The sequence below is a fragment of the Lagopus leucura genome, unplaced genomic scaffold, assembly GCF_019238085.1.
Source record: "Lagopus leucura isolate 7727_CA_CO unplaced genomic scaffold, USGS_WTPT01 Super-Scaffold_100019, whole genome shotgun sequence".
NCBI lineage: Eukaryota > Metazoa > Chordata > Aves > Galliformes > Phasianidae > Lagopus > Lagopus leucura.
In genome coordinates, this window is record NW_024962273.1 from 8241291 (window position 1) to 8291889 (window position 50599).

Sequence of the window (50599 nt, forward strand, 5' to 3'; positions counted from 1 at the left end):
AGAAAAGAAAAGAAAAGAAAAGAAAAGAAAAGAAAAGAAAAGAAAAGAAAAGGAACCAGGGCGAAGGAAATAAGGACAGAGGAGAGCAGAGAGGCGCTCACTGCGAAGCCCTTTCCTCAGCCCCCCTCCCCCCGGCCGCCGCCCCCCTACCTCGCAGCACCCGGAGCGGCCCCGCAGAGCGGCTCCCCGGGAGAATCTCCGGAGCCGGGCGGAGCACACGGAGGAGCGCAACGGATCCCGTGCCGGGCGCGCAGTCCCGGCGCCTTCCTGCCGCCCCGGCGCTCGGCTTTAAGTTACGGCGGACGTCTCCGAGCGCCGCTTTTCCCCTCTTTGGGTCGGGCACCGCCGTCCCTTCGCCGAGCGCGTTACGAGAGGGGGCTGAAAAGTTTGCGGAGCGGCTTCGGCTCGCGTCTTCCGCTCACCCTTCCCCGGCGACGGCCTCGCACCCGCGGCCGTTTTTCACCGCGTTTTCCGCGTCCTCCCTCTCTCTCCCTCCCCGGCTCTCGGCTCCCGCGTCCGCTCGAAGGGGAAGGAAGGCAGCGGGGATACTTTCGCAAAGGGCCAACGCCTGCCGCCTCCCGGCCCCCGCCCTCCCTGCCGCGCTCCGGGACGGGGCCCTGCGGGCGGGGGCACCTCGAGGCTGGGAGCGGCCCCGGGCTCCTCTCCCACCGTAGAGACGCACGCGGGACCGCGACCCACGGGCTGCGCGGGGCTCCCTGCCACCGGCGTGGGAAGTTTGCCCGAGTCGTGCCGTCATCGGAAGATGCTCCCCTCCGCCTCCGCGCCCCAGGTGCTGCCTTAGGGGCTCCGTGTCCCTGGGGTGGGAGATGACCCATCTTTAATTTATTTATTTTTTTACCCTTTCGGGCCTGAGTGTGAGCATTTCTCCCTTTTCAACGCCCAGAGGAGAGCCCCGCGTCCCCGCTATCCCCTCTGCCAACCCCCTCTGCCAGGCGCTGGGACCCGGGGGGGGCGGCCCGGGCCGGGCCCGGGCACCGAGGAAGTTGGAGTCGGGAAGAGAGGAAGGCAGGGGGAGAGCGATCCTTTGTGTTTGTGTCCTCCTTTGTTCCGGAATTAACTTGACCGGTGGGGCTGAGAGGCAGCGGCACCATTTCGATGTGAGGGCGCGAGGGAGAGGGGGGATCTTTTGATCCTCATCGAGGGAATCGCGGCGGGAGGGGCTGCGGGAGGGGCTGCACCGCTGTCTCTCCGCGGAGGCTCGCAGCGAAATTTCGTTGCAGGCGCAATTTTTGCCTCGCACGGGAACTTTCGGCGCTAATTGGCCGCGCCGCTCCCCGAGCAGGTCCCGCTCCTCTCCTCTCGGCCGTTCCCAGGGAGAGAAAACAGCGCGCGTGGGGCTAAAAGGCAGCGAGACAAAATAATCAGCGTTAAAAGTACGCCTTGCTTTGAGGGGAGGGGGGAGGAGGGGAGCAGGGAGAGGGGCAGAGAGGAGAGCGAAATAAGTCTATCGCCTGGAGAAATGATGCGATGTTACTGCTGCCCAGTGGCAGTAACCGGAATTGGGTCATTTTCGGGACAAACGCCGGCAAAATTCGAGTCACGTCCACTTTTGATATAAGGATGTGTCCTCTTTAAAAATTGTTATGCAAAAGACTCCCGGACGTGATCTTCTGGCGATAAAAAGCAGCGAGCCAAATAGTGCAGCCCGAGTCAATAATGGATGAACAGATTAAGAAACCTTTCTCCCAGGCAATTATTTCAGCAATTGAAAAGCTTGCTCTCTCTCCAAATTTTGAAAATAATAATAACAATAAGAGCAAAAGTAAATAAAGCCGAGCACGAGTACGATGGGCTCTTTGCCCCTCACTCTGGTTTATTTCCATTCGAGGAGGTACTGAGATCAGCGGCAGCCCGAAATCACGGCGGTTCATTTGCGCATCGTGACGCTAAATAGGCGTTGCGGGGGAGCACGGCCTGCCTGCATTTGTTTCTCCTTAAAGCTCCGGGTACATTCAGTCTCCTGCTCTGTAATCCCAACAAAAGGTGTTGGAAAATGTACCGAGGGGGGGATCGGTGGGGGAGGGAATAGATGATGGCATCGGGGATCCGAAGGGGAAATCCCAGGGCCGGGGCGCGTAGGCAGCGGCTTCGTGGGGCTGCTGGGCTCTGATGGCTGCATAGGGCGGAGCGGAGAGGGGGAAGCAGAATTCCGAGCTCACGGTACGGCCCCGAGCCCCTGAGAGAGCTGCTCCAGGGCCGTGGCTTCCCCTCCTCCCCCCCCACCCCGCCGCCCCGGTTCCTGCAGCCATCCTGTTCGGCCTTGAATTTGGCCAGTGGTGGCAACTGCTCGCAGTTCAGTTCTGTCACCAAGGCAGAGAGCAGATCAAAAGGGAAGGAAATTGACTTTCTGAAGACAGCTGGAGGAAGGCAGGCTTTGTCCTCTTCAGGAGAGGTGCCACCATGTCTGAAGCAAAGAGCAAGCCTTTGGAGCCATTGGGCTGCATGGGAAAATGGGAATTATAGAATCATAGAATATCTCAAGTTGGAAAGGGCCCATAAAGATCATGGTTCAGGAACAATGGCTCCTTACGGTGCAGAGAGAGAAGAGGTATGGCAGGAGCCAGCCCTAGCTGAGCTGCTCAGCCCAGAGTCCTTTCCAGGACATGCCACAGTACAATGGAACCCTTGCTGGCATGGCACTTCACCTGCACACCCAGCCCTGCAGCCAAATCCCACATCCCTCTCCAGACAGCAACCTTACATTCCTGAGTTAGACAAATGATGAAAAAGTTCCAGTTACTGTCTAATGAAAGGCCTCCATCTCCCTTCCCCCAGAGGTTTCCGATGCACATATAATTAGCTCTCAATATTTCATGAATATGGGGTTTTACTAATTCCTTTTCACTCTGGAGATTTTGCATTCACTCTGTCATTTTGCAGAAAGCCGTGGCTGTGGGAAAGGTGGTTTGGGGTGGGCTCTTCTATGTGGATGCCCAACATTGGCTGCCCCAGGCCTCAGCCCAGACAGGTGGGGAGACAGATTCCAAGTGAGGGTCCACAGCTTATTGTTATTATTATTAGCCAAAAATTAAATGTGCAGTGGGATCTCAGTTCTTTGGGGCAGATATTTCTTTTGACGTACGCTGTTTTAGGAGCAGGTCTTTCTTTCCTTCTGGGTTACAGCACATTTGGGAGGGAGACTGATACTTTTCTGAGCTAGGAGGTGGAAATGGAGCAGATATCATTAAGAAATGCCCCACTCAACCTTGGCATCTGTTTCAATCTTTGACAATAACAGATCCCAATCAGTACTTAGTAATACACATAAGGATAGCTGTAGGCTTTGTGCAACAAAGGGCAAAGCTGCCCCTGCATCATCTTTGGGTTTGGTTCATGCATCTCACTGCAAAGCAGCTCTGCAAAAGTTTCTATGTTCACAGTCAGCATGGAAAGAAATGGGAGACCCATCTCCCTTCTCACTGCCTGGAAGCTCATAACTTGGGTACTGTGGGTGCTCCCAGGGTCTGCCCCAGAGTCTGCCCCAGAGGCTGCCCCAGAGCCATCCTTTCCTTTTCCATTCCTATGCTACAGCTGCTCTGGTTGTATGGTGACAGCCATCCTTCCTCTGCTGGTGCCTTAGGACTGTGCCTTTTTCTCTTATTCTGCTCCATACAAATGCCTGTGCCCCTGTGCCATGTTGGAACAATAGCTCTGTTTTCTGCAAACTTAGGTCCTTCTGTTCAAACAGATGCAGACTAGTGCACTTTTCACCACATTGCCTCTGAGCTCAGCACTGGTATTTGTAATGCAGTGAAGGAGTCACTGTAAAGGAACCCCCCAACCAGAAGCAGCTCGTTAAAAACCCCATTATCCTCATAATTTACTAGTAATTTCACTGCCTGCCTTATGATTCGTAAGAAGGACAACAAATCCTGTGACAGATGATGCTCAGAAGCACTGAGACTGGTGAGCAAAGGGTTTTATTTGCCACACATTTTAGCTGGATGCTACAGAGGCTTTGCAGTTTGCAGTACGCATTGTTGCTGCACGTGGTCCATTGAAGCACAGCTTTGTTCCCAGGCATTAAACTCTGTGAGTCACTGGTTGCTGCACCTTGCTTATTTCTTACAACAACTTTACACTTCTCGGGGCCTTTTCCACCCTTTCCTACCTCCCGTTGTTCACTGAAAGCCACGAGGAGCTGGTGAAAGGGAGAGGTGTGACTGACGGGGTGCAGGATCGGGGCTTGAAGGTATTTTGCAGTGGGATTTCAGTCTGATTTTGCATCAGGATCAGCTATTCACTCCCCTGTCTGTGCCTTGGGTGTGCCACATCAGGACCATGTTGTGTTCGGGTGCAGTTAACAGCACAGATAGCAAAACCACCAGAGGTGGTACATTTTAGGGTGGTACACCCAGACTGCATGGCTTTCCAGGATCCTACAGGCAGCACAGAGCCATAGGATTGTTTGAGTTGGAAGGGACCTTTAGAGGCCACCTGATCCAACTTCCCTGCAATGAACAGGGACACCAGAAGCCGGATCAGGGCGCTCGGAACTCAGCATCTCAGCGGCAGCACCCGGCCCCCTCCCGGCCTTCCTCACACCGCTGCACTCCAAATGCTGCGTTCCAAATGCCGTGTCCCAAATGCTGGCTTCCAGAGCCATCTCGTGGCTCTCGCCTGTCAGCACAGCCGAGCTGCTGCACGCCGCTGGTGCCTTCCAGCCGCTTCACAACCTGCTAGCACATCCCCCCCCCGCCCGCCGTCATTTTCACACCTCCACGTGGGTTTTTAGCCTTTTGGGACTCTCCTCTAGCAAAGCCCACCGGTGGGTGAAAGAAGTTCCTTTTGGGAATGGGTGGTGTGGAGGACATGGCAGAGATGGGACCAAGAGATGGGAATCCCCACGACTGCTGTACAGTGCTGAAGCGGAGTGATCCCTGCCTGCTGGGAAGAGGACACTGCTGGATGTTTAAAACCTTTCTATTCCAACTGTGTTAGACTTTGATGGGTGGCTCCTCTTCCCCTGCAGGGCAGGGGCAGCAGCTATGGCTGTGCTGCTTGATCCCACACAATGCTTGTCTCTATTTAGCTGGAGATTCCCTTTCTATTCCATAAATTAAGCCTCAGAGACATGGGGTGATATTTTAATGTGTATCCCATAGCCCCACAGATTCTTGCTGGGCCCAAGCCATGTATGCAATCTATACTTTCCCACTGGTGTATAATTTTCTTGGCACTTTCCTTGCAACAGGTGGGCTGTGATATAGAGCAGCACAATGTGACCACTTCACTCTTGCCTAAGAAGAAAGATTTACTGCAGAAGACATATTATTTGCAGTTTTATGGGGATTTCTTATCTAAAGCCATCTAACACCCTATGGCGGGGGTCCACAACTTTGAGAAAGCCTCAGAACATCCAAACAAATGTTTCCAAACAGGAAAGGAGCCAAGTTACCATGTCTGCACTCAAAACTGGGATGCTGAGATGGGAAATGTAGCTGAGATCACATGGAGCTATAACTCCATTTTGCCTGTCTGGGGTCCAAAGAACCTTACGTAATGCAGCCAGCCCTGGAGGGAGACAATATCTCAGATGAAAAATGACTTCCAAGGTGCCATGGACAACGTGCTGGCTGGGCAGGCTCAGGCAGCTCACTGTGCTTTGTCCTCAGGCCAATCATCAATGTCTCCATCCAAGGGGTGCTCAATCTCATAACAGAGGAGGTTCGGGTTGGATGTTAGGAAACATTTCTTCTCAGAATGAGTGTTGAGGCAGTGGCACAGGCTGCCCAGGGAGGTGATGGAGTCATGATCCCTGGAGGTGTTCAAGGACCCTGGAGATGTGGCACTGAGGGACATGGTCAGTGGGCATGGTGGGGGTGGGTTGGTGATCAGATCAGATGATCCTAGAAATCTCTTCCAACCTTAATGATTCTATGATTCTATGACGAGCAGCTATGGATCTGATCTCAGGAGTGGGTGATACGGACTCAAGGCATCACAAAGAAGGGATGAGTGGCCTGCAGGAACATGGCTGAGCTGTTCCCTGTCTTGATGCTCAGAGCAGTTTTCCTTCACACTCTGCATTGTGTTGCAGTTGAGTTCAAGGTTCAACTCTGTACTACAACACAATGAGCACGTCCTGAGTTACAACCACTAAGCAGCAAGGAAACACTAGTAAATCTTAGTGTGGAGGCTGATAAAGTGTAAAATACAACATAAAATATGATGCATGGGTTGGTATGGAGCCTGCAAGCCTCTGATCTGTTCCCATGGGGGCAAATTCTGGCTGAGTACTCCTGATGGAGCTCACAGCAGGCCAGCTGCCATCAGAGGGCCTATAGCCACCCTCATGGCTCTTATCTCAATAATTCCTTGTTATTAATAACTTTTATAGTTTATATGTGGGACTGAATGGTGTGTGCTTTTTCAGCAGGGATGAACCACTCAATCACATAAAGCCTCACCTAAGAGATGCTGCTAGATGAATCATTTAGGTTGATTGAGGGCTGTGTAAGTGATATATTAAAGATGTGCCGAGCAACATTCCTTGATGGGGAAAATTATGTGTTTTCTGGAAGATTCATAAGCTGAGGAATTCATCTGTGGGTTGTTAAGGAGATTATTGTCTGGTATGTGTGTGTATGCATGGGAACGGCGATGCTAGTCAGGCCAGCTTACTAGATAGGCAAAATAATCTGGTTTTGCTAAAATGAAACTGTCATCCCAGGGTGATGCCAAGTACAATTTTGGCTCATCACATCTATCTGATCCTTTCTGTAACTCTTATACCAAAGAGACATTTGGTGCATGGACATCAGAAATGGGAGCAAGGTGGAACAGGGCTAGCAGAGCTCGCTGTGACAGTGATTTCTATCTATGGTACATATTTTTAAAGCTATTTTTTTGTTGTTGTTGTTCTTTTTTTTTTTTTTTTTTCTGGAAATTATGTGCCCTCTCCACTGCACCCCCATAGTGTCTCCCTTCAGAGGAGTGTTGCCCTGCCCACTCCTCCTTTCTGCACAGATTGAGTATGAGCTCCATTTTGATTTCCATTCAGTTCTCCAGGTCACATTTAGAAACGTTTCCATTTCCACAGATCTGTATCTCAGAGAGCACTTTTCTCCCCAGAGAGAAGAGAGCTAATAATTAATGCCATTAACCATGAGTCTCCCTGCTTAGAGAGAGGCTGCAGAGCCTGCACATGGGGAGCTTATGGTCATGTCAGTCAGCTGACAGAGCAAACCAGAGGCCACCTCTTCAGCCCATTGACTAAGTGGCTCAGAACCCATGGCACTCAGCTATGTCAGCTTTCTCATTGTGTTCTTTATGAGATTATTGTGGCCATTACACATCTCCCATTCACATCACCCATTACGGCTTTGAGAGATGTTTAAACTGAACTTCAAAGACAGCTTGGAATTACCTAACACTGCCAAGAGGACTCCAACAGCTGGTAGCGTGGGCAAGGCTTAATCTTTGGGTGAGTCTGTGCTTGGGCAGGGCTGGAATGGTTTGGTGCTTCTACATGAGATTGGATATTAGGAAAAAAAAATCAGAAAGAGTGGTGAGGCATTGGAATGGGCTGCCCAGGGAGCTGGAGGAGTCACTGTCCCTGGAGGTGTTCAAGAACAGGGTAGAAACGGCACTGAGGGACGTGGCTTAATGATCATGGTGGTGATGGGTTGATGGATGGACTAGATGATCTTCAAGATCTTTTCCGACCTCAAGGATTCTATCATTCAATGATCAGGACAACTGAGCCTGGTACAGGTGTTGCTGTGGCCACTGAAGATAAACTGTTCTGGCTTTCAATATGGAAAGGATGCAGGGAGCTGAATTTCCAATGTTAGATCTGCAAGGCTGCAGCGATGTGCCAACAGAGGGCTCTGGACAAGCCCTAGTGAAAGGTCTGTATTTGTGGTGACAGAAATATAAATATACAGATTAAAGGCTTTGGTTCTGACAGGCCATGGCTATCTGCACAGCCTCCTGAATGATACTTGGTGTGTTTCCACCACCACAGTGCTGATGCTGCGATTGATGAGGGATGCTCTCCCCTTTCTCCCCAACAGAACACAACCCAAAGGACAATCCACTTCAATTAAGAGTACCAAAACACCCAGAGTTCACTCACATAAGGAAAGGAGCTAACTACTCCTAGTTAGTTTCCAAATAGCTTCTTCTGACCTACAGTGCCTAAAGCCCTTAGTTAACACTTCCCAGCTCTTTGTTGGGCGTGCACATTCCTCAAGAAAGCACAATAAACCCAGCTCTTAACAAGGCTCACAAACCCACTGTGCAGCTGGGCGAGACATTTGGTGTGTTGGACAGTAAAGACAGGAATGCTTTGAAGAGCAAACTCATGGGGCTGAGCTCAGCTCACTCTGGAGTATCCCAGTGAGCAGCTGGGCCAGTGGAGGAGCTCAGCCTTTACGAGCTGGCAGCCTTGTGATGCCCAGTCCTGGCCCCAGTGATTTATCCCTGCAGCCCGGGATGCTCTCACTCCTATGTTCTGCAGGGCTCTGTTCCGCATTAACTCATCAGCAGGTTGCAAAGCCACTGCTCCTGCACAGAAACTTTCCTAGAGAGAGCAGCCTGCAGGTTGTCATCCCCATTGTATGGCTGTGGGAGGCAGGAAGTCACCTCCTGCTCCTCCTGGCCATGCTCTCCTCCTCCAAGCAAAGGTAGTTACCCTGTGATCCTGTGATTAAACTCCTGATTGGTGCCTTTTGCCTTTTTTTTTTTTTTTTTTGACAAGACACAATATGATGTCACACAAAGAAGGACTGAAGCGATCTCATCTCAGCACAGTGCAGGTGGCAGTAAGACACTGAGTTTCCACCTGCATTTACACATTGCCATACTTCCACCTGTGGCATTTAGGGGTGCTGATTCTTCTTCATACTTGCAGTTATACCATCTCACCCAGGAGGGGTGAGCTTGGGTTTTCCAGCAGATGTTTCTTATTCTGACCAATATCTTCGAGAAAAAATATGTTTTTCTCTGAACTGCTACCCAAAAAAGGATCCTTACACTGCCACCCCACTACAGACAATGGATTATTTCCCTGAGCAGATCAGTGAGATCTAGAAACACCCATGCTGTGCAGCATCTCTGGGTACCAGAATGTCAGATTTCCTATTTTTAGGGAGAAGTAAAGGAAAAGGAAAAGGAAAAAGGAAAAAGAAAAAGGAAAAGAAAACTTCTAAAACCTTTCTAAACCTTTTTCTCTACGCAGGAGCGCTCTCGTCCCCGGGCAGGCGCCCACCAGCAGGTGGGGATGGTGCCGTGCGCTCGGCTCCGCCAGCCCGAAGTCGGGGGTTTCCTCGCCTCGCTTAGCCCTGCTCGCTCTCCCTACAGCGTCACTACGCGAATGAGGTGGAAATATTGGAGCAAGTGCGAGGCACCGAAGCTGAATGCTGTCCCTTTGGCAGCTCCCGAGGCTAAGGTGTGCAAAGCAAGGGGTTGTCATAGATATGCCGCCTTCCTTCGTGCCGGAGCGAGGTGTCACCGAATGTGATGGATTTTAAGCAATTAAAGGATACTTTTCCTACTGAGACTCATCTGGGCTGGAAACTCAGTGCTCTGTGCTCCTCCTGCTCACTTGTACGTGGCTTCCAAAGAGGCAGATGCCACAGTGAGAGCGATTCCTGCATAGTCAGGCAGCAGATGACATGCTTGAAGAGCAGGACAGGCTTTGCCTTTCAGGGTACTGTGCAGCTGCAGGTGACACAGAAACATTTCCCTCTGCTGCTTCAGAGCAGGATACCATCCACAGACACTGGGAATGGGGGGTCCCAAAAAGCAGGTATTGGCAAACAGCAGCTGGGGTGCTGCAGAGATGTCAGCGTCAGCCTGCCTCAGAAAGAGAAGTGGGAACTTGATGAGAGTCTTCAACTATGTAAGAGGGTATTATAATGAGGGCAGCAGTCAATTGCTCTCCATAGCTACTAAGGGTAGGACAAAAAGGAAGGAGCTTAATTTGTAACAGGAGAGCTGAGCATGAGGCATTTGAGAAGGAAAAAAACTCCTGTCCTTCCTAACTGTGAAGGTGATTAAGCATTAGGACAGGTTGTCCAGGGAGGGCTTGGAGCTTATGTTCTTTGAGTTTTAATAGCATATTGCACAAATGTCAGTCAGAAATCATCTTAAGGAAAACGACCAATGCTTTTTGCTCTTTTTAAGGCAGCCTTGCACCAGGTCTTGACTTCACATTTCAGAGAGCAAGTTTGGGGTTTTATGTTTAAGACATGATAGAAGAGTTGCTTTCAAGCAACATGGAAGGAATTAGCTCTACCTGCTATTTGTTTGTAAACAGCTGAGGAGATGAAGGTGTTCTGCAGCTGCTTCATTGCTGGATCTGGCTGTGCCCAGGTGAGACATTATGTCAAGCAGCTTGTTCTTCATCACTTTATTCTTCTTCTCTCTGGAGCAGTATGAAACATGAACATCATGGCTAGGACTCATGTTCCTGGCAAGAGTCAGGATTTCTTTGCCATACTGCTGTAAATCTATCTCTGGCCATTTATACACATTAGAAAATGTAATATTTTTTTTTTCAACCAAGAGCTCTGGATTTAACATTATGTTATCACAGCTTAAGTTTGATTACTTACATCCTTTTTTAAATGATATAAAATGGTAACTCTGAAGACTGCTTCAAGATGGCCATTTGCAAATGAGCTCAAGGTATCACCAATATCTTAAAGCAGCTATCAAGGTTCAGCCATTTATATGTATCTTAGGAACTTAACATTTCCTGTTGTAATGGAAATGCTGAGTCACGGCCTGAAGCAGCGATTGAGCACCTGGTAGGGCCAACACAGGGGAGCTCAGGTGTATGCAATATACTGAGTGACTGGAAGGCAAGGACCTAGGATCCACCCCTTCCCAGACTTCATTTAAGGGTTGGCAGTGGAGGTGAGGCTATTTTGTTGGGGATCTCTCTGTATCTGAGGTCTTCTGAAGGTAAGTAGTTACTTTCTTTCTTTTATTTTTACAACTACTGTTGTGTTTGAGCAAATTTTTACTTGTTGCAGCCTGGGGCCTTGCTGCTCTGCTTTCGTTGTGCTTTCTGTTGTCTTTCTGTTGTGTTACACCTATCCTTTTAGCTTATATGAAATGCTCAAGAAGCCTAAAATGAAGTTCAACAATCCTATTAGTTTCATTTAAATTTTTGCCAACAGAGCAGTGTGAATTAGTGGTGATGACTACATAATGCACCTGTGGATTTGGAAATGCCATAGATTTTCCATGCAAACAAACTGCAGGGCAGATGTCAGGCTCTTGTGCTAGATCACATCTTAGGAGCTTATTGAGACTTAATGGTACTTCCCAACCTTAACAATTCTATTAAGTTTATCTGGTCCAAGCCATCCCCACCACGCCTGTGGTGTCCCTCAGTGTTACATCTCCTTGGTTCTTAACACTGCATTTCTAGCATTAGTGGGAGTAGAATAACATGGAAGGAGGGCAAAGTGAGCTGATCCCAATGAGGAAAGTGCTGTAGAGCAGCTCAGAGGAGCCCTTACCCAGAGGTAGCCCAGCCAGGTTCCCTCATACGCAGAAAAGGGAACTTCCCTTGGGAAAAGAAGCTGTTTTCTGATACTGTTGTTCTTCTTTTTCTTTTTTTCTCCTGACAAAGAAGTCAAGATATTGGCAAAGGTCCTGTCAACGACTTCTGCTTATCTCAGCTGTGTTTCCTCCCCATGCTGAGCTGGAGTGGCTCAGGACAACAAAGGATCTCCTTCATTAGAACTTTCAGTAGCTACTCAGAGAGACAGCTAGCAATGCAGTCAAAATGGAAACTGAACTTCTTTGTGCTCTAGATCCCAGTTTTTTCTGTAGCTCCACTAGGAAAGCTTTTTCCACTGTGACTTATTGAGCATTCCCTAAGGAATGAGCAGGATGAGCTCCCCAGTCCTGAGCTCCAGGTGCCTGGTCTGTCCTGTTCCCATGGTGCCCTTGATCATTGGATCACTGAACAGCTTGGGCTGGAAAGGACTGTAAAGTCCACCCAGTTCCAAACCCCTGCCGTATGCTTGCCCCCCACCAGCTCAGGCTGCCCAGGGCTCCATCCAGCCTGGCCTTGAGTACCTCATGGGATGGGGCACCCACAACTTCTCTGATGGCCCCATGTGGCTGCCCTCTAATTCTGCAATCTCTACCCAGTGTAGAAACCCCATTTAACATTAGAAGCCCTATAGGGCTTGTTTTGTTGTTGTTGAAGATTGCATGATGAGTTGTACCACAGCTGTGGCTGGGTTTCTCAGGGCCTGCCTGCAATGAATGGTGTGTCTTCATCCATCAGCCTCTTTACGCTGATTGTGCCCTTTGCTCCTAGCTAAAATGTATTTCAAGGAGGTTTTCTATTCTAATGTTATTTTAAAGCAAGAAGGGTCTTGGCAGGGCAGGCAGTATAAAAATATAATAGCGTATTAATGAAGAGTGGGAGGGAAGGTCACCCGCCTGTTATTTGTAGCACAATCCCTGATAAGAGGTCATTAGTCATTCAAAGCCACTGAATGGCTTTAATTAAAATTGGAGCTTCAAGAGCTGGGTTGAGTCTGCTGAACAGACTTTCAGGGCAAAAAGACAGAGTGAGGGAAGGAAAGAGAGCAGGAGTTGACCAAAATGACAATGAGCTTAATTAAAGGCAGAAGGAGCTCCAGGAAACTCTCATTTCTATGCTCCCAGGTTGTTTTCTCTTTTTTCCTGGTGCTCTGCAGTTGCATGAGAATGGCAAATTCCTCACTGGGTCCTGCCTGGTGGCATTGCTTCCCCCTGCACTGCACCAGTGTGGGGACAAGGAAGAAAGCACCAAAGCAAAAGGGCAGCTGGTACCAAAAGGGGAAAAACAAGCCTCTAAAGAACTTTAATGTGCCTTAAAATAGGAGGAAATCAGCTTGCCTTAGGAAGAAGGCAGTTTTGCCCTTCCCAAGGGTAAGTTTGGGACTTACCCTTCGCAGCTTCTCTCTCTTGATTACATCCCCAGTATGTCCATGTGTGCAGGGATGCCAAGAAGCATTGATATATGTGCTCTGAACAGCTGCAAAGCAGACACAGCCACTCCTCACCGTGAAAATAAAGCAGGGCTTTTGTCCCCTGCTATTTGCTATATGCAACATATCATAATTAAGTAACGTGAGCTTGCTGCCAGCCTAGGACACTGCTGCTGGATTGTGATGTGTTTACATCCTTGGACTTGGATATATTTCTATCAGTTGTTTTTATTTTAATGTTTCTTCAACCAGTTGTTTTGAAGACTGTGAATGACTGACCTTGGAAAAACTGATGGGCTGAGCTGTGGCTGCACAGTGTGACACCTGCTGTTAGCAGCCATCTGTCTGCCCTTCCCATGTTGGGTTATGTCAGAGCTCTGTGTATGCCAAGAGCAGACAGAAGCCCCCATCTCCTGCCCCATTATCTGTGTGGGTGCTGGGGTAGAGTCTCCTCTCCCACAACCAGCAGCTGCATGCAGATGGCTGACGAGGAACTGAGTATGACTGTTTAGACAGTACAGTGTGTCCTCTCCAGGTAGGGCCACTGACACATCACATCAGATCTCTGTGTGCACCAGGGTAGGACTTCTTGTGCCAGCGAGCTATAGCACCTCTACTAACGTTGTTACTAGGCTGACAAAACACAGTCTACAACAAAAGTTCTCTTGGCCCAGCTCTCTGTGAGGAGGTGAGATAGACTTTTGCTCTCCAGACAGCTCATCTCCACCAGAAACACGCTGCATTATAGCCCGAGCACCACTGCTGTTGCAAAAGGCATCCAACTAAGACCAGTGCCTAATTCTCCATCTGTTTCACATTTGCTTGGATCTTCACACTCTTAAGCTGGAGAATGAAATCAATGACCTTGATCTGCTTTCTTTTCATTATGCTGTAGGGTTTGCTATTCTTCTTGTTGCTTTGGGAAGTAATTTTGTGAGACTTTCTCGAAAGCCACTTCTAATTGAGAACTGCCATTTTCAAAGTTGCCGCCAGTTGAGAAGTGTACATCCAAGTCTCTTCATGGAGATTAAATACCCAGCCCTTGAGTGGCTGCAGGTTGGATATTAGGAAGAATTTATTTTCTGACAGAGTGGTGATGCAGTGGCACAGGCTGCCCAGGGCAATGGTGGGGTCACCATCCCTGAAGGTCTTCAAGAACTGTGGAGATGTGGCACTGAGTGACATGGTTTAGTGGGCAATCTTAGTGGCAGGTGGATGGTTGGACTAGGTGATCTTAGTTCTTCTTCCAACTTCAATGATTCTATGATACTACGATTCTAAGGTGAGGTGACACTTGAATTAGTTCATTTCTTCTTTGATTTTTTTTTTTTTTTTTTTTCCCTAGTGGTGTGAGCTACTGGACTGTCTCTTTCCATAAAGGAATGCCTTTCTTTAGCTTTCTCTGGTGGACTAATAATGCATTTCTGGCACATGCATTTATTGGCATGCCCACGTCTTTTTTTAATATTCTTCCCACTGCATGTCTCTCCATCAACCCATAGTCCTTAAGCAGAGACTTTTAAATGCACCTCAAAGCAGAAGTCAGGTTAATATGTTTTTCTCTCCCTAAACTGGGATCATCTCTCCCAGGCTTTCTTAGCCTTATACAAATGTTCACACCAAGCCAATCTGAATTCCCTTTCAAAATGTTTAATAGGAAAGGTATGGTTTTGTAAGTAGATTAATGCAAGACTGATGCTGCACAGACAAAATCCTGTAATGATTAACATGTGGTGACTCGGACAAGTTACCACTGTGATAGCTGTGTGAATTGCTTAGCAGCTTGCTTGGTGCAATTGAGAGAAATTAGGACAGCCAGAAGCTCACTGCAATTGTCACATACTCTACTGACACATCTGATTATTTTTTTTAATGTCTTTCTAATATCTCTGGCAAGGGGAGGTCTTGAAGCCTTGTCCTGAGGTCTTTGCAAATCCCTTTCAGATGTGGGTGGAAGGGGAGAAGGGCCAGGCTGCCTGGCTCAGCCTCCCTCTGCCTGGGCTAGCCTCCCTCTGCCTGGGCTGGCCTCCCTCACACGGCCCCACACATGCATCCACTCCCTTGCTTCCAGCCCCAAAATGTCTGTGCTAGATCTTGCAGGGGCCTCACCAAACAGGGGGGGACACCTGAGGTACCTGCTGTGCTCTTCTCCCACACTGAGGAGCACCAAGGAGGGCCTTGAGGACCACTGTGCTCCGTAGGTCTCCTAGTGAGCGCTGTCTATCTCTCCTGCCCTATTGCCTGCATCAGCAGAGAAACTGCCTGCTTGGATGTGGTGACCTCTCATACCCCTGCATCCTACCTCAGCCCTGTCAGCCTCCAGCAGAAGCTGCCTCTTGACTCAATGCACTTTGAAAGAGGCCCCAGATTCTGGTGCCTGCCCACACCCTGGGAAGATCAAACAAGGTGCAGAACAGGCATTTACACCAGCTCAGTTAATTTAAGCACTGCGGGGAATGTAAATCGGGGCCTTCCGTGTGGAATTTATTGATGCCATCAAATCAAGAGTGCTGCACTGAATTAAAAATATCCAGCTTATTAATGAAGGCAAATAATGACAAGCAGACCTGATTATTTTATTGGGTTAGAGTTAAATATTTGACTAAAAATGAAAAACTATTTCTGATGGATTTCTCCCTGTTCTCTTCAATCTGTTTCTTTTAAAGTATATATACATGTGTAGTTTTGGTGTTTGTTCTTGCTTAAATTGTGCCTCCTGCCGGGTTCCCTGGTGGTTGCAGCAGAGGGAGATCATTACAGATCATACTTTATTATCTCTGTGATTACTATTGGACCGTGTGCAATGGCACTTGGCTAGGTTCTGCTCAGCTGTGAGGATAAAGGAGCAGAAACATCATTCAAAGAGGATCCCTTCCTCATCCCTTCTCATTTCTCTGTACTAAAGTACCTGGCATTCACTCAAACTGGCAGTGCAATCAAGGTAGAGCACTAAAACTTGTATGAGGTTGACAGGGCCATTGGCAAGACATTGGGCCCTGGAGAAAAGTTTGCACTGGGAGGAGAAGAGAGAAAGCCCTCATTCACCCTGATCAGGAAAAGATCAGGAAATGTGTTAGCAGCATGGACACTGGCATTTGAAGCCCTCTTGAACGGCTTACTTTCAAAACTCTGATCAAGCATCCACTGGCCTGTGAGAACAGCAGTTCTTCTGAACTGACAGCATCAGAGGCTCCAGCCACTCTATTGGAGTCATTCTGGGTTTTCAACTCTCTCAAATGTGAGGACCCAAGGGAAGATGTAGAAACTGGGGGGCCCCCCCCCCCCCAGAAATGTTTTATTGCAAAAGCTTGGAATTAGAGAAGATCAGGGCCATGGGGCAGATTCTGTTTTTATTCATCAAAATACCTTAGCTCTGCTTGATCTGTCATCGCCAGCATAGCAGGAGTAAAAGGGAATTCCCAGCAAGTTCCCAAAAGGAGCAGTGTGTTGGATATGGAAATGGGCACCAGCAGCTGCAGGCTGGTACAAAAGGATTGGTTTTATCTAGAAAGTGATGCCCATTGCCTGGGGCGAGCGAGCTGCTGGTAAGATCTGAGCATCGTGCCATTCCCCAGGCACTTGGGCATTTCCAGCCAGTTTGTTAGACCAGCATCTGAAAGCATGTAGAGGGAAAAAGTCGCTTGTTTTGCTCTTTGATCCCAATTCGTCTGCCCTGCTACAAGTTAGCCCATTTTGTGAGATGCTCAGCTAAGAACATTGGGTTTTGCTTTTGTTTGGAAGGGAAAAGTGGGTTTCACCCCACTCCTGCCGTTCCTCACCAGCTCCTGATTTCCTTCTTCTAGGATATTTCCTGAGCCATGAGGCTGAGGCCAACAACTCCATGCTGAGGAATGAAATAATTTATTAAGTACCAGTTCTCCTTGCAAAAGACAGCATCAGAGGAGCAACAATTGGTTATCAACCTTAACTATAGCAAAGCAGCCACACTGATGTGAAAGTGAGAGGTGTGGTTTGCTGTCAGCAATATGCCTTGAAGGGTGGCAACATCACTTCCATAAAAGTGCCTTTTCCTCTTCTGATGATTTCTATTCCCCATGTGCTGATGTCGGTGGTTTCATGCTTGAGGTTATCATTTCCTAGAAGTGAGCTGAGCAAGCCTATCTCTATGGGCTGTCACTGGGAGCAGGAATGGACCTGACTAGGAGATGAGGTTTGCTGCAGAGTAGGCAGAAGAGGGATGGGAGCCTGAAGAGCTTCCCAAAGCTGAGCTTTAATGCTAGCACAGCACATCTGTTTTACAGGACAGGTGCTTTGAGTTAATTCTGTACAGGCTGCTGTCAGGGATGCTTCAAGTCTGTGTATATAGCTGCTCACATGTCTGCTCTTTGCATTCATTGAGTAAGGGGCATAGGGTGTTTACAGGTTAATGAATTTTCAAGCTGAAGTGTTTGCTGATAGCATTCAGGGCATGGAAATTTGGTCCAGAAACCTTATCAGAGACAAACCATCTTGTGGTGTCCTTCTGTGGAAGATCAAGTATTAGCTCTTTAATTTGTTTACAGTGGTAGACCTACAGTAACATATTAATGTGCATGCAACTAATTGGGATGTGCCCCAATACAAGGACAATACTGAATAATAAACCTCTTTAGGAATGTCCTTCTGAATGATCTGCTGGCTACCTGCATAGTTCAATGTCTGAAATTACAACCACCCTGAACCCCACCTAACCCCCGAGGTTCTCTAGCACAAAGAGGAGGTGAGGACAGGCTAAAGACCACCTAGCCTGGCTGGATGGGTTGTGGGCATCCACCTGGGCAGAGGGGATCACAGCAGCACATACAGTGACTGCCTTGCCCAGTGTATTACTGCGCTCTGAGGGTGGCCTGCTGAGCCAACCCTGAGCATTCCACTGTGCTGCAGAGGCCAAGCTGGGATTAATTCACCTCAAAGAGCAGGTTGAAACTGTTAAAATACTTTGCAGGTGGTTCCTTGAACTCATGGTGCAGCTGGATCCAGCCTAAAGGGCAGTAAAACCCCCCCCCCAGGGGGGGGGGGGGGGGGGGGGGAGAAGAAGCAAGTTCTGATGAAATACAAATTAAAATAACTCATGGAAGGGAAAAAAAATCTGTTTTCAATCTCTACAACAAAGCCAAGCAACGCATCAAGTTGGAAAGGAGAGATGTCAGCCAGGCAGCGCTGGGGATTTTATTGCTTTAACACAAGTGTTTCTCCGTGGCCCTAGGTGCTGCCCCAGCAGCTGGGAGGTGGCACACAGGGATACGAGGTCTCCAAGGACCTCATGTTTGTGGGCAACACCAGGGATGAGGAGGGACGTGAAGTGGGGGTAAATCAGTCCCCAGGCAAAGGTGGATTTTGCTCCCATGTGGGTCCAAGCTGCAGCTTTGTTTCCATGCCCCAACACAAATAAGGTCTTCAGGTTTTGCATGTTGGTCTCAAACTCTCTTTTGTGTGGAAACTCTCCAGGCACTACAGCATTCCTTGCCACTAGAGCTGAATCCTCTGGTGAGTTTGTTGTTTGTTTTTTTTTTTTTTCTCCTTCATGGTTGGGCAGTCAGTGTGATGCTAGGGGGGCTCCAGCAGGCAGTGAGTGAAGGAACATGCCAGACCTTACCTCTCCAAGAGCTGCCAGTGGGCAGATCTCTCACAGCATGCCTTGGGATCCCTTGAATTCAGTGGTGCTCCCTAGATGTGCATGTGCACTGAAGATGTTGGTCTTCCTGTGGAGAGAACAATGCAAAACCAAAACTGTCCCAAGCTGATCATGAGGATATTTTGCTCCACAAGATCTTGTGCTCAGCAATAAAAGGTCAGGCGAAGGAGAACAAAAGGGAGATGGTGGTGGTTGTAGCATTTGTTCTCCCAAACAACTATCACGCGTGCTGATGTCCTGCCTTCCAGGAAGTGGCTGTGTATCTGCATGCTGATGGGAAGTAGAGAATTAATTAATTCCTCTTTCTGCCTTGCTTGCACACACAGCTTTTGCTTTTCCCACCAAACTGTCATCATGTCAGGATCCTTCCTTCTTGCTTTCTTTCTCTTTTCTCCCATTCCATGAGAGAAAAGTGTGAGCAAGTGGCTGGGCAGGCATTTGACTGGTAGCCATGGCCAACTCACCACCAGCGCTGACTGGGATGTCAAAACTCGTCAACCTAATTCAGTCTGAAAAGAGGAAAAGATAGAAAAATCATGTGAGACAAGGAAAATTAAATAAGCAAGTTTATGAGCAAACCTACTGCAGCAGAAGCCACCTCTGGTCACTGATGGCTTTGTGGTGTGCATGTGCCAGATGTTTCGTGTCAAACTGCATCTGTGTTTCTGTGGGAGAGCAGTGTAGTCTGTGGACAGGATTACTATGTTTTTGGAGCCTTTCTGCAGAAACATGAATACAAGTGTTGGGATGTGGAGTAACCATCAGCTTCCTTGGGTGTCACTCTCATTTCAATCTAGAGGCAACTGCCAAAATGGTGGAGGCTGCTGCCTTGGTTTTCCCAATGCAGAGCCTGTTTATGGCCCCACCTTTTCTTTTCCTCATACTTGGAGGATCACCAAAACCCCCTGAATTCTGCCTATTTATGCCTAAGACAGTTCAGAATCCACTAGATGAGTCTGGAAACTCTTCTATGCTGAAAGATAGAAACATCTCTGAGCTAGAATATCATCTTATTGGGGGGGGAGAGGAGGGAACCAGAATGACTTGAAGTCACAGACTGAGTTATTTAGGATGAATTCTTGCTCTTCATCATCAATTACCAATGGGCCCACGACATTGCTGCAGATATAGTCCATCCACAAAACTCAGTCCGGATACAGTGCACCTTTGCAATGAGGGCTCGAATGAGCATCTTCATCTGAGCACATACTACTAGCAGCACAGCATGGGAAGGGCCAGGGTGAACTGCAGAACTGCAGGCCTTTCCCTAAGACGTTGGCAGAGCCTTTCAGAAGGGGCAGAAAGAGCATCAGGATGAGGAGGTTGATGCAGGCATGGCTCATAATGTGCTGGAAAGTGCTGTTCTGTTATTAATCCTGCTTCAGTAAGTCCTTAACCCGCGACAACTATGCTGAGTCAGCAGTTTCTTTTACTTTTGTTCTTTCTTTCCTGAATTAGTAATGTCAGTTGCACAATCAAAGTCAGTCTTTCTCTGCAGCCAGTGATGGTGCAACAAGAAACAAAAGATAGCAGAAGGCAAGAGGTGGTAGAGGCCAAGTGAACACATGATCTTTGATGCCAAGGGTATGGCCAAGACACTCTCTGCCATGTGCACAAGGAAATCTGCCACTGGTTTGCAGAGGCTGACATCCAGATGTGTGCAAACTGCAATGTCCCCAAGCAGAGATGTGCAAATGTAGCCACATGCAAAACTGTATGGGACATAATTCAATAGAAATATGGGTAGGATAAAGCTTTATCATCTGGATGGGCAACTAAGGATGGTAGGCAGAACTGGGTGGGAATGTGGTTTTGCTGTTGACTTTACTGAAATAGCCAAGTGGAGAACTGAACATTGAATCAGGGCATGTTAGGACTGCCAAAATATGTTCCCCTAATCTAAATCCTGTGTCACGCCACTGAGAATGGTTCAGCCACAACACAGCTATGAGTGGTGGGAAGATATATGCCTGATCATGGCCCAGCAATAGTAGTGACTTCAGGCTGTTTCAGCCACCCTAACTCATGGGAGTAGCTTAGCCCTTCACCATGAAGCAAACATCCCAGTTCCTGTGCAGCATGTAGCAGAATGTTACTGTAGGGGAGATCTTCTCTTCCTCCCTCTTGGTGCCAACCCAGGTCATAACTGAGTGTTTGAAAGGAGAACACAGAAGCGAATTTCAAAATCTCCACTTATTTTTGGTTTAAGCCTTTTAGAGTGCTATGTTCCAAGTGCAGAAGCAAGGATCTCTCTGCACTGGGCTGTCTGGCTGTGGATTTCCAGCTCCACTCCGCACAAAGCTGAGGTTGCTCTTTCTCCCATGGCCACACAAAGTAGCAAGGTCTCAGCAGTCACACAGCTGAGCGAGGACCCGCAGCCATGGACAGGGCCTGGTGATAGTGGCTCATCCACAGCTCAGAGGGGACAGCAGGCAGTGTAGAGTGGGTGCCCTGCCCATTACCCACTGATAGCTCTTGCTTGCTGGTTTGGGTGAGTCACTTTCCTCCACACAACGTAAACTGGTCCTGGCACAGATTTCGGAGATGGTGAAATGTAGGAGTGATACATACAGAGTGTGAGAGAAGCAGCAGTCAGGTGGTGGGAACTGTGTCCATGAGTTGAGGAATTGGTTCAAAGAGTCCTCGGCAAGAAGCTGTGTTCCGCAGTGACCGATTCAGGTGTCAGCACCACCCATCCACCACCACCTGTCTTTGCAGCTCCTCCTGATTCTTCATCTCCTCTTTCAGTCATGCACTATCATTTTGCTGTACACTCATGTGGGTTTAATTACCATGTAGTGCTTCACCTCACCTTACAGAGGACAGATCCTGAAGGTAACGCTGAACTAGGGATTTCCTTTCCTTAGGAAGGAGGCTCACTTGCAATAGAAATCACCTCGTGCCCAACCCTGAAGTGCAGAGATACTGAATCACTTGTTGCTGAGCTTCTTTCATAACCACAGCCCTGTGGATGTGGTAGCTCCGAGCAAGGACGTGAGAGCAGCTGAACATCTTAGCTTGTGGGATTTTTTTGAGGAACCATTCAAATTACCACATCAGAGTTCTCACAAGTCTATAAAAACTAAGCAGATAGGAAAAGGCTATCAGAAAGCGTATCAAAGCAGGAGGCAGATAAAGTTCCTTCAGCTCTCCATTGCCCTCCATCTGAAGAGGCTCTGTGTTAGCCACATTTGTCATGAAAATTAAAGACAGATGCAGAGGAGATGGAAATTCAAGTGATATGAGCACCTTCAGTATTTCAGACAAGACTGGGTTTGCCTCAGCTGCTACTACAACCTTTCAGATAAGTGGTAAGCTTTCTTTTTATTAAATGGATTGATGTGGATTTTATTGGGTCTATGAAGAAAACCACATAAAAATGAAATATTGTATTTGTATTGAAAATGAAATGCTTTTTTAACAGAGATTTTGCTATTAAATTAACTGACCATTTAAAAAGAGTTTAATTGTTCTTTCCAAATAAGGTTGATGTTGAGAATCTGAATATAGTTCTCCTTCCCTGCTTCAAAAAATGTCCAATTGCACTCAGACAATTTCCATGTCCTAATAGTTAAGATACTGAAATCACCAGATCCAATTAAAAAAAAAAAATTTCTCAATTTTTAGCTGAATATAAATATTTTATTGCTGACTAAACCATCCTATTGGAAAACTAATTAAGCCATTGTATTCTTCTGAAGCTACAACTTTAAACTACTCATTACATTGCTTAGGGAAAAAGCCTTCAATTAAGGGTAAATTGTTGCATGTCTGAAGTAATTATTAGGTCTTCTGAAATACTTTTTCCCTATACGGCAAAATTAGACGAAGTATTCCATTTCTTTTACGCTTGCTGGTGACGATTTGCTTTAAATGTTACAACCTGTTTCCATTTGCTCTGCAGCTCAGTTTGTTATTGATTTTTCATTTGTTTTGATGCATACACGGATCACTGTTGGCGACACACATATGTGGTGCTCTAGGGAGGCAGAACTTGTACTTTGAGCAACCCTCCGTGAGTGGCAGCCTGGGACATATGTATAGGAGGAAGGTAGGGTTCATTGGTGCAGAAAGAGGCGAAGTGCCATGCTCACACTGTCACAGGCTGGGTTAGGTCTAGACGGTAGTAAGCAGGTTAGGGCAGCTAAGGGAAAGATGCTGACAGTGGATCACAATGCACAATCAATGCAGGAGGCAGAGGCAGGCAACCTGTCTGGCTTATCACAGACCTTGCAGGAGGGTTTAGGGTGCTGAGCCTGAAAGGGCTATTTCTGTCCTATTTTCGTTGATTTGTAGAACCTCAAATCCGGAGAAAGCCATCCACATGCTGTGCTCGGACTACCCTTGTCATCTACCTGCTGCTGCTGACAGTTGGCCAAGTGCTGTTGGCATACAAAGGTATGTGTCCACCCTATGGAAGCCTGGGCAGTTTTGCTGGCTGCTCTGGGACAGCACAAGTGTGGGTGATGAGCTCAGAGATGAGAAATCTCTGCAGGAGCACAGCTGCGCAGAAGGTAAAGTAGCTGCTGCAGGAAGCTCATCCCCCAACCCTTATGTTACATCCATCTGGGCCCAAATATCTACACTCCTGGCTGACTGAGCAATTCCCAGCCAGATCGAGCTGTATATTCATTGCACGGACATTTCGTTTCCAGTGTTTAAGATGAAGGAGGAGATACTGAAATGTCAGGAAAATAATGCCTTCCATGCTGAAGAGATGATAGGAAGATCCTATGCTGACAACCTTCTTTTGGAGAAAAACTTCACAGAGAGGGACATGGGACGTGAAGAAAACTGGAGGAGACGCTTAGAAAAGGAAATCGCCGTAATTAAAAGCAGCAATGCAAACTTGATGATGATGATGAGCAACATCACCCTGCTTGCAGGTATGGTTCAGTTTCTTCTTGGTGACTGTATGGAGGGAAGAAATGGCTCTTCTGCACCACCTGCTTAGCCAGGGGAAATCTAGTTCTGAAGGAATAACTACAGCAAGATTTGGTCTCGCTGTCAGGTAGTTAGCAATGCTGCAGTGCATGGGGTCCTTACTACAGAAAAATAACTACTAAATATTTATTTCAGGGCGTCCTGGATACAAAGGAGAACCTGGTCCACCAGGTATGTGGGTAGATGAGGCATAAACAACTTTGCTTCTTTTCCTCTCTCTTCTACTTTTTTTCCCCTGAGAGATGTAAGATGAAGATTTGGGATTTCAGTTGCTAGATCCAGATCCTACAAAATGTACAAATCCCCAGTGCGTTGTCACAGGGAGACCTCCTGCACATTTTGACTGATTTCCTGGATGCTCTGGCTTGCCTGAGTGCTCCCAATGGTTGTTGCTGACCGTGGTTTTGTCTCCATCTTCTCACTGCCACCCTGACAGAAAAGCTCAAGGGTGACGGAGAAATCCATGGCTGGTCATTATCTGCAGTAGCCATCCCAGATCCCCATCTGAGGTAAGAAAGGACCACGGAGGGGATGAACATTTATAAAGGGTTTATGTGCATCCCACCACTGGGTTTTCTGCCCCAGACATAGCAGGTCCTGCTGCACAACTCTAGCACAATTCACATGCAATTCCTGAGTCCCTGCTCTTTAGGGGCCCCATATCTGAACCAAACAATGCATGTAGTGAACACTGACTGATTTGGGATGGAACAGTACCAGCCATAGGAGATAAATGTCTCCAGTCTGTGAGAATGCAGCAAGATCTGATCTCGTGTTGGCTCTGTGCTGAGAAGAAGTTGGACTCACCATTTTCCTAAGAAATTCAAGTTCCTGTGATCCTGTAATGACCTAAAATTCATCCCTTGTTAGGTCAGGTCTGTATCTCATCCATTCTTAGTTCTTGGCTATGTTGATGAGCTTTTCCAAAGGAAAAAAAAAAGAAAAGATTTTTTTAAAAATAATTTTTCCATGTCTTCCTGGCTGCATTTACAATGCTGAAACACCATATCCTGCCAAACACTAATACTGTTCATCACAGCCCAATAGCTCAGTGCCTGTTCAAGAAAGATTACCCCAGATGTCTGTGTGAGCAGGCAGGTGGCCTGGCTTGGCTGGAGCACAGTTGGCTCTACCCAGCACACCCAGCCCAGCTCCATGGACCTTTCTTGGGTGCCTGCACTCACCTCTGTCAGCTGTACATCAGTGGTGACCAAAGGCACATGTACAAAAGACAATTTAAAAATTCATCTCTTCATTATTCATTATTACAAATAGATGATGTGTATCAGCTGATATATGTGTCTCACATCTCAGGGCTACGGGGACCACCAGGACCACCGGGGATAAAGGGAGACCGAGGAATTCCAGGTAAGTCTTTTCCAATCTCTGCGGATGAGCATAACGTGGCTTTATGGATTATTTTATGGGCGGTCTTGTCTTCGGTCGAGATGTAAGTCAGCAGGAATGTCATTGGAGTTGAACGAAATAAGCCTATGTAAAACCAATGTGAACAAAAGCAAAACTCTGCTGGGAAAATTCTAGTTTTAAAAGTGAGTTTTTAGAGCCATTGCACTGGCTATGGCAGATAGATGTCCTCTGCCCTGGCACATCTCTCAGGCACACGAGGAGCAGAGTGCCTCGTGTTGTGTGGCCTCCTGCTGATGTTCATGAGACATGATACCCAATGCAACATCATAGGTATGATGTTGTCCCTGCAGGCTTACAGGGCAGTAAAGGAGATCGTGGTCCCACCGGTCCAAGGGGTGAACAAGGAGAAAAAGGAATAAAAGGACAAGCAGGAATTCCAGGTAAGACATCTCTGGAGGCATTTAAGGCCAGGCTGGATGCAATGCTGGGCAGCCTGATATTGAGATCCCAACCTCATGGCAGGGGTTGGAACTAGATGATCTTTAAGATTCCTTTCAACTTAAGCCATGCTATGATTCTATGATTCTTCACTGTCTCAGCAATTTATTCCTGTTTAAATTGGTTATACTTGAAACATCAGATCAGATCTTCGCAGGTCCCATATTTCATAAAAATGTAGGCAACCCTGTGAGTGGCATGCCAGTCCATGAGAGGACTCTTGGCCTGATCTGCGGGAATTTCATTTTGGGGTTTGCTCCAGGGAAAGGAGACATGGAAAATGTTGATTCTACACCATGGAACTGTCCTTATAAAGTTACTTTTGTCTAAGGAAATCCTGAATTAACAGCCTATTCCAGATTAGAACCATAGCATTTTCATTCATAATAATAATACAACATAATTTACGTGCAGAAGCACACGTTAGTTCTCACTACAGTAAAACCTACTTCTGAGAAATTTATCTCGTTATACATAAGCTTGGCTTTTAATCACCTTAAGTACAAGAGTCATGTACCATGTTTCTCCCCTGCAGCACATATTAGTGAATAAGCAACATTCAACACTCTCAGCTGGGATGCACCCGGAAAGGAAAGGTTGAATGCAGCACAGCAAAATCAGAAGCTGTTCATGGTGCAGCTGAGGAAGGACATTTGGACGAGCTGGCTAGAGATTCCTTAGAAGTAAATCATCAGAACCCACACGCACCAGAGCTAGTACAAGCTGGTCCAGATCAAAAAAAGGGAAGTAGGAGAAATAGCAGAAGACGAGGTCTTAGGGATAATTCTGGAGCAGAAGGGTGAAGGAGATATCACTCTTTAAATGAAACACTTTTAAGTAATTCAGCTCTATTTGAAAATGCAGAGAAGCTTAAGGGCAGTTTTGATAATTGCTTGAAAGCACAGGAGTAGCATAAAATGTCCTCCATTTCCACCACAGCTAGGGGAAGGAAACATTATAGACAGCTGTAATGGAGATTTAACTAGAGAAGAAGACTACTAGTGCCAGAGATACTTTGGGAATAGCCTGGGGAGTTGCAGTGGGATCATTTACCAACGGTAAATGTGGGTGTGAGGCCTATCTCTGATGCAGATGGAAGGGGGTGCTCTCTGGTTTCTGAGACAGTGAAAATTTGATGATGGCGATGATGATGATGATTTACACTTCCTGTGCTGCTTGGTAGGTCATGTAGGGCAGAAAGGTGAAATGGGCCAGAAGGGCGATCCAGGCAACCGCGGATCCATGGGTCCTCCAGGAAACCAGGGAGTGCCAGGACAGCCAGGCTTCAATGGTAAGTGCAGAGGTGCAGACACAAAACAACTTGCAGTCAACGCACACGTGCTGTGGTGCAGGACTGCCCTAGCTGAAGCATTTGGCTAAATCCTGCCAGCACTGATGCTAGGATGTTGTTACAGGTAGTGTGGGAGAGCCCGGACGTCCTGGGCAGAAAGGAGAAGCAGGTAAGCAGAAAGGGGGTGCAGCTTCCTCTATGGGTATGAGACTGATCTCTCTAAGACCTCTTTAAGACTGGTGTTGCCAGGGGAGACGTGTTATTTGGAAAGACACTGTTTGTGTCCTGCCTCCATAGGGACAACCCAATCTGCACAATATGGGGTTTGTGACAGAGCTATATTTAATTTTCTTTCTTCATGTTTTGGCTGCACTTCACATATGCTGTTGTTTATCACCTCCAAGGCCCAGCTGGAGAACGTGGCCTCCCAGGACCTCCTGGCCCCAGCAGTCCTGGGGTGAAGGGGGAGAAAGGGGACCTCGGGCCCAAGGGCTCCCAAGGTACCAAGCTACTGACATCCATACCCTGTGGTCCTCCTGCACTGGCCTCGCTTTGTGTGATGGCTTCACCTTTGCTGATTTACTTTTAATTTCAGGAATGCCAGGCAGTATTGGACCCAAAGGTGAAAAGGGAGACAAAGGAGTTCCAGGTAAAGAAGAATAAAAAGGTCTGCAATCAAACGCATGCATTATGCAAGGTGGGAGGGGGGAATCAAAGCAACAAGGACAGCAACTTGAGTACTGCTCTCTGGGCCCCATGAATCCCAGGACGTGATGGTGAGCACAGGCCGCTGTCAGGCTGCTGTGGGGTAACTGCTCTTTGGTGGGTTTGTTTCAGGCATCTGCAACACGTACTAGGAAGTGATGTTGCCTGCATTTTTACATGAATGGAAAATGCACAAACAAAGCCATAATTTAAGATGAACAAAAAAAAAAAAAAAAAAAAAAAACAAAAACAAAAACAGCCAAAACAAAAACAACAACAACAACAACAAAAAACAAAAACAAAAAAAAAACAAAAACCGAACAACAACTTCCATAAGCAAGCATTAAAAATGAATTTTACAGGCTGTAAATCTGATGGAAAGCTGACTAACGAGCCCATGCCTTGGACTCCTCTGTAGCACTGCAGGCAGAGGTCTCTTAAGAGGCCAGCTAAGGAGTACTTAGCCAGACCTATTCTTTGACCTTCCAACTGAAGTAGTCAACCTCGCTACCCTGGGCACCCAAAAACCCAGGGTAATGTTCTGGTGTATTTCCTTTTTCACTCTGAATTTATGTAGTGCACACTGTCAGGTCCAAGTGCTGGACCCTCCTGCATGCACTGACACCTGGATGCCAGGGAGTCACCTGGCCCAATATTATGCGCTTGCATGTCTGCTGCACCTGAATTTATGTGCCTAAGCTCTCTATGAGGTCTGTGAAGGCTATCTGAGAGCAGAGTCTTTGTGCTATCAGTGAAATTTAAGGTGTGATACAAATGACCAGAAATCAATTTACTTCAGAAGATAATTTACACCATCTTTATTTTCTGAATGGGTGAAGTCTGCCTTGAGTACAATGGGAAGTAAGACTCCTACTTGACTAATAGATGCCTGTAGTGCAGACAGTTAATGTGGACTGGGTGAAATCCATAATAAATACACATTTGCATAAATGTTTTTAAATTATATAAGCATGTAACTTTTTTTTTTTTATGATCCTAGGTACTGTAGGGCCAAAAGGAACAAAGGGAGACCAGGGCCCACAAGGTAAACATTCATTTGACAGCATTAAATATTCTGATGATGATTAAGAACAGTACTTTAGATGTCATGTTCCAATTCTCTACATCAATACGAGATGCTTATCATGCTCCTCCTTTTCCATTTGGGAAAGGACAATGACATTTCTGCTTTCCATACAGGCATCCAAGGTCCAACTGGTCAAAAAGGAAGCAAGGGTGATTATGGCAGTAAAGGTCTAAAAGGTGAACCAGGTGTAAAAGGAGCCAAAGGAGACCCAGGAAACCCAGGTAAGGCTGTTTGCCATGTTGTGTCTGTGGAGCTCGTGGGCTTGGAAGCATATGTCGCAGATACGGCACAGATTGGCACCAGCTACTCTGGAGCACGTTTACAGGAAGAACTCAACAGAGAGATGGGTCTTTCCAGAGGGTGAACCTGAGGTCTTTTGCATTTACACCTTGGGTACCTTACTAAAGACATGCAAGTAAACAGATACATTGGATTTTCTCAACTCCACCCTCTCCTCTGTAGTCTACAAAGACATCTTGCAATATATACTGTGCCAATGGGATTTACATGGCACTTGGGAACACAAGGACATTTAACAAAGCCTCTCTAATTGCAGAATAATTAAAAGCAAAAAACAAACAAACAAAACAAAAAAAAAAACAACAGTTCAAAAGGGCCAACACTACAAAAACTCAAAATCCTTATGCTCTTCCTTTACAATCACAGAATGCTTTCCAAAACCCTAAGACCTGTATTTAAAAAGATCACGCTAAACAGTATAAGAGCCCTCAGACAAAAAGCAACCTGCAACCTCTCTGGGGCTCCTACGTGCATTCCTCTCCTGGAGCTCTGCCTCTGGAAGAGGGGTGGTGGAGGAGGAAAAAGTCTCTGGGTGATTTTCAGCTTTCATTTCCTGGAAGGAGGTTGCAATATGTGCTTTGTGAGAGTAGCTTTCTGGGTAAAGAGCTCCTATCTTTTCAAGCACATGCACTCTCAGGACAAGAGTTAACCTGCAGTGGCTAACAGTGTATCCATATGTGACCCACTCAATTACTCAATAAAAAGCAATAGCAGGATATTTCCCCAAGCAACAGTCAAAGAATTGCTTGTTTTTCAATTTGGAACAGATTTTCCAGAAATGAAAAGGGACATAGGGGAACAGGGAGGAGATACTGGACTTTTCTTTCTTCTTCTGCCACCTGACTCTGGTATCAAAGCTACCTGAGATCAAGTACACACTGGTTAACCACCAACACAGCTACCGGAGCAATGAGAGCTGGGCTGAGCAATTTCACTGAGTTCAGTCTCTGGAGACAAGACAGGGCCCTGAAATATTCAGATCTGATATAAAAGTAACTTCTGGTCCTACTCCAGCTGCAGCAATGGAGCTGGGAGCATTCATGTAGTCTAGGCAGTCACTGCTTCCATCTTTCCATGTGCTATTTGCCTCCTGCCAATATGACTAATGCAGTTATTTTTGTCTCCTCTGATCCATCAGGTTACTACAACAACATACGAATCGCAGGAGGGGGCAGGAGGGGTCGCGTGGAAATCTTTCACCAAGGCTCCTGGGGAACGATATGTGATGATGGCTGGGACATCCAGGATGCCTCTGTAGTCTGCAGAATGATGGGGTACAGCCGTGCCATCTCTGCCTTCACTGCAAATGGAGGTGAGTCTTCAGCAGGCTGGGTTGCAAGACTATCTGCCTGGTTGGGGGATAATGCATGCCCTGCAAGAACCACAGTGAGGGGCTCTACGTAAGCAATATGAGAGCAAAGAGGATGGATTCAAACGGGAAGCTCAGTCCTCTAGGGACTAGCCTACATGTCATGTGCTGCTTGAGCTGTGCCAAAAAGCTTGGTTTTGAGTTTACCAATGTGCAACCCAACACATGCATTTGGAGGAGAGCATACTACCATTTCTTCTGTCCAGTGGTGACTGTTTCTTCTGTTATTCGTTGCATTTATTTTTCTTATTTCTTTTCCCAAAGGCACTGGGCAAATTTGGCTTGATGACGTGAACTGCAGAGGGAGTGAACATTCTATTTACCAGTGTAACAAATCTGACTGGGGCACACACAACTGCTCCCACAATGAGGACTCTGGGGTGGAGTGTATCTAATGGGACATAGGGCTGACCTAGGAACCGCTGCCCCCTCGTGTGCTCTGCAGAACCCCTGTTCATTGCATCCATCCAGCTTCTTCACACAGGGGGAACTCCATTTTCCATAAATCAGCAAAAATAGCAAGACACAAATAATGTGAGGCATCCCAGCTGTCAGAAATCAGCAGGAGCTCAGACGTGATCAACTGCACGGCTTTGCCACCTGCCTGGCAGTAGCCCACCTGCAGCAGCTGTAGAGTTTCTCTGCTTTAGCTCAGTGCAATAGGAGGGAACAAGAGAAGCCTGCAGAATGAGCTGCAGCTTAGCTGGCCAGCCTTTAACACAGTGCTGTTGTCAATCTGGCCTAAAGCCCATTGTAAAGACCATGTACTCAAGACAGAAATCATTAAATGATCTTTTTTGGTACGCAAACACAAAGTTCTTCAGATGAGATGATGATCACAGGTCAAAATGCAACCATACCAGCATGGAATCCAGTTTTAGCACAGATCTTGTGTTTGACCTTGGTGAAGTCTCCTGCCTTCTCTGACAACGTTTCCTAACTTGTTTCCCAGAAACAAAACCCTCACCTTAGAAATGAGATCCACTAAAACAAAGAGATAATGAGTAAAAGCAATAAGGATGAAGTATCAACTAATTATCCTTTCACAGTGAAACTATGGTCCCTAAACCAAAGGCTTCTGCCTTAAATGAAAGTCTTATGTGTCTGAGATAATAAGTGAAAGACTTCTCTTTCTTAAAGCCTAAACTCTTCCCCTTTTTAACAGCACTGGGCATTTGGCAGGTGACAAGAAGCCTGTACATAAACAGCTGTGCACATTGCAGCAACCCGCTTGCTAACAGTGTATTTAACATGTCAGAAATGGCTGTAAGCAACCCCACATCTCTGCATCAACATTAGCCACAACTGCATTTATCTACACAGCTTCTAGAATCAATTTTGGTGCTCACAAACCCAGATCTAAGTGGAAAAGCTGAGTGGTGCTGGTAAGAACAGCAGGTGACCATATGTAAATAAAGTACTGTCACTGCTAGGGAATAAAACATTTACAAGCTGTATTCTTTCTGTCTTGTCACAGCTGCAGGTGCTGCTTGCATTCCCATTTCCTCACTTTGCTTGCTAACGTAAGATGTTCCGCATTAGGCAAAACTGCCATAAAAAGGAAAGTCGCCATGTATCCAGTGGTGACCCTTAAATCCTCCAAAATCTCATTTCTGGACAATAGGCAGCTGGGAAATAGCTGCTGTGCCACAATAAAGGTCAATCAGCAAGGGTTATATGTATACACTTCCAGATGCCAGAAACAAAATTTCAAAGTCCACCTTTAGCAGATTCACACGTTCACACTAAATTCCCCCCTTTAAATTCAGATTTCAGACAGGCAGTTCTTCCTCTGGTATAAATTGTGATACTCACTGCTACGCTGTGTTTTGGCTGACCAAGAAAAGCCCTTATTTGACTGAAAAAAAAAAAAAAATGGATTTCACTCAGAACTCCAAGACAAAACTAGAACAAGAAGATATAAGTTATCCAAACAGCAGGTAATATATCAGATAAGCACTTTGCAGATCACCAAAAGCACAAGTGAGCTGTAACAGAAATGCTAAGTCATGGTTTGAGCCAGTAATTGAACACCTAGTGGAAAGGCAGGGCCAACCCAGGGGAACTCAGGTGCATGCAATGTTCCTGTGTGACCAAAAGAGCTGGAGCCAGGATCCACCTCTTCCCAGACCTCATTTAAGTGTTGGCAGAGGGTGGTGCAGGTATCTCTCTGGAGATCCTTGCCTACCTGAGGCTTTCTGAAGGTTAGCAGCTTCTTTCCCTTATTTTTGCGTCTACAGCTGTTGTGTTTAAGTGAATCCTCGCTTGCTGCAGCCTGGGATCTTTCTGCTCTGCTGTCATCACTGTGCTTTCCATCATGTTACACTGGCCGTACACCAGCACCTAGACCATAGCCAGCCTGCTGTGACACCATACCCCATTACAGCTGACAGAGGTTTATTATTGACTAAAGATGCTGCTTCCCGACACTAAGTGGAGCTCAAGGGCTACCACCCACCCTGCTTCCGCTATGCTGGCACTGCACAGCCTCCAGTTGTCCCAGACCTGGCCATGCTATGCCCTGGTGAATGTGTTTCGAGTACCAGCATCCCTCCCTGCTTCTTTTCTCCTTACAGCAAGCCTTCACTCCCACATCCTGCATTCCAATGGGAACCAGAAGGGACACAAATGTGCTTGTTCCCTTTGACAGGCTATAGTACACACACTTGGAACCCAAGCAGTCAGCCTAAAGTTGTGAGATAAGGTGAGGATTCCCAGTGACCCAAGTTGCATCCAGCCAGTCCTCCCAGAATAGTATTTTGAAAAATAAAAACTGAAAAAATGCCTCCTGTGATTCACTTTCTGGTGTGTTTTGGTCTGACCTGATTTGAAGTGCACTCATGTTCCCACATCTGCTTTTCCAGCCCAAGGGAAAGCTTATTAGGGTAGGAAAAGTGTTGCATGTCACCATGTGATTGATGCTTAGGAGTGAAAAACCCTCATATCCACAAAAACATATAGGCCTGAGGTCACCTTACATGGCCACATCCTCTTCCTCACCAACACATGGCTCAGTGCTTTCAGTCCCAACTTTCAGGGCTCCCAAAGAACCAGCCTCATCTCATGGTCGTTGTCTACAACAGCCAGCAAAGAATTGTACAGCTGTGCTTATCGTTCCCTCCCAGCACCAATTAAAAAGATTTAGTTAAGCAAAATTCAATTACACTGTCATGCATAAAAGGGATACAATTAATTGAAAGGAATAGTTTCCCTTAGGATTGCTGTTATTTCCAGATGCCTGTCCCTGACCACTTCTTGTCCAAAGAAGTAAAGATGCGGGACAGTTTGGATCATCCCTACGTCACCAACTCACACATATTTCCTACTGGGGAGAGCAAGCAATGGTCAGAGACCATTAGGTAAACAAAATGATGTGCAGATTTCACAGCACTGGAGCTTTAGATCACAGAAGACCATGCTGAGAATATGTTTTAATAAGTCAGGAGTATTGATTCAGCCATATCTCAGTGTTGGCATAGCTGTCAAACCACAAAAACAGCAACATGCAGAGGAGGGCTGCAGGTTACCAGTGGGGTATGATGGGAGGCTGAATGCGATATTTATTGCCTCAACAGAAGTCACACGCAATTCAAAGTACCACCCAGGCACACAGGGATGCTGAAAAGCAAAACATTTCTAACTAAAAGTCAGTTCCTTTGGGTTTTATAGCCTCAGGTTTATGCTGAACACATCCATTACACATCTCACCCTAGCAAAATTAATAATAATTCCAGGTGAAACTGTAAAAAGGCAATTTCATTTGTTCACAGCTAAGATATCATTCTGTCTGAGGGTTGTTGTTCTTTTTAAAAGTACATTAAAGCCATCATATTAAATGTCAGGTGTAATAAAAGAATCCCTTCTCTTCTCATCTTAGAGAGGTAAAAAATTGAATATGCATGCTGGGCATATCTAAAGATCAAGCTCATCTTGTAATATGTGGGTCACTAATTGTATTTTCATCCCTCTCTTCCAAAGTCTTCTGTTGCTTGTGAATTAGAGTCAGAACTCATCAGCACAAATCTGTGGACATGTTCCTTAGCTTTTTCTGCTAAACATAATGGTTCTCTTCCATTTTTTCCATTTTTCTCCATTTCTTCCAACCAGCCTGAGATGTAAGGCTCTGCTCCAAGGGAAGGGGCCAGGCTGGCTCCCACTGGCATTGGTGCAAAGTTGGATGGATACATGTCAGTGCAGGCAGCTGCTATGCCATAACACCAAGTTGAATGTATACATCAAAGTGTTTAAACAGACTGCTAGTGGTAGCGCCAAATGATTATCCATTTATTTCAGTATTTGTTTTTTTCAAATGTGACCTAAAATCTATAAGTAATTAGTTATTGTACTGGCTGCAGTGTCGCAAAATGCTTTGCTTCATTTTTTATTCAGGCTCAGAGCTGCAACTCCAGAATCATTCCAGTCACATCAGCCTTCAAAGGTCTAAATGGGGAGGAAGGGGGGCTAATGCCTTAATATCTTTGAGATTTGCAGGAATATTTGAGGATTTTCTGGGGATTCAGTGCAAGATGAAAAAAGAAGAGTTTTGCAGGCAAATAGAGGAACTTATGCCTCCAGTTCAAAATGAAAGATACATCCAAATGCAGAGATTTAAATGTTAAAGTGCTAAATAAACATTGCTATTCAACAGTGGTCTTTGTCTTTTGAGTCCTAGGTTAAAACTACTTCACAGGGTCTATAAAAGCTCCTTGCTCATCTTTGTAGAAGCTAAATGAATTTTAGCAGTGCAAGTTCCAAAGTGAAAAAGAAATTCTACCTAAATCCCCCCCAAACAACTGAGGTGCCACACAGGGGAAAGGCAGAAGATGACTTTTGGGACTGTAAGGTAAGTATGACTTGTGAATAAGAAAGTAGTACACAAATTGCACGTATCCCAGGGCCACTTGGTGGTATTTTATGTAAGTACAAATAAGGAAGTAGTGATGTGAAGGGGCTGGTTCCACTCCAACAGGGTATCAAAAATGCAACGGCAGCTCTGCAATGACCTTGTATCTTGCTGCCTTAGGAAATCCTGCTGGAGTCAAGGGATTCAGAGGGCTTTCAGGCTTGGGCCATAAATCACTCAAGAGATGAATTACTGCCTTATTAGAGCAGCTTCATAACTGTAATTCCAGATAAGTGCACAATTAGTCTGATCTCTTCTGATAACATGCCAACAGGAAAAAAAAAACGTCATCTCCTGCTAAGCTGAATGGCTATTCAAAGGCACTGCAGCAAACTTTCACAGATGTTGAGGCCAGCGGGACCATTATAATAATCTCATCTGACCTTCTGTGTGGTACATGGCAGAAAATCTCACTCAGGAGCTCCTGCATCATCCTGGAACTGCGGCTTGCTTACCAGGAAAGTGCCTTCTCTTAGTTTGAAGCTTTCTGAAGGCAGAAAGAAACCACCATGAGAAATCACTGTGTTCTAAGAAACCACCATGTTCTTGGCACATGAGTTATCCTACTAGTTCTCTCCTAGTAACTTCACTCTTAACCTGTGCTGGTGCGCTGGGAGTGAGCCGAGGTGCTTGAGTTGAGTGTTGAGTTGAGGCATGCAGGAAGAAATAGCAAGGAGAATAAGTGGACAAGGTGGATAGGTGGACAAGGTGAACACATGAAAAAGATGGTCACAAGGGCATGTGAGCCCTCCTCTCACCCACTGCCCAAGCAGATGGACAGGAGACCTTGCCGACTGCTCTAGCACTGAGTGGCTGGATGAAATAATGTGAAATGACTGCTGTCATTAAAATGTGCTCTGCATAGCGCAGTGCTGGTGACTCGTCTGTCAGCCTGATGTGGTCAGTCCTGTGCCCAGAGTGGTTTTAATGGGCAGGGAGAAAGTTGCTCTTTCTTCCTCACTGCATTTTTTTGGTGCTCGAATTCATTCAAACTAGATTCAAGACAGAGCAAAAGTTTTCCTTCATACAGTTAACTCCAGAAAGCCCACAGTCAGATTTTGGAAAACTACTGTACCTGAGAAAGGGGCACATCCAGACAGAGGTGCAATCACACTTGCTGGAGCTTAGGGAGAAGAGGAATGCTTGGTACATGCCAAGATCAGGCTGGAAGTGCCCTCTCTGGTTTTAATTCCATTTGGCATCCAAAAAGAAATTACTGGAAGGTTCTTGCCAGCTGAGGCTCACATGAGCACTGGGATTGCGCTGCTGTTCTGGTGGTGCATCCTTCTGGTTTTAAAAGAGATATTCTGAATTCATGGAGTGGAGCTTTGTGGGCATGGAAGACCTTCAACACACTTCTGAGGCACTCTAGTCATTTTCTAAGTGGAGATAGGATCAAACTAAATGTCAGTGGCACTTTTGGATGAGTAACAGCTAATTCAGATTACCCATGGCCCTGAGATGAGGATCCCAGGGCTAAATAACAGGGGCATATTTCCCAGATGTGGGTAAAGACTGTTGACTTAACTTGCAAGACTATAAAATTTCTTCAGTAACAATCAGGGACAGACTCCTATAGCAGTGCTGGAGGGATGGGAAATACCCTGTCTCTGAAGATTTAGTTATTGCTATCAGCCTTCAATAGCTGCACAGTGCTGTAAGTGGGTCTGCCTGCAGTTAGCAGATAGATGGGCGGAGGAAGAATATCCTTCACTTCTCCTGTGTTTATATTCCAGAACTGCAAGGCTAAGGGTGGGAAAATCCCCTACTTCCAGTTTAGTTTCTTCAGAGGCCCTTTCAAGGCATGAATAGGGCATGAGAAGGGAGAGAAGCATCTCCTTTCACCACAGGCTACTGTGGTCACAGTCCTCTGGGGTTTTCCACCTCATGGACTGGGAAATGTGGGGAGAAAAAAAATCACTTTTTCAACATTTTCTCTTTGTTGCTCCCGGAGGTGCAATGCCACTTCTGATTACAGGCCAGCATGTCACTGTGGCCTGCTCCTGCATGACACACCGTGACCCCATGGGGCAGATGCAGCTCACTGAGGAGGCGAGGATGAGATGTGTGGTCTGGGTAAACACGTGGGGCTTGGTTCAGTGAGGGGGTCCTGGGTGACAAGACTTCAGCAAAAGGCCTCCAAGCATCACCCAGCGCAGGAGATGGAGCAGGGAGCTGTGACCTGGGTCACATCTGCAGCTGGTAGAAATCAACATTGCTGTGTTGATATCTGGGGAGCTACGTGGATTGGCTCCTGCTAAGAATATGACCTCTTTTTGTCCATTTCTTGTTTTGCACAGCCCTCTCAAGCACTGCTCAGCTCTCACAAAAGCTGTCATAATGATATGCTACATTCACTTCAGCTTTAAATGTATTTTCCAAGTGCCAGTCCACTGTCCCCAGTATCTTCTCTCACACACCTATAAAAACCATTCCTTTTGAGCATGGGCACTTCTCCAGCGGTGGGGTGAAACTTATCCTCTATATAAATTATAAAACCATGGAATCATTTGAGATGGAAGGGACCTCTAACGGCCATCCTGTCCAACTCCCCTGCAATTAACAGGGATAGCTACAGATGGATTAGGTTGCTCAGAGTCCGGTCCAGCCTGACCTTGAATGACTCCAGGGATGGAAACATGAAATCCATGATGAATCAGACAGGCTGCTGTGCAAAGGCAAGAGCTCCAGAGTGAGCATCTCTTCAGAGATTCCCAAATTTGCCTCATCTAGAAACACACAACACCAGAAAAGTAAGGAGTAACATGGATTTTGGACCCTGACATGCTCACTGGACTATGAGTACTTCTTCAGGCTGTGCTTTCTTTATCACAGAGAATCCAAATGAAAATTCCACCAGGATGGGTTTTTACAACAGGGAAATAGCAAAAAGGTTTCTTTAAGGAAAAAAAAGGTCATAAAATTCATGTCCATGCTCTTCGTGGAAAAACTTTTTTGGCCATTCTGCTAAAGGAAGTATCTTGCGGCCAGAATGAGAAGGAGTAAGTAGTTCTTATGTAGAATTTTATTCTGTTCCAGGAAGCTAAGTGAAAGGAAGAGAAAAATGGCTGCAGTAAGGCCTTGTGAACACCACAGTTGTGCTGGTCTGCAGGTGTTTTGTGCAAGCTAGATAATAAAATGAGAATTGAACTCTTATTAATCCAGACTGAATCTCAGCCAGACACAGGGCTGCTATTCTTACAGATGCAGACTTCAGAGCTCCTTCTCTAAACCCTGCTTTTTGTACCAGGATCGTAAGTGGGAGCTCCTGCTTTGTCCTAAAGCCTGCAGTGATTTTCCTTCCCTCCTAAAGCAGAGCTGGGGCTCAGCATAGGCTGCTAGCATGCAGTTGCTGGGATCCTCCTGGGCTCAGTTCCTAACCCAGACTCCACTTGTGGGTAAGGAGGGAGAGTTGAACAGACCTTCCTCATCCTCTCTCAGGGCATGTGATGCCCCTCACTTCCTGAAATACCAGAGGAAGGGAAAAAACCCTGAAGAAATATAAGAAACATCCTCTTATAAAGTCTTTGCAGGGCGCTCAGGACAAGCTGTTGAGCTGGTGACACAAGTTGTGAAGGAAAGACAGAGCTGTGCTTTGGCCGATGTGGAGTGCACATGCTGAGGTGGTTATCTCCTAGGAATCCATTTATAGTGATTACTGAGCTGGCTGTCTCCTTCTCTGACATTTACTTAGCAAGATTTGGAGCTTCCCTTAGAAGGTCTTTCTAGGGGTTGGCCTAGCAGTGAGCCAGACTTCTCTGTTGCTCTGAGTCCTTCTCAGCTGTTACTGTTGCACTCATAAAAGAAATCCTACTCCAGTCCTTCCTCTCCTCTTGAAAACCCAGAAACCACTTAGGGCCACGAGTCTCCTGTCCGTTGCTTAGCACAGCTCCCATCAGCTTTCTCAGCTGCTTATAGCCCTGAAATAGCAGCCAGAGCTGAGCATTGCCAAGAGGCCTCAAGGACTTTTATAAATCCTTCACCACCTCCTTTTTACTGTCAGTAGCAACTCTTTGGTGGGCAGAGTTTCCCAGTGAGGGGAAGGTCACTCAGTCTCCATTTTCCCACCCCCTCCCCACATAGACACATCTGAGGGTGCATCTGAACTTTCCATGCATTGAGCACAGTTCTGCTAGTTGTCCAAGCATTAGGGATAGACTGTAGAGGAAGTGCTAAGTCACAGGTGATTGAGCATCTGGTGGGAAGGCAGGGCCAACCCAGGGGAGCTCAGGTGCATGCAATGCTCCTGAGTGACCAGAAGGGGTGGATCCTGGCTCCACCCCTTCCCAGACCTCATTTAAGGGTTGTCGGGAGAAACAAAAGTGTTTTGCTGGAGATTCCCTTGTACCTGAGGTCTTCTGAAGATAAGAAATTTTTTTTTTTATTTCTGTGCCTGCTGTTGTTGTATTCGAGCAAATTCTCACTTGCTGCAGCCTAGGACTTAGTTATTATTGCTGTGCTTTCCATTATGTTACAGACTCACTACTCCTGATGGGCATCAACCTGGGGCTTTGCTCTTGCATGTTTCCTTGAGCCTGATGGGCAGTACGCACTATCCAGCCACATTCCCTGCAGTGATTCCCACCCTGACTTTGGTGCAGAAAGTAGCAGAGGCTCTCCTAAGATGGTTATTTTAACAAGACATTTTAATATGAGCTGCAGTGATTATTAAAAAGTGTAATGATTTTCAGGCTTGTGGCACAAAGGCATTATAATACTGCCATGAAGAGCACTTTATCTGAGTCTCTGGATTGCAGCTTTCTCCCACATTAATACTTCTGCAGTTCAATCCTGATTACTGATTTCTCTCTTTGCCCATCGTGCTGGATGCAGTTCCATGCTATCCTTCAATTCTGTGGTGTACAACAATGAAGGATGCAGAGTTAGAAAATCATCCAAAAAAAAAAAGTCAATGCATATGCACAGAAGAGAACTGCTTAGAGTTCTCACTCATGTGTCTTAAAAAAGAGGAGTATTTGAATAGAAGAAATTTCTCCTCTGGTGCAGAAAGGCTCATTGCCCAGCTAAACCAAATACCACAGATAAGGCTTTCTAACGAAGTGTTTGTGAATACTTTTCCACACCTTTAGGGTTATTTTCCTCCTATTCATTTGAACATTTTCTGCTCTTCAGCTGTAATTGGTTCCAAGATATTCATCTGATATAAGTTTATAAACCTGATGATAGCTATCATTTACTCTTCAGGGAGGCAAACTCACTGCTCTATTGATATTTCTGACCTCTAGTTTTCCAATATTCAGTCTTTTTCACATGAGATCTTGGTAGCTGACAGTACTTGAAAATACTGATGTTACTAATCAGAAGTCTTTCTTAATTTTTTAAAAAAGCACCTTGTTTGTCTTGCATGACACATTGTTATGTTAGCCCCAGTCAACACAATAAGATGAAGAGAAGCAGGTGCGTGAGGTTGGTTTAGACAGAAAATATTTTAATCACATCTGAGAAAGGAAGCACTCAATGTCAGGTTTACACAGACCCAGACAGGTCCTCAAGCTGAGGTAAATAAATGCAGGTCTGCTGAGGTCAGGATGGTTTACACCCACCAGTATTCTTTGTGAATGAGATGAACACACAAAATCACTTATCGTATCATTTCCTGCAGCTCTCACTGAAATCAAGAGTAATTCAAGGTCTGAGAGAGGACCACCCAAGTTACTGGAGGTTGTTGGTATCTTTCATGGAACTGCCTTTAAGTCAGAAAAGAGTGCAAGTAAATGGTGAGGAGAGCATCCAGCTTTCAGAATGGACAAAGGAAAAGAGAATCCAAATGTACACCACAAGTAATGAGAGGAAATGTAGTGAACCTCCAACAGACTATCAAAATCATCCATTACTATAAAACCAAAGGAACTTTTTCATGGTGTCTGGGCTCAGAATTAGATTGTGTTTCAGAAGCAAGCTTAGCACAATCAAGTTAAACTGGGGAAAGAAAAAAACAAGGGAAGCTCGCAGCAAGCCCAAGAAGTCTTGGCAACTTAGGTATGAAAACTGGAGCAGTCAGAGGCTCTTTCTGTTCCGTGAAAACTTGGGAAAAAAAAAAAAAAAAAAAAAAACACAAAATCAAACCTTGAGAATGAGACAAAACAGGAATTTCTGTTTTGTTTTGTTTTGTTTTGTTTTTCTGAAGCTGAAAGAAAGCATTTTATTTTTATGGAAAGTGAGTTCTATGGATTTCACTAAGTTTGCGTATTGTTGAAGTCAATCTCCCAGCAGTGCAGAGGTTGTTTCAACAGTGAGGAAAGCACAGTTTAGGCAAAAGTAGCCAAAAAGATGACTTAAACCCACCTGGCCCAGTGTTTATCTATGTCAATAACTCCAATTTCATCCTGGGGACCTGATACTCACAATGTCAGTAAGAACTCCTCAACATCCCAGCTACTTTCTAGAAACACTGCTGTTGGTGACCATCTGTCATTGGGAAAACACGAGAAGAGGGATTATTAACAGACTGCCAGAGAATACTGGAAAACTGGCAATATATTTTACCAAGGACAGATGTAAACACAATGGGGATATTGTTTTGAAATTAAGGGAAGAGCAGGAAATTTCACAGTGCCCTCCTGAGGTTTCTCTCCTTACCACACCAGTGGAAAAAAAGCTGGCAAGTGAGAAGACTAATTACAGGGAATAAATCTACCATTTTGTGGAATCTCCCCTGAGGTCAGCTCTTCTTCCATTACTGCTCGATTGCCACCATTACTGAGCAGGAGACGTATGTATCTGCTGCTGCTAAATGCCACAGATGCATCTCTATTATCCTTGGAATCATAAACTATTTTTTCTAACAATCAATTGCCCAATTCAGAAACAAATATAACGAGCTCATTCTGTCTTACTCGTTAGAATCCAGCACCAATTCTACTGGGACTAAGACAAAAAGGAAAATGCACAGAAATAGCTTAGAAGAACTAAGCAGGGTACTTAATTACTTCAGTAATTCTGCTTCCTGAATTAAAGAAAAAAATGTTTCACAGATGTGATGTTAGTTTTTTTTTTTTTAATGTGTCTTAATCCTAGTTAGAGAGATTTCTGGTTAAGACACCAACAGCCAAAAAAAAATCTCCAAAGCCATGTTCATTGCAGAAGGGGAAAATATGCAGAAAACTGCCAAAAATGTCATCCAGGGAGGGAACCTCTCCCAAGATTTTGTCTGCACTAACAAGAGTTTGCTGGCACTTTTGAATGCAGATGTGTCTTTGGCTGGCAAACCTTTTTCGTTTGCAGTAAGACACACTCTACAGCTGATGTGAATCCAGGTATCGCTGCTCCTGATAACATCAAAATGTCATTAAAAATCACAGCCTGAGCAGCACTGCCAGCACCCAGCCCTGTACCCCACAACCCTAGGGAGTTACACAGCAAGCGGTGGGTGACCACCATATCTAGAAGGTGTAAAACCCATGTGAGCCAAGATGGAAAAGGGAATGAGGCTCATTAGCCAGCCAAACCTGCAATTAGTAGGGTGGTGCTAGGTGAGACGTGTGATTCATGAAGTGGTGGCTGGCTGGCATGGCTCCTATACCTCTGTGCTTACTACTTTTCGTCACAACTCTTGAGAGCTGAAAACTAACTGAATTAATGGAAATACTTCTTCAGCTTGAACAGACTTCAGATCTGGTGTGATCACAGTTAGCTTTTCATGACATTTTATCCTTTGGTACAACCTTAAAAGGCCTTACATGACGACTATGCTCTAGAGATTTTTCAAGTCTACTCCCATCATTTCCAACAGAGACTTTTCTTCCTTCCTGCTGAGACAATCCTGAGCTCCTTGTGTTAATAATTAAATAAGAGTTGCGCATCGGGAAGGGGAAGTGACAAATCTGCCAAACTCGTTCTGAGATGTTTTGACAATCCACAGTCTGAAAAGATTGTAAATGAGGGACTGGTCTCTCATTACACTCCCACTCTCTCATGCTTATCTTTAAACATAACACGGATTACGCACCATCCATCCCAGAGACACATTTTGATGTCATAACAATAGTTACGATGCTGGAGTACACAATACTTAACTGCAGACACCTTGGCACCATGATTAACAACCACTCCTGCCACTGTACCTTCCAGATGCTCATCCAAGGAAAATTTGTCCCTATTAATCACATCCAAGCATTCATGGCTGAAATGCTCATTTGTATTGAGAAGATTTCTAACGTTCATCCTGAATGCTGTGTGTGGCTGCTAACCTTTCAGTGGAGCCCACTGGGAGTTTCTGCTCATTTGTATACAAAGTGCGTTGTATAAAAGGGCAACTAAACATAATTTACCTGGAAGTGAGGTTAAAAGTGGTTTGCCAGCTTGATGGTGTTTGGCTAGAGAAACAAGACATTAATTAACATCTACCCATTGATTAATACTGACTAGCTCTTTCTCCTTCTGCAAGATTTAAGTAGTCTTTTTTGTTTTTTAGTTACATTTTCCCTAACCTTGAATATTTTGCCAAAATGTTTGGTCAAATGTGACCTTGCTTCTGGTCTGATTGCATGGATAAAGGGAAGATTGTGAATCTCCACTATGGACTGCAAATGCTGCTGCTCCAAGATGCCCTACCGTACAACGTGAGATGCCCCAGGATGCTAGTCCAGCACCACTGAAAGCAATGAGCCTTGGCACTGCCTAGAAAGAGCCTCTGTCCAAATCCATGCAACCAAACCCCTGGTTTCTTCCAAAGACGTAATGTATTCTATGGTAGCAGCCTCCTGGTCCCATTGCAGCTGTGACATAGGATCTTCATGTGTATTGATTGTCCCAAACACTGCACTGATCCCACTGGCAGAAGTTGGGCTGTTATGCCCTGAATGAGAGTGAAACCCTGGCTCCTGTTTTGCTACCATCTCTGTCTGTGTGTGACATGAGTGTCCCTACTACCAGGATATTCGTGGAGAGGGAACCTGACATCCACTCATCCTCTGAAAGCACTGCTCATGTCTAAAAAAAGGTTTGTAGCACCATCTCCAGACTTTCCTCCAGAAACTTCCTTCACACTGGGCAAAGCCCTTGGAAGTGATTTCTATCACAAACAGAGAAGGTGGGAAAAAATCTCCAGGAAATAAAGGCAAAGCCTTGAAGCTGCATCTGCCTTGGCAGGCTTTGAAACACAGCTCTTCTCTTGGATATTTTTCAATGGTTCTGTTAAGTGCTGGTTATTAAAAAGTGACCACTTTTTTAACTTAAAAGATCTCTTTCCAAATTGCTGTAATTTTTCTCAGCCGCTACAAATGTGTTTTTTCTTCTTGAGTTGAATTTTCCATAAATTACGGACCCTCTGCATCTTTTAAATCTACTTTGATTGAAAGTTTTAATAAAAAACATTTGAGGCATCCTTATTGTCCTTTTCTAGAGGGACAATGCTTGCTTGTTTGTTGGCAGGGTGGAAATGCTGGCAGTTAATGGCAGCCTCAGGAATTTATTTATTTTTTTTTAACAATTGGAATTCCAAATATTTGTACAGAGGAATACATATCTGCAAGTATATAAATATTAAGACTTGTTTAACTGTAAATTTTAATGCAGTGAAGCATTATCCTTGCCAAAGCGTCTCAATCCTGGAATAATGTAAAGTATTTTATAAGGGCTTCCTTTTGTTGTGTGCTTCTCATGGTAAATACCAGAAATGGGCAAAGAAATGTAATGCTTTCTCTGTTATAGCATGATGTCTGATTATGAGCACAAAGTCTCTAAATTTTTAGTAAAAGTTCACTGAGATACGCAATTTTAGGAAGGGGAAGGGGAGAGGCAAGTTTAAAAAAAGCAAGTGTCAAACATGACAAGTGCTTTCAGTCACTTCACAAGAGAAAAAACACGTTGAACTGGTTTGAGCATTTTCCTTTGGAAATTTTCTGTTCTCACTTCCCTTGGGATGACTTTGCACTTCAGAGCAATTCTTCTCATTTCCAAGCTGACCAAGCTCTTGCAGAGCAGGTGAAACAGTCCCAGCTGCAACGTGATTTTAATCACAACAAATATTCCAAAAACATTTGAAATACTTCACATTACTTTTTTTTCCTTTTGTTAAAAAAAAAAAAAAAAAAAAAAAAAAAAAAAAAAAAAAAAGCCCATCCCAAATAGAATGATGCCAAACAGGAAAGCCACAATTTGTTTGTCTGCCTCTAACTACAAAATAAAGATGTGCAGAGGAGCTCATAGGAGACAGGGTGCTACTAGCAAGCGTGGTGGCTTGGCGACTGCTGATGGACACCAGCTTGGGAGTTTGGTTTCATGTGAGCTGTTGCATTGCTGGCCTGTTTGTTTTTAAGAATGTATCAAAAAATTGCTGTGTCCCATATGGCTTGCCCATCATGGAGCAGTAACCTGAGAATGTCCTGGCCCACGTTCTGTCCTCCTATCTCTTAACCACCAAACTAGACCAAGCATTCAGGGGATCCAAAACTCAGATCTGCCCAAGCAATTGGCAGTACCCACTTCATGAGAATTGGAATTAGATGGTCTTTGAGGTCCCTTCCTACTCAATCCATTCTGTGATTCTTTGATTCTGCGATCTCACTTTCAGCTGCTTTTCAGAAATGTGATTCATTCTTTGAGCTCCAGAGCCCCCAAGAACATCTTTAAAATCATCCCAACAAGCTTTCTGTATCTTAAATACTGGCCACAGATGAGACAGCCTCGACACTGAGAAGTTGTTTCATGGCTCAACTTCTTCCAGCTCTCCCATTATCTGCAAAGGTCTTGGGATTTGCTCCTCAGCATGCATTTTCTGAGCAGGCAAAAGGAAGGGCTGGTTTTCTAAGGCTCAGGTGAGAGATGACACATTTCCTTACAACAGGTAAAGAGACAGATGAGAATATTTTGATATGTGGTCTAAAGAGAATAAGTTATTTCCTTACAATTGAAGCCTGATGTCTTCATGAAGGAAGGAAGATGCATGTGCTGCATCCCTTTAAGAGCAGAGACTTAGGGAACTCTGTGAGCAATAGGTCATGGCCTCTATCAGCTTCATTGTGGACACAGGGCAGACTCTCCTGCCAACACACATATACCCATGCACGTCATGCCCATCATGTGAACAAACTGCAGCTCTTCCAGGCTCATAGCTCAGTCAAAGAAGTCCCAGTTTTCAGCTGAACTTACCACAGAGACCCATTCCCCTGCCAGGATCCATTTGTCTGCCCCCAGCTGCTTTGTCTATGCAGATGTTCAAAGTCAAGTCTGTTTGCTACAGGGAAAATGTAATTTCTGCACTCATTCTGTAGAATGAGCAAGTGAACTTTGCTCTCAATCCCCCACACTTTCTTTTTGGTATCTCATCCCACCCATATAATAAAATTAATGAAAAAGCTAGAGTCCAGCTCACCTTCTTGTCCAGTCTGAAACCAACATTCCAGAAGGCAAATGTTAAACCCAAGAGACCCAAATACCTCTTTAGTTGCCAAGGTTAACGCCTTAGAAGCCTCAGGGGTTGATGGGGCCAAATGCCCATTGGTGCTCTGGTCTGGGTGCCCTTGGCAGATGCTTGTCACAACCGAGCAGCTTCTGGCCCTGCCAAAAAAAACTACTCTTCTGTCACTTGTACTTTATGAACTTCTACATGCTGCCAAGAAAGAGACTTTGACTAAGGAGACAAGAAGACAAGAAAAATGACCCCCACACCCCATTTTCTCATTCATCCTTAAGTTAATCAGAAGTGTTTGCAAAGGACTCGGGCAATCCAGCCCACGCTGCTTTCTGAGTTTTGCACACCCACGTAACCCTACAAGTACACAGCATCACTCAGGGCTGGCTTTCTGACAGAAGGGCCCATCATGGCCAGTGCTACAGTTTTTAAGAACCACTCTTCAATTAAGTTAAAAATATTTTTTGCAATAGCATAATTCAGAGCCTGAGGCTTAAGTGAAGATTTCTGAATGCCAAATAATCCATTTATTAAAAATAAAGAAAACATCCTTTCTTTATCACCTGCTATTCCAAGGTAAGAGATTTATACCAAACCTCTGCAGAGTGCAACTACAGTGACTACAAATGGGATTACTCACAGGAGCTTTTCATTTGTAAGTTTTCTGTAGAGCTTGAAGGTCACACATTAAAAAGGGCTACAACCTCCTTCAAAACAGCAAGGGAGAATGCATTACCTTCGCTGCTGCTGCTTATGCAAGAAAACAATAAATGTCTTTCTTAACTAGTATAAATCAGTCTATGCCAATGTTTTACAAAATCACTTGTCCTATTCAAGCACCATTTTGTTTGTTCCTCATTGAGAACCACAGCACTCTGCCAAGATGGACAAGATTAATTCAGCAGCTCTGAGATGAGAAGGGTCAACAAAAAGCCTTCTGGAGGATGAGTTTTGACATGGCCAAGTAAGAGGAACCTGTGGTCCCTTCAAGGATCCCCCTCAAGTCTCCCAGGTTTGGAGAAGCAACACTGTGCCCCGCCAAAGGAAGGCAAGGTAGAGGGAGCTTTGTGAAGACATGGAAGACATCAAGAGCCTGATTTGCACCACTGGCAACAGCTTCCAGCATCTCAAATAAGGAACCACAGGCATGTGAGCACTGCAGAGCCACAGCAACATGCTCTCTTACCTTTTTTGCTCCACCTCGGGATGTTGTGCTTGCTCTCCTCATTCCAGGCAGGGATGTGGTGGAGGTGGTTCAGGAGCAAAATGAGCTTACATTGTTCTCTGCATTAATTACTTGTGGCTCACAGGACCCCTGTGCCAAAAATCACATCCAAAGAGATCCTTTTATTTTGAATTATTTTTCAGATTTCTTCATTATCTGCTTCAGCACATCTCAGTGACATCTATCTTTTAAGAATGTCTTAATTAAAAGTCAAATTTTCATGACTTTGAAAGATGCCAATGGAGGTGTCACAAGACAGATACTCTTGCCACACCAAACATCACTGTCTTTTATTTGGTCATTCAAGACCTACTCCAACCCACTGTACATGGAGCCATGTGTAGAGATCCCTACAGCTGCCACCCACTTTGTCTCTCCTGGCTTGCTTAAGTAGGGTGCAAAATAAGATTTTTCCTGGGACAAGGAGTAACTTACTCTCCTGCAGTTTTCATTGCTTTTGACATCCTGACATGCTGGCTTTGTTTTTTACTATTGTAACTCCAGCCCTGTCTGAGGGAAGAAAAGGTGAGGTGAATGGAAAACCTTGAATGATCATAGATTGCAACAAATGGTTATAGGGCAGCAGCATAGCTGGGCTCTTCTCCTGCTGCAGTTGGATTGTTCATCTGGGTGATATCAATGGGAAGTCCACAAATAGCTCAGGACAACAATGTGCAGCCTACGACCGTGCCCTGTGCATACTGAATGCTCTGGATAGGCTCTCCCAAATAGCCAGGAATGATTATGCTGCACCCAGGCACTAGGAAGGCATCCAACACTGGAAGGAAATTTGGTCTTGGCTGGGCTGGGCTGACCCTCATTAGTCATGCAAGCGCAGACTTGGCCCCAGACTTGGCACCCATGTGCTCCTGAGAAGCACGTGGCTGTCTCTTGTGGCTCTGGGGCGTAGGTCATCTCAATTTCTTGGCATCTTCATCAGGTATCACATAATGACACAGGTTCTAAATACTAAATAAATCATGTCTTTCATAAGCATTTATTGCTCATTAGTTTGGACATTGAGCTAATGAATAACTCATTTGTCTTCTAAATCCCTAATGACCATTAATTACAGAATTTACCCAGCCTCCTTAGAAATGAGAGTAAGAAATCAGCTGTCAACTGTTCATAAATGTATACAAAAAGCATGGCTGTTTTCAAGACTCCAGGATGCTTCATCAGGGCACTGCAATCACTCACCGAACTGCTGCTCCTTAATTTCCAGTTTGAAAGCCTCAGAGCTTCTCTCCTGGCGATTGTTAAGTGGCTGAATGATTGCTCCCCACTGACAAATGAAGGGATGGCAGGTCACAGGTGTTTATATGCATTCATATAAAGTAGCATGAGGCGAGTCAGTGCTGCTTAGACATGTGTGTCACCTCTTTATATTAACAAAGAAAAATACCACAAAAGGTTTCAAGTGTTTTGCTTATTAAGTAGTTGACTGATTGCTCCAGACTGGCAAGTGACACTGTGAAAAGCACCAGGTGCTGTATGGCAAACTGGAGCTGCCCAGCTTCCTCTGGGGCTGGCAAATTAGTCACTGGTATGAAGAGAAGATTAAGTTTTAGTTGAATTAAATACTTTAGGCTAACTGTTATGTGACCTATTCTTGCCAACCCAACATCCATCCTGTTACAGAAGGAGCAGATCTTTGTACTCTGAGAACAGCAGAACAGGACTTGGCTGATCACTTGAGACACAAAGGTTTCCATGGAGGCAGGCAGAGCATGGCACAATCAGGTGTCAGGTGAGGAAGACTTTCCTTGTGTTTACTGGAGCCTGCTGTTCAAAACACCCAGTGGTGGTGGTCTTTGTTCTTGTTCTTGTGGAAAAAACCCTTCCCCAGTCACTCTGTCCATCCTTTTCTAGATATTTCTGCCTTTACATCATCTCCCTCACAGCCATTACTTTCCCAGGAGAAGTCCTGGTCCGTTTAGCATTCAGCATATGGCAACCCTTGCATGCCCTTTGCCATCTTTCTTGCCCTCCTCTGTGCATTTCCCAATAGATGAACAATGCTATTGATTTCACTGGAAATAGTACAAGCTTTCAATTTGGAATCTGTTGGTTTCGTGCTTAGCTTTAAATACCTTCAGAAGTCACATACACTCAAGTAATTTCAGTCAGGAGATGGACAAGAAAGTTTTGACTGAATCACATTCATTGCCTGTGTGAAGATTGGGTTATCTGGATCACAGCTAACAAGATTTTACTGATAGAAGATGCAATAGCCAATACATGGCTTTGAAATTCAAAATACTTATTTAATTCCTACCCTGCAATTTACATATTCGAGTGTTGGCTAATGAGTAGAAATGAAAATTTCTACTGGCAAAATAAAGCATTCAAAAATCATATTAGATCTCATCCTGCCTCCAGAAAAGACATATGGGAGAAATTTCTTCTTGAAGATTTTAAATATTTATTTATTTATTCTTAATTTCTGAACCTTTGAGGTCAGCTAAACTCACGTTTCAAGGCTTCTTGCTGTAGCCCCCCTCACAGCCATTGTCTCAGCACACCGAGGTGACCTGACAGAGGAGCTGACCCACAACCGGGTTTTGCTGCAGCCCCTTCCCTGGCAGCCATCTCTGCCTCGTGTAGGCTCTGCCATGGGATGTGGTTGGGCAGCATGGTGGTGGGTGTTATGTGGTATCTGAGGTGGGGCTTTAACCAAAAAAATTTTAAAAGCACCCCCAAAAATGGCAACTGAGCCACCTTTGTGACTTTCATTCAGTTGCAGAGCAGGGCAATGCTCAAGACCTCTGTGTCTTTGATGGAGTGCAAAAAAACATTTCCCAAGTAGCTCTGCCTAATTAAAGCCTCATTAACAGGAGAATTGAGTGTGCTGAGCCATGGGCAAAACCAGACTGTCACAAGCAAGACTTGTGAAAGGCCATGAATTTCACAACCTCTCCTGCTGCCTGGT

At 45.5% G+C, this 50599-nt stretch overlaps 1 protein-coding gene across 1 annotated transcript; it reads left to right on the plus strand.

The window, feature by feature from the left end:
* Positions 1-21666: 21666 nt before the first annotated feature.
* Positions 21667-32950, plus strand: MARCO (macrophage receptor with collagenous structure). Its single transcript, XM_042877963.1, has 14 exons — positions 21667-21914; positions 22900-23001; positions 23259-23489; positions 23683-23718; positions 24862-24915; positions 25266-25355; positions 26597-26704; positions 26829-26873; positions 27109-27204; positions 27300-27353; positions 28410-28454; positions 28610-28717; positions 29935-30108; positions 30430-32950. Exons 1-14 carry the CDS (start codon positions 21800-21802, stop codon positions 30558-30560), a joined length of 1389 nt encoding a protein of 462 aa, XP_042733897.1. The 5' UTR covers positions 21667-21799; the 3' UTR covers positions 30561-32950.
* The last annotated feature ends 17649 nt before the right edge of the window (positions 32951-50599 follow it).

Excerpts from the sequence above, each read along its gene's own strand:
- MARCO (XM_042877963.1), top strand. The coding sequence starts at position 21,800 with ATGAAAATTAAAGACAGATGCAGAGGAGATGGAAATTCAAGTGATATG. Across the intron at positions 24,916-25,265 it reads GGGAGACCGAGGAATTCCAG|GCTTACAGGGCAGTAAAGGA; the intron begins GTAAGTCTTTTC and ends TTGTCCCTGCAG. Across the intron at positions 27,205-27,299 it reads CGGGCCCAAGGGCTCCCAAG|GAATGCCAGGCAGTATTGGA; the intron begins GTACCAAGCTAC and ends TTTTAATTTCAG.